Here is a 71340-nt window from a genome sequence, read left to right as displayed (position 1 = left end):
CAAACCCGCTTCCCCACAGCCTCACCAATACTTGACATGGTCTAACTCTATGTTTATAGACGAGAAGACAGGCCTGGGGCTGTATTGCTTTCTTCTGGTCACAGTGCAGGTTACGGTTCAGGGCCAAGACCCGACCCCACACTCCCCTTGGTTCCACGGAGTTCAATCTTTTCACCACACAGTATCGTCACTGTCACTTCTCCCCGGAAAATCAAGGAGAGGCTGGTGTAAGGAGGCGGGTGGGGAGGGAATGGCTGAAATCCTCCAGCATGGCGACTATGCTGTGAGTGGAAATGACTCCAAATCCTCCCAGAAAATGGCTTCAGGGTGCGGCACGGATCTGCTCTCCCACGCGGGGAAGTTTCTACCTGCAGCTCCGCACGACGACAGTGATTGGCTCTTCCAGCCCAGACAAGGGTGGGGACAGAAATGGCGTCTCTAGCAGCTGATTTTTCAGTGCAGCAGCCCTGCTCGGGGAGGAGGGGCGAGGGAGGGGGAGGCCAAGCCTCCCGGGACTTGGGCAGGTGCGGAGCCCACGAAGGCAACCCCGCATCCCAGGCTCGCCCAGCAGACCGCGGCACGCGGCACCCAGCACGAGCCCCAGCGACCCCTCCCTGCCACTTGCAGCACCTTGAGGGTGGGCTGGCACTGGCCGGGCCCTGCAGGCAGCGCCTGACTGGCTGGAATGGAGCGAGCGCGCTGCAGAGAACGGCACTGACAAGTCCCAAGGACCTCCCAAGCCATCGAGCACGCAGCCGCGCCCACCGGGGCAGCTCTGAGACGCTGGACCCCCGGAGGCATAGGCAGCCACCGCCTGCCGTTAGCTCGGAGTAAGAAATGCAAGGCTGGGTCAGCACTTCTCACTTCCCGGGCTCCGATCCGGCTGCGGCAGGGACCCCCGTGGAGGATGCACGGACCTCCGAGGTGCACAAGGGCAATCTGGGTGAGGTCCCAGATCCCAGTCCCTCTGAAGAGCTAGTGCTAGTGTGAGGTGTGCCTCCCCAGGGGCTGTGGCCAGATTTCCCTATTTCCTCTTCAAGGCAGGAAAGACCAGAGGAAGAATTTGCGGGAAAGAACAAAGCTGGCACCGCCCAGCCTCCTTTTCAGAGCCTGGAAGGCTCCCTCCTCTCACAGTTGGCATTACTTGGAAGATTGGTGTTTTTTCCTTAGCAAACTTTTCTTCTTGGCTACCACGTTGTGAGCCCTTGTCAGATGCCAAGCACTGTGCTGAGTGCATTATCCCATTTCCTCCTCCAGATGACTCTAAGACCTTAGTCTTGGAGATGATAAGCAATTTCCCCAGGTCACACATATAGAGTGGGATTAGGAAATTCTCCCAGATCCTGTGTTTTAAAATTTGTTTTGATTATACAAGTTTCCCCCCCCCCCAAGCAAATTAGAATGTTTTTCGTAATAGTCAATTCATAATTGCGTGATGCTTTATTGTTTCCTAAAAACTACCACATAAACCCATCTACTTTAAACAAGTTTTAAAAATGAACTATTTGCTCACTCTTGCTAGTCTTTCACAGATCCTTTTGGCAAAAATGACAATGGAGCACAGACACTGCAAACATCAGCATGCTATTTTTACTCAGTGGGAGGAGGGCGTGGAGGGCTGATGTATGGCTGGCAAGAGAGCAAATAGGTAACACGTTTCTGGAAAGTAGTTTGGCCATTTGGATCAAGAGCTTGAAGAACTGTCCTTGCCCTTTAATGAGGAAATAGGCATCTTCCCGGGAGACAGCACCAGCTGGCGATATATGTCAAATGCACATTTCCAGGGACCCAGCAATTCCACTCAAAGGAATCTATTCTATTGATGGATGTGCTAGCACGTGGTGAAAATGGTGTGTATATGTAAGGACATTCATTACGGCACAGCTCCCATAGCAAAAGCTGGGAACTAGCCTAAAACCATTTCAATAGAATTAATTGTGGCACATCCATTTAAAGAAATTCTATGCAATATTTTCAGAAAATGAGGCAGTTCTCCTTTTTATATATGGAACAATCGTCAATATTAAATGAAGAGAGAAAAGTATAAAAGCATAGCTCTGATATGCTATTTCTAAATGAAAAAGGAATATATATGTATGTATACATGTGTGTATACACGTGTATGTATAATACATGTCTGTGTATATGCATATATATATATTTTTTGTCCTAAGAAAGATACACAACAAACCAGGCAATTTACCTTCGGGGGAACACCACAGCTGGGGGGACCAAGTAGAATAAAGACTTTTTTTTCATTGTCTAACTTTTAGTACCTTTGGACCTTTGTTCCATGTATGAATATTAGCAATTCAAAATTCCACTTAAAAATAGATTCACTAACATCCTTCCTCTGGACCCAGTAATTTTCCTTTTGGGAATCTAGCTTAAGGAAATCATTGCATTTCAAAGGTTTGTACAAAAAGATATTCACTGAAGTGTTACAGTGAAAAATATGTAGGCAACTGAAAAGCCCAACAATAGAGGAAGAGCTAAGAAAATTACAGTATGTACATGTAATGTCCATCATGAAATCATAAAAAAAAGGATGCTGACAAAAATATGTTACCGACACAGGAGAATGTTTGTAACATTAGGTAAAAAAAAAATGCCGGATAGAAAATGATCTCTGCAGTATGATCTGATCTGGTCACAGTAGGACACAGAGACTGATGGGAAGCAAACATGCCAAAAAGCAGGCCATTGTGGCAAATGAGTAGAGGGACTGTGAGTGATGTTTTCTCTCTAGATGGCTTTCTATACTTTTCCACTTATTTTGCAATGAGCATTCTTGGATAATTAAAAAAAAAAACACCTTAAAAATAAATCCCCACAGTATTTAGAAAAATTAAAGATACACTACCACATTAACCTAGCAATTCTACCTCTAGAAATGAACCCTACATCAATAGGTGCACAAATGCACAAAGCATAATATTAATAACAAAAGATTATAAACAACGCAAGTGTCTATCAGAGGAGACCACTTAATAAGCACAGAACATCCATAAGGGAGAACATGAAACGTGGAAAAATCTACAGGGTAACATGTTATTGTAGCAGGAAAGGCAACTTGCAGAAGAATATGGATGTTATGATTGCATTTTTTTGAAAGGAAGAAAAGCTGAAACTCTGTGTTTGTGCTGTTGGTACATACATGCATGAAGGATGCTAAAGTTTACCAAAAGTTGTCTTTGGGGAAGGGAATATGCTTTGGACTCTACGTTTATCTGTGGCATTTGTGTCTTTTATAAACACGTGTTCCTGTAAATCACTCGTGTAATTAAAAACATAATATAGGGGGGAAGCAATACACATAGAGAAAGCTCTACAAAATACACAATAAAATCACCAGCGGTTTTCAGCAGGAGTGACGTATCGGCGCTTGAAGCGATGGGTGATCTTCTCAATTGACTTTATGTACTGATTTTTTCTTTACACCCACACGTGAGCTACCTTCATAATTAAAACAGCAACACTGAAAGCCCTGTCTGATCGGCAGTAGCCCCTGGATTTCTCCAGCTCCGCTGTCCCTGTTCTAGGGCTCTGCTCTCTTAGGTAACCACCCTGGTCACGTGCACCGCCCAGGCACTCAAAGCCCCAGACAATACCCTGCTCATTTCTCCTCTTACCTAAGAGGAGGAAACGGAGACGCAGAGACACAACCTTCTGGCAGCTTTGCTGGGAAAGTGGACTCAGGTGACCTGGATCCCAGGCCCCTTCTCTCCCACCTCCAATTTCCAGAGATAACCCATAGGAAGGGAGAGCCGAGGACTGTTTCCACCAGGGCAGGGAGGACAGGGCTTGGAGCCATAAATTAATGATATCAGTGTAGCATCAAATGAGGGAACAATAAACCCCATCATTTGCCGAGTTCCCTCCAGGCTCGGCTTCAAGCTCCTTTCCCAGACAATGGCTGGTCCCATCCCCAGACAGCCTCTGCCAGGTTTTCCAGAAAGACTGTGACAGAGCATGGGGCCAAATTGGCCTCTGGTGGCCAACACTCTGGGCTTCACCTCTAATGACTTATCCCCTCCAAGGAGGGAGGCTTGGAAACCCTCCGGAGCCCAGGAGCTCAGCACTGGAAGATCTGTTTGCTCCAAAAGCTGAGCAGGAGACAAATGGTGCAGCGGGAGGGCACTGGCCTAGAAGCCAGAAAAGCGGCGTCTCAGGAGCCAGCACCGCCTTGTCTCCTTTTATGACCGTGGCAACTCACCAGATCCTGTGAGTCTGGGCGCTTCAGGGGCAGACAGGAGCCTCTGTATCTGGGGAAGAAAGGGCGGTGTCGAGCCCCCTCCCCCTCCATGGCTGTCTCAGAATCCTAGATGCTGGTGAGGCTGCTGTTCCCTTTCCCAGCGCAGCTGCTGCCTGTCTGTCTCCATGGCAACCAGGCCAAAAGACTAATTTGCCAGGGTCCAGGCTCTGGAGCTTCCCTTGGAGCAGGGTTTTAACTTGTCTTTCTGCAAGCCAATCTTTTGCCCCTCCCAGGATCCTCTCATGGCAGCATCCCCTAGCCATCGCATGGGAAGGACACTGGGCCAGCCAGAAAAACTACTCCACGTGTCCTTTATAAAACCTGTCCCACTTAGAGGAAAGACACGCAGCCTCCTGCCCGATGGCCTTATAATCACTGGTGATTCGTGTTTCAGAGACCCCCGTCCTGCTCCCTAGCTGCTCTGGGCTGCTAGTACGGGTCTGTAAGAACAGAGGGCTTAGGGAACAGGTTCACTGGTAATGAGGTCCCCAATCTTATTCCTTTTCATTCCCCCAGGCTCCTTGCCACTCTCTGCTAGCCTATGGCTGGTCCAGAAGTTCTGCTGTGACCTGTCTGGTTCTCACAAGACTGAAATCTTTTTTTTTTTTTTTCTTTTTTAAGCAAAAAATCTTGATGACCACCTCTCTCAGAAGTTCACGGAGGGTTCGGCAGGTACTCAGAGCTTTCCAGATCTCTCCCTTGGATATAGTAAAATTTGCCTAACTATATTGGCTTCCCCCAGGGCCATTTAAAATCAAACAGCTATCTTTTTCCATTTGCGCTCTGCTCTGCTGGCCTGCCTGTGAGCTTCCTAGAGGACAGGGATTATACAGCGGTCTCTCCCCAGGATATGGCATATTGCCTTGTATGCAGCAGATGGGTTGATGAACACTTCAATAGCACGGAAGCACCTTTATATACCAACCAAAAAAATCTGACTCGAGTCAGAAGACCTGGTTCTGGGCCTAACCCTGCAGCTAACTTGCTGTGCAACTCTGAGCAAGTCTATTGCCTTTTCTGGGCCCCACTCTCTCCATCTGTGAAGTAAGTTGGACTGTGATCTCTAAAGCTTCCTCCTCAGCTCCAACACCTTCTGTGCAAGGGAGAAATCCACACAGGTCTTCATAGGGGAAAACGGGTCAAGAGCAGGATAAATTAAAGAAAAAAAAATCATGAAATGGTAACTTTGGACCCTAATGTCCCAACTGGAAAGGACTCCGTGAAGAAATAACACAGTCTGTGCAGATTAAATGCCATCCACGAGATGAATTCTGGAGAGCTAAGTTACCTGCCCTATTCACAGCCCGATCTGAGGAAGGTGTCCTGTGGAGTTCTCTCTGTACAAGGTGATAGTGGATGGTGACCAGATGGCCTGGTATATGCTGAGCCCAATGGAAACCAACTCCCGCCATGGTGGCTTGGCTGAAAGCCCTGCGTAAGGAGGCGAGTTATGCCCGCAGTAGCAGACCAGCACAACCAGCCTCCTTTTCCTAGGAACCACCAACACTAGGTGCTCATGGGACCCAACAGCTCGGGCTGTAACCTGAACAGCACTGCACTGACTTGGAAGCCAGGGATCCTGGGCATGTCCAGTAGCTGAGACAGTAGAAAACAGCAACCAAAAACCTCTCCTCCTCCAGTGGAACCTGGTAACAAAATTCCATCACTGAATTTCATTTACGTGGGCTTCTTGTAACCCGGAAAGGCAACCTAATATACGCTGAGACAACCAGCTGAACATGCCACAGAGGGAGCCCCAAGGCGACTCCTAGGCCCCACTGCAACAGTGAGAAATAGCTACCACACTTCCTCAAACAGCCCCTGCTCCAACTGTGCTAAACTACTCACATACTCTTCTCGTACATCATCCCGTTATTTCTGCTCGCTGCCCCTCCCCCTCCGCACCCCACCCCCCCTCCATCACCTTCCTACTCATCTGCCTTCTGTGGGGCCTCCTCTGGTTCCGAATGTTACTCACCACACCCCTTTCTGGATTCCACAGCACCTTAGGACCCCTCACTGAGAGGTCTCCTCGACTGTGGACTTCAGTTTAAAGTCCTCGTGTCTAGGGGCGCCTGGGTGGCGCAGTCGGTTAAGCGTCCGACTTCAGCCAGGTCACGATCTCGCGGTCCGTGAGTTCGAGCCCCGCGTCAGGCTCTGGGCTGATGGCTCCGAGCCTGGAGCCTGTTTCCGATTCTGTGTCTCCCTCTCTCTCTGCCCCTCCCCCGTTCATGCTCTGTCTCTCTCTGTCCCAAAAATAAATAAACGTTGTAAAAAAAATTTTAAAAAATAAAAAAATAAAGTCCTCGTGTCTAGAGGCGCCTGGGTGGTTCAGTCGGTTGAGCGTCTGACTTCTGCTCAGGTCATGATCTCAAGCTTGTGAGTTCAAGCCACGCGTCAGGCTCTGTGCTGACAGCTCCGAGCCTGGAACCTGCTTCAGATTCTGTGTCTCCCTCCCTCTCTGCCCCTCCCCTGCTCATGCTCTGTCTCTCTCTCAAAAATAAACATACATGATAAAAATAAAAGTTAAAAAAATAAAATAAGGTCCTCACGTCTATGCCATAATTCTTTGTTTACGTCTGTCTCTTCTCCCTTTGAATTCCTCAAAGCCTGGAGATTTCCTTGGGTCCTCAGTACTTACTGCAGTATCTGGCACAGGGGAAGTAGTCTATAAACATTTTTTCTAGCACTGAGTGAATGCATGAAAAGTAACAATGAGAAAGAAGACCTCATTTTTTGTATGAAGATGTTCAGAATCATGCCTGGCATTTGTTACCGTGCTTTTAATACTCTCAAAGCATTTCTTTCTTTTTTTTTTTTCCAAAAAAGAAATTTTTAAAGCTTATTTATTTATTTTGAGAGAGACAGAGACATGAGAGCAGGGGAGGAGCAGAGAGAGAAGGAGAGAGAGAGAGACAGAGAGAGAGAGAGAGAGAGAGAGAATCTCAAGTAGGCTCCCAGCTGCCACTGCAGAGCCAGACATGGGGCTTGAACTCCCGAAACCATGAGATCATGACCTGAGAGGAGACCAAGAGTCAGACGTTTAACCGACTGAGCCACCCAGGCCCCCTCAAAGCATTTCTAAGGTCACTTGTTACTTGGAGTCTCCCAAGTATGGCTCCCCACAGTAGAGAAGGACCCCAAGACTCTGAAGAGTGCAGTGACCTGCTCAAGGTCATGAGAGAGATGGCTCAGAGCTGGAGAAGAGCTGACCTCCTGACTCTGATCTGAAGCTGGGGTTCATCTACCCACACCGTTGGCTTCCTGATGTCCCTGTGACCTCCCACATGGGAGGGGGTATGGGGGAAAGGAAGAGAGCTTTACGGCCGTGGATCTTCAGCCCTCTGAGGGACCCTCTCCTTCTTAGAAGAAGACCAAATCCATGGCCCCCGGGAAGGAGGCATCTAGAACCATGGAAGCACTGGGCTCACAGCCAGCAGAGTTGGGTTCCAGATTTGGGATTTCCACTTTTTAGCTGTTTAATCTTGGGTAAGTCATTTACTTTTTCTTTTTTCTTTTTTTTAAATGTTTTAATTCATTTTTGAGGGACAGAGAGCAAGCAGGGGAGGGGCAGAGAGAGAGGGAGATACAGAATCCAAAGCAGGCTCTAGGCTCTGAGCTGACAGCACAGAGCCCAACGTGGGGCTTAAACCCACAAACCATGAGATCATGACCTGAACCGAACTCGGACACTCAACCGACTGAGCCACCCAGGCGCCCCTCGTTTGACAGGTGCTAGCTTCACAGGGCTATTGTAGAATCTGTGGGTTTCCAGAACTGAAGAGAATTTATACTCTGTTGAGGTATCATGCCCATGTGAGGGGGAAAGACAAAAATAACATGGCAAAGAAGGGTGGACAAGGCCTCAAGTCTGAACCCATGCAAGGACATCCTCTCAGATGGAGTTCTATGTATGGGTGGAGGTCACTGGCACAGCGACAGGGCAAACTGCCTTCTGTCATATCATTCCCACCTCTCCTGCCATGTCCTACAGTCAATTGATGGAAGGACAGAGTAGAGGGTTCCACTTTAACCTAAACCTGCAAAAGGCATTTTCCTAAATTCCTTGACCTCATACAAATGACCTGCTTATTTTGAGATCACTTTATTTAGTTATTTTTAAGTAATTGCCATACCCACCACAGGGCTGGAACTCACAACCCCGAGATCGAGAGTCACCCCGAGATTGAGAGTCACATCCTCCGTGGACGAAGCCAGCCAGGCACCCTGGTGATCTGCTTACTAGATTCACTGAGTTCTAGCCAGCAGCCTCTTTCCAAAGCACGCTTTGGCCATTTTGTTACTTGTTTTCCCCTCTAAAAGGTGGGTGGGGAGCCCATACCAGTTCTGGCTCTGTCGGGCTTCATCGGAGTAGGAGCTGGTATGCACGGGGCCTTAGGGACAGTTACTTTTATTAAGGCCCTAGAAAAGCCACACTCACCTCTTCAGTTATTCATCACCAGATATTGTAAAGACTTGCAGAGGAGACAAAGAAGCCACTGGCTACCATGACTGTGATTTTAAACCCTCTGCCTGGAAATGGCCAGTTGCTACTTGCTATTATCGTTACTTTTTTTCCATTTCCATTAGTAAGGTTATGGGTTCAGTTTCTGCTCTCACACAAGTAATGTCACCTGCAGACACGGGGGAGCTCTATTCACCGCTGCAGACAGCGCCACTCCCATCGTGCTGTGCGGTAAACATTAGCTCGCCTGTTCTATCCACAGGACAGTCAACTCCCCGAAGACGAAATATCTGCCGTATTCATGTAAGTATTTCCGGTGACCGGCACAGGGTCCGCACACTGTGGGCATTTGGTGATTACGGCTACCATCTGTCACACGCTGTGCTAGGCACTTTTTAATGTATCCTCTCACGTGATCCTTACAACAACATCTCCAGGGAGAAATATTATCATTCCCATTTACAGATGGGGAAACTGAGGTTCAGAAAGGTGAAGCAACTTGTCCAGGGTAACACAGCCAGTAAATAGCAGACTCAGGATTGAAGAGAGGCGGACTAGCTTCAGAGGCTGTTTTCTTGCCATTTTGTCATAGGCTCATCACCCTCCACCTCCACTGCTGGAAAAACCCTTTTTTTCAGAGGGCCATTTCTGCAGCTAAGGCAGAGGCTGGCTCTGATTCTCTATCTTGTATTCCTGACTCTCTGGGGTCCCAGGTACTCTCAGTCTCCCCAGCAACAGAAAGGGACACTTACTCCTTTTCTTGATGTCTGCAGTGGTGGGGGCAAGGGCTTATCACAAGTGCACGGGGGCTAACTGAAAAGGAAAAATTCATAATGATTAAAATAATGAGGCAGTCGAGGGACACTTCAGGCTCATCTGTCCTCAGGGGAGCCTCACATCCTAATCTGGTCCAAGCCACTCACCTCCCTCCCCAGTGGGGCTGATTTGATGGTCTATAAGATGATGGTAATAATGCTGAAGGGAAAGGAGGTATGCGGGAGGAGTTAAGACTTAGATGGGGAGAGATTAGAGATGAAAAAGCACGAGTTTCAGGCTGAATTTAGAGCATGACATCATTTCTTTTCGGAGTCAAAAATCTCTTTTAAATTATGTTTATGAAATTGCGTTTTGGAGTTCCATAACTTCCTCATGTTGCTCATCTTCTCCCTCCTCTATAACAGGAGTCAGAAAAAGGGAGACAGAAGTCCTGAGGGTGCCGAGTCTCAAGCCTTCACAGGACAGACTTGGAGACTCAAAGACTCACAAAGCCTCTGCCCCCACCAAGGAACGAAGGACGGTGAAAACAGGAGGAGGTGACAGCTTGGAAGGTGGCTTTGGCTAGCTCCAGGTGCGGGAGAATTTGCAGTGGGAGACAAACAGGTCACGGGGAGGGAAGCTCGCTGTGAGCTGGGGGGGTGGTGGGGGGGGTCCCTCACCTGTGTGTTTCCCCGGGGCCCACGCCCGGACCGCTGAAGCAGACACTGTCATCTGAGGGCTTGTGGGCTCGGAAAGATAAAAGTCGTATTTAGCAGAAGAGAGAAAAATGTATTCAACTCCCAGCCCAGTTATGATTTAGACGCAGCCGTGGGCAGAATAGCAATGAGCTCCTTATTTTAAACAAGTGGTAGAGAGATGAAAATAGATCTAGGGTGTCGAATCATTGGAGGTTTTTGCAATCCGGGAAAGGACTGCAGACCACACCCTTGTCAGGCAGGGAAGAGAGAGGGTCTTCCTTGAGAACAAAAAGCCTCTCTTTTCAGAGAGGAGTGTTCACATTATTGTTGTGGCGAGATTTGCATCTAAATCATCACGAGAGAAGGTTCAGACCTCATCTTGGTGCTGGACTCAGGGAGGGAGGAGTCTCCAGCCCCTGCCTTGGGACTCTGGACCCAAGTAAGACCCTCCAAAACTAAAGGAACCCCTGACTGGATGGGCCCTCAAGGTCATGTAGCAAAAGCTATGACCGTGGTTCCCATTCATGTATTTGGTGCCAGGCATTTTATATACCTTATTTTGCTCCAATCTCACGGCATTCTCACGGAGCAGACGTAAGTATCTGCATGCTATATATGAAGAAACTAAAGCCCAAGCTAAGGTCTAGACCAAGGTCACACATTTAGAAGTATAGAGTCATTATTTGAACTTAGGCCTGTCTGACCCCTAAACCCATATTTTGTCTACTACACCACAGAGGCCTTTGCTTGATTGTCACTTCTCAATGAGGCCTTCCCTGAGTACCCCAAGTAAACATGCAGTGCCTTGTCCCTGGCACTCTCTAGGCCCTGCCCCTATTTTATTTCTCTTCTCAGCCCTTAAAAGCATCTGACCTGGGGTGCCTGGGTGGCTCAGTCGGTTGAGCGTCTGACTCTTGATTTCGGCTCACGTCATGATCTCATGGTTTGTAACATGGAGCCCCGTGTGGGGCTCTGTGCTGATGGCATGGAGCCTGCTTGGGATTCTCCCTCTCCCTCTCTCTCTCTGCCCTTCCCCCACTCTCTCCGTCTTTAAAAAAAGGCAAAAAAAAAAAAAAAAAAAAAAACCAACCCAAAAAGCATCTGACTTACTATATCTTCAGTTGTTTATTTGTTTTAGTCCGTGCTCTTCCCCTGAAAACTAGGCTTGGCGAAAGCCAAGATTTTTATCCATATCCGTAGTGCCTAGAACAAACGGTATCTGAATTAATGAATATTCAGTGTATAAGTGAATGTTGAAAAGCCTCTTGCCTGACTTTCTGTTGGAAAGCTAGCATCGAAATGCATACTGCTTTTGATAAAAAGCAACCCGATGATCCTTTAGAAAACCTAAGGGTTCTAGACTCTGATGGAGTAAAAGGGAGAGTAAACAGACAGCGGGACTGCCGTTTGGAAGGAAGGGGAGTGGAAGATGGCATTCAAGGTGGCAAGGGGGGTGAGATGTAGATGTGAGGTGCTAGCTCACAAGTTAATCCGAGTGCACACAGGGATCTGTGAATAAGAAAATAAAACAGGTAACTAGAGATGCTGACACAGACAGTGGTGCTCAGTCTCCAGGAAGAATCAACAAAGCTGTTCCACAGCATCATCTGGCATGGATCGTGGGTGTGCTTGTTGCCAATAACTTTTTCTTCATTTAGGAAGATAAAAAAGGTGGGGGTGGGGGTGGGGGGTGGATAAGACTTCCCTGTAGGACAGATAGCGACTGTACCAGAGAAAAGATATACAAAGTCACTTGAAAACAGAGGTTCTTTAGCATGCCCAGACTGATAACTTGAGACAAATTTTTGGACTCAGTGGGGATAACATGAGATTATGTAAAACCCTGAGTACAAGGCCTAGAACATGGGGGCCATGTGATGTTCACTATTAAGCTGATATCCTTTTCTGAAAATCTGATAAATGTAACGAACTCTCTCTCCAGAAAAATGCACATTTGACCATACACTCAAAATTTTGCATGCAATTTCACTGGGGATAGGAGCCTTCCAGAGCCTTCCAGAGCCTTCCAGAGGCTTCCAGGTCTACTGAACAAGGGGTTATGAACAAGTGCCTTAATGAGACAGAAGGGCTCTGGGGTCAACAAGATTTGGCTGTAACTCGCTAGAATAGAATCATACGCCTAAAGAAACAATGTGCTAATTGGAACAGGGGTTAATCAACCTTAGGAGCACAGAAGGCAAATATAGGCTGTCCCCATTCAAGCACTGCTAAGGGAGGGGTTCCCCTGGCCCAAGAACCCATTTGTCTGTCGCTGGTAGCAATGGTTCAGCCCTATTTCTGAGGTGTGTGTAGTAAGCCTTAGCTTGATATCTTTAACATTTGAATCATGTCACCTAACTCCCCTGGCTCTGCCGGTGGAGGGTCTACAGGCAGCAAAAGCCCTGGCCAAATGACAGGGAGTCTGGTCCCGTCCGCTCACACTTTTCATTGTAAGTAGTGAACTAGCATTCTGGGTTTATAGAACAGTCTGTGAGTATGGCTAGCCCCTCCTCCTCTGCGGACATGCAGATAGGTCTTCTACGTCCTGGGACTGAGAGTTCGTATCTTCAACCAAGTTTTCAAATTTGGTAATTTCTCTCATAGGAATCTACCCACAGGAAATAATTAGAAGTTGAGATATATATATGCACACAAAGAAGATGTCCACTACAGTGGATTCCTAAAAGCTTCTTCTTTTCTTTTTTCTTTTCTTCTCTTTTTTCTTTACTTTTCTTAAAGTAATCTCTACATCCAGCATGGGGTTTGAACTTACAACCCCGAGATCCAGAGTCACACGCTCTACTGATTGAGCCAGCCGGGCGCCCCTAAAACCTTTTCTCTTGAATTAATTTTTAGATTAGCAGGTAGTTATAAGAAATAACATTGAGAGAGTCTCTATTCCCTTTACCTAGTTTTCCCCAACAGTAACTGTCTTCGTCTGTTCAGGCCGCTATAACAAAAACACCATAGATGGGGTCATTTAAAAAACATTTATTCCTCCCAATTCTAAGGCTGGGAAGTCCAAGCTGAAGGCGCCGGCAGGTTACAGGTGTGGTGGGGGGCCTTTCCCTGGTTCAGAGGTGGTTGCCTTGACGCTGTATCCTGGACATGGCAGAGACATGGCAGAACGGGTGAAGGAACTCTGGTATCTCTCTCTAACCCCATTCACAAGGGCTCCACCCTCCTGATCTAATCACCTTACAAAGGCCCCACCTTCTAACACCATCACACTGGAGATTAAGTTTCAGTATACGAATTTTGAGGGGACACGTTCGATCTATGGCAATAAAAAAGCTCATATAGGGGCGCCTGGGTGGCACAGTCGGTTAAGCGTCCGACTTCAGCCAGGTCACGATCTCGCGGTCAGTGAGTTCGAGCCCCGCGTCGGGCTCTGGGCTGATGACTCAGAGCCTGGAGCCTGTTTCCGATTCTGTGTCTCCCTCTCTCTCTGCCCCTCCCCCGTTCATGCTCTGTCTCTCTCTGTCCCAAAAATAAATAAACGTTGAAAAAAAAAAAAACTCATATAATCATGGGTCAAGATGCTGGCATTCATGCAATCCTCACCTTATTCAGATTTCACTATTTTACATGCACTCATTTGGGTGTGTGTATTTCGTTCTATGTAACTTTATCACATGTAGATTGTGGAGCCACTCCCATAGCCAAGACAAAACAGTTCTGTCACAAGGAATAATGTTAATTTTTACAGTAACAAAAAGTAAAAGTAAGTTCAGCACCCAACATCAGGAGACCGCTCACATAACCTGTGGTATAGTCATAGGATAAAATATTATTCAGTCATTTAAAATGGTGAATACAAGGGGTACTTGGGTGGCTCAGTTAAGCATCTGATTCTTTTTTTCTTTTTTTAATGTTTATTTATTTTTAAGAGAGAGAGAGAGAGAGAGAGAGCGGGGTAGGGGCAGAAAGAGAGGGAGACACAGCATAGGAAGCAGGGTCCAGGCTCTGAGCTGTCAGCAACAGAACCCAATGCGGGCTCGAACCCACAAACTGTGAGGTCATGACCTGCGCTGAAGTCTGACACCCAACCGACTGAGCTATCCGGGAGCCCCAAGCATCTGATTCTTGATCTCAGGGTTGTGAGCTCAAGCCATGGGTTAGGCTCAAAATAAATAAATAAATAAAATGGTGAATATGTAAGTATTATAAAACGTTTACAAAGAGTTTTTCATATGGGAAAATGCTTATGAGATACAGAGTTGTACATATGATATATATATTTAAAAATTTTTTTTGTTTATTTATTAATTTTTTTTTGAGAGAGTGAGACAGAGCGTGAGTGGGGGAGGGGCAGAGAGAGAGGCGGACACAAAATCTGAAACAGGCTTCAAGCTCCAAGCTGTCAGCACAGAGCCCAACATGGGGTTCGAACCCATGAGCCGTGAGATCATGACCTGAGCAGAAGTTGGACGCGCAACTGACTGGGCCACCCAGGCACCCCTGATATGTATACTTTAAGGAATATGCTAGAAATTTCTAAATATTGTTTACTTTTACACGGTAGTATAGGTTGTACTCTTCTTCTGTTTTACTTTTCTGTATTTGTCAAAAATTTCTACAATAAGCATCTACTATGGACTGAATGTTTGTGTCCCCCTACAATTCATATGTTGAAGCCCTAACTTGGAATGGCATGGTATTGAGAAGTGGTGCCTCTGGGAGGTAATTAGGTTTAGATGGGGTCCTGAGTGTGAGGCCCTCATGATGGGATTAGTGGCTCTAGGAAGAGAAGACAGAGAGAGAGACGGCTCCCTTTCTGTCATGTGAGGACACAGGGAGAAGGCAGATGTCTGCAGGCCAGGAAGAGGGCCCTCACCAGGAACCAAATCAGCTGGCACCTTCATTTTGGACTTCCGAACCTCTGGCACTGTGAGAAGTCAATGTGTCTTGTTTAAGCCCCCCAGTGTATGGTATTTTGTTATGGCAGCCCAAACTAAGACAGCATCTCTTAAAGAATGGGGGTGCTGGGGTATGTGTGTAGGAAAATACAAGAGGGCGAAAAAGGAAGAGAAACTAAATTAAAACCAAAAATTTCAATTCAAGGTTGAGACCCTACTGCGAGGAGGGACTGCTCTCTGGGGAGGCAGGGGCTCTATCCAGGGCTCCAAGGGCCGCAGGGGCCGTGGCCTATGGCTTTCCCAGGCACTGGCAGCAGTATAGAGGAGGTCTACAGGCCTTGTAGCTCCCGAGTTTTGAACAGGGTGCAACAAGGAGATGAAGGCATCCTCTGGGTCAGCCTTATTTATGGGAGGCAAGGAGGCTGGAGAGACAGAGGACCAGGGGCAGAGGGCGGGAGCAGCCCGCTAGCTCACTCTTGCCTGTTCCACACTCGCCTTCCTGATCTGAACCCAGGAGGAAGAGGGAGGGGGTGCGGGGAGCCAAACATAGGATGGGTGGAACATCTGCTCAGGCAGTAACCCGCAGGACAAATGAGGGCAGAGCTTGGGGCTGGAATCTGCCCTGCTGAGGTCTGGCCCCTCTCTGCAAGGAGACTGTACACTATCTGATAAGAGTATTGGCCTGGGAATCAGCTATCTGAGTCTCATTCTAACCAGGCCTCAAAGCAGGGCAGCCTGGCAAAGCCACTTTGATATGAGGGACATTTTGAAATGATAGAACAGTCGAAATAAAAATTATCGTTAAAAATTACCAAGTAGGGCACTTGTGATGGGCACTGGGTATCGTATGTAAGTGATGAATCACCAAACTCTAGTTGTGAAACTAATATTACTCTGTATGTTAACTAACTGGGATTTAAATAAAAACTTGAAACAAACAGGGGCACCTGGGTGGCTCAGTCAGTTAAGGGTCCGACACTTGATTTCAGCTCAGGTCATGATCTCACGGTTGGTGAGATTGAAGAGAACTGTGCTGATAGCTCGGAGCCTGCTTGGGATTCTATCTTGCCTTCTCTCTCTGCCCCTCCCTTGCTCATGCTTTCTCTCTTTCTCAAAATAAATAAATAAACTTAAGGAAAAAAGCTTGAAACAAATAAAAATTACCAAATAGCTTGTGAAAGGCATATATCCAATCCTTACTTTCTCTCACACCCTCACCTACCCCTGACTCTCATGCCCCCCCGACCTTGACTCCATTCCTGATTTCTACCATGTCTCTGACCCCCTCTCCACTGCAGTGAGAGCTGGCATTAAGTGGGGTGCAGAGTGGAAGGGAGGATGTCTGCTTTGCATGTACCACTCGATAGTAAGAAAAAAAAAAATGAAAGGGGCTCCTGGGTGGCTCAGTCGGTTGAGCAATTGACTTTTGGTTTCGGTTCAGGTCATGATCTCACGGTTCATGGGTTTGAGCCCCATGTCAGGTTCCATGCTAACAGCATGGAGCCTGCTTGGGATTCCCTGTCTCCCTCTCTCTCTGCTCGCCCCCCCCCCCCAAACGTAAATAAATAAACATTTTTCAAAAATTATAAATTTAATGATGTGGTTTTTAGGGTAGATGTCCTCATATGATAGTGCTGTGCCAATGCCTTCCAGGGATGAATGGCTGCTTTCAAATCTGCTAAAGGTACTGGAAGTGCTTTCCCAACAAAACGAGAGATCTCAGGGAGGGTGCTTAAGTGAAAAAGCCAGAGGTCCCAGAAGGGAAAAGAAGAGGCAACTCCATCTGGCAACGAAATGCCCTAGAATCCTTATGAGAATATGGGTGGCCTACCTGCCGGGAATTGTGCCCTTTGCGGGGCTGCCTGCCTTTCTGCCATCCCACATGATTCTGGAAAACAGTCACAATGTCAGGCCTGCACTAGGCATAAGAAGTGGGCCATGGGTCAGTCCTGGCCAATTTTAGTACCTATCTCCTGTCCACAGTGACTGGTTTAAGATCTGTCTAAGATACAGAATCCAAGCAGAGTCAATCCCTTCCTTGGAGTCTAATAATAATACGGTCCCTGGGAGAGAACACTCCAGGATCTTCCTCTGGGACTGTGGACAAACATGGATAAAGATTGTAGATAAAGATGATGGGAGTCAGGGGGCTGTCGGCAGCCATCTTGACACCATGCAGATAGCCAGCAACCCCACTTCGAACTCTGTAAGCCAGTAAATTGTTTTTGCTTAAGCTGGATCATGCCTGTTTTCTGGCCGTTGCAACTAACAGACCAGTTAACACATGGTTCCACTCCTTATTTTAGAACGCTGGGGATTCCAAGATTGCCTAAAGGGAGGCTTGCTTCTGATAGGCCCCGCCCACTTATCAGAGCCCACAGTCAGACCTCCCACACAGGAAAGAGATCCTCTGTGAAAAAAAACCTCCCATGCTTCAGAGGAACCTACACCATCCATCCATCTGTACTAATCAACCAAGTCCTTTATTCATAATTGTCTTTCAGTCAAAAAGAGATACACACCCAGGCACACATAGTGGTGAAGCATCTGACCTCCGAGGATAAAAGTTGGCCTCCAGAGTTCCCAGAGATAAGGGATCAAGACGTAGATTGGCATCAGATCTCTTACCAACAGTACTGCATCCTGGAAGACAAAAGAGTGGGGTCTTCAAAGTTCTAAGGGAAAAAGTGAATTTGTATGTAGAATTGTCTCCCCAGCCAAATTAACATACATCTGAGGTCCCCCAAGGACCCCAAGTTTCCCTTTCAAAGAACTTTCAAAGAAGCATGCATACTCACACAAAACGAAAAAGGAATCCCAGAAAGGAATGGCCCTGAATGGGATACAGGAAACCGAGGAATGAACCCAAAAGACCTCTGAAGGCAGTATTTTATAAACTGCATGAACAAGAGTCTCAAAATTAGGGAAGCCGGGTGGTGGACCTACAGGTGTTTTTCTGTACTATGATTTCAGCTTTTCCCTCTATTTGAAATTTTTCATAATAAAAAGTTGGGGTAGAAATAGGACAAGGATCAGGAAGAAAAAAAAAATAACAGCACATGTCTTTTATGTCAACAAGAGAAAAAAGGGCAGTTTAATGCCAGGATAAATTAAAACAGGTTATTCAATGTTTTGTTAACCACATAGATGTTTCCTGATTTACTAGGTTCTACCTTCTAGGTATTTAAACCCATGCTCATTAATAAACACGGGGTTTTTAACACTTTTCTTTAATGTTTATTATTATTATTATTATTGAGAGCGAGAGAGACAGAGCATGAGTGGGGGAAGGGCAGGGAAAGAGGAAGACACAGAATCCCAAGCAGGCTCCAGGCTCTGAGATGTCAGCACAGAGTCCGACAGAGGGTCGAACCTACGAACCATGAGATCATGACCTGAGCCAAAGTCGGACACTTAACATACTGAGCCAGCCAGGCGCTGCAAGAAACACAGGATTTTTAGGTTGCACGGTGTGAGAGCACTTAATACCACAGAATTGTACACTTAAGAGTGATTAAAAGAGTAAATTTCATGCTATGTATATGTTACCACAATAAATTTTTTTTAATGAAATGTGATTTCAAAAACTTCAGTACTTTCATTATTTTTTAAAACTCTAGTTGGAGCTCAGGGTACCTGGGTGGCTCAGTCAGTTAAGCATCTGACTCTTTTTTTTTTAAATTTTTTTAACATTTATTTATTTTTGAGAGACAGAGAGAGGCAGAGCATGAGCAGGGGAGGGAGGGAGAGAGAGAGAGACAGACAGACAGACAGAATCCAAAGCAGGCTCCAGGCTCTGAGCTGTTTGTTAGTCCAGAGCCCGACGCGGGGCTTGAACCCACGAACTGCGAGACCATGACCTGAGCTGAAGTCGGACGCTCAACCCACTGAGCCACCCAGGCACTCCAAGCATCTGACTCTTGATCTCGGCTCAGGTCACGATCTCACGGTTGTGAGATTGAGCCCTGAGATGGGCTCTGTGCTGATAGTCTGGGGCCTTTGTGGGATTCTCTCTCTCTCCCTCTCTCTCTGTCAAAATAAATAAATAATCTTAAAAAAAAAAAAACACCAAAGCTCTAGTTGGAGCTTTTTAGGAAACAATACATTTTGTTATGAAGAAACATGTATGTGCTGCAAGAAATAATTTTGTGTGTGTTCCCTTATACACGTGAGCAAGGGTTTCTTCAGGTTTGCCTGGGAATAGACTTGCTGATTGTAGGTGCATCTCTGACTCTGTACAGTATTTTTTTAATGTTTATTTATTTTTGAGAGAGAGAGCGTGAGCAGGGGAGGGCCAGAGAGAGAGGGAGACAGAATCCCAAGCAGGCTCCCCGCGGTCAGCACAGAGCCCGATGTGGGGCTCAAACCCACGAACCGTGAGATCATGACCTGAGCTGAAGTCCGATGCTCCACCAACTAAGCCCCGCAGGTGCCCTTCTGTACAGTATTTCTAAAGTGGTTGCACCAACCTACTGGTGTTCCCAATGAGTATTGGCCCAAATTCCACATTCATGCATATTTTCAGACTTCTGCGTTTTGGGCGTGAAATCTGAATTTCATTTTTATAGAGCAGGGGTGAGCAGTATGTGATTTGTCAGCCTGGTTTAACATTCAGGACAGTATCCAACACGTGGTCCAGCAGCGACACAAGCAGGTGTGATGTTGGTTGAATTGAATTGCTGGGGACGCTCGTCCTTCGTGAAGTCCTTTGTGTGAAGGGGGACCCGTGTGTACAACGAGCACTTAACAACCCTGCGGAATCGATCCCAGGCGCTGACAGCTGACTGGGCAGAGGAGATGCTGGAGCAGCCTGAGTGCGGCTTGCAGGGTGGGTTTTGTAGCGGGGGAGAGTCACCAGCAACACGGGAATGGAGGGAAGGAACGGAACTTGATGAAGAGGGGAGAGGGTTTTTAAGAGACTGTGGCGTGTCCCAAAGCTCAAAAGCGGGAGAGAATTCTTCAGCACTGAGGGAAGAAGATGGGTGTGTTTGGCAGGAAAGAACTTAAACTAGAGAATAATCAGAAAATACAGGACGGTGAGGTAAAATTACTAAATTGATTCATGCCTCAGTATCTTCAGTCATAAAAGCAGGATGCTGATGGGACCCATCTCATAAAATTGTTGTGAACATCACATGAGGTAATATCTCTAAGGCACTTGGCATAATGCCTGCAACAAGTAAATTTAATGTTAGTTCTTGTTAAATAAGTCGTCCAAGATCACACAGCTCAACTCGCGAATGGGTGTCTAGGATTTGAATAGTTTCTCTGATTCCAAAGCCCAGACTCTTAACTGCACTGTGCTCTACTGACTACCTACCATGTATTGCGCACAGTGCTCCGTACTCTACATTAGTTATCTCATTCACTCCTTATCACATCCCTGAGCTGGGTATTGCCATTTTACAGAAGAGGAAATTGGCCATCATTTAACTCTCTTGCCCAAGTTCACCCAGTTGGGTTTCATGCCCAGGCCTGCCTGGCTCCAAAGCCCTCTCCCCAACATCACACTGGAAGTGTCCTGACTTGGGTCCCAGTCCCAGATCTGCTACTGATCAACCTGTGTCACTGAGCCTGTTTCTTCATTTTGTACATACCAGGGGGTAAGTTAGAGAATGGTCTCTCTGGTCCCTCCACCTGTTCTGGAAAGGTGGATGTGATGAAATCAGACAGTGCTCCAGGTAGGAGGGAGGGGTATGAGTCAGACAGGATCCCCATCCCCATCTGAATGCACACCATCAACCAACAGAGATCCAGAGGCGCCAAGAGATGAGTCCTGGTCTCCAAAGCATTAGTCATCGTCTGCTCCCATGCCTCAGGGGACCAGCAGGGATGCTGCTCCAATTATAGTGGATTGATGAGGGGCCTCTAGGATGATGAAAGGGAGGGAGAGGAGATGTCAGAGGGCACACTGGGAGAGCCAAATCACCCAGCCTGGAGAAGAGAAGGCAAGAAGGGCCTGTCTTCAAGTCTCCAGGGACTATGCAGTCTGGGTGGCAGGGGAGAAAGAACACAAGGGTAAGCCTCAGGGTGTCTGGGACTGGCCCTGCTCCTGGCTCTGACGCTAACAAGCAGGAAGACCTTTGTATGACAAGTTACTTCATCTTTCCAATCTTCAACTTCTACATCTAAAATATTAGGGAACTTGCTGTGATCTATCGAAAGTCAGCCCTCGACACAAGAATTTGTAAAAGAAAGAAAGAAAGAAAGAAAGAAAGAAAGAAAGAAAAGATAAAAACAATATCAGGGAAAGAACTTTAAAGAGAAACCTCACCAATTTAAACAAAGAAATGTAAACTATTATAGCTAAAAACAACTAAAAATGGCTCAAAACCCTGGCAATGGGCAGCAACTGCTAAGCAGACCCAAACAAAAGGGTGCCGGTTGATGCAATATTAAAATGTCATTTGAGGGGTGCCTGGGTGGCTCAGTTAAGCGTCCGACTTCGGCTCAGGTAATGATCTCACAGTTCACGAGTTCGAGCCCTGCGTTGGGTTCTGTGCTGACAGCTCAGAACCTGGAGCTTGCTTCCAGTTCTGTGTCTCCCTCTCTCTGCTCCTCCCCCAATCATGCTCTGTCTCTGTCTCTCTCTGTCTCTCAAAAATAAATAAAAACATAACAAAAAATTTTAATGTCATTTGTAGAGGCGCCAGGATGGCTCAGTTGGTTGAGCATCTGACTCTTGACTTCGGCTCAGGTCATTATCCCCCAGTTCATGGGTTCGAGCCCTGCATTGGGCTCTGTGCTGAGTGCGCAGCCTGCTTGGGATTCTCTCTTGTTCTCTCTGTGCCCCCACCCCCACTCAAAATAAATAAATAAACTTTAAAAATGTCATTTGGAATGCTGGATAATAATAAACATTTATTGAGCACTATGTGCCAGGCACTGAGGAGAGGTCTTGGCATGCATGATCTCATTTGCTATCCTCGAGCATCTTCTGAGGTAGATATGATTGCATTTTTCAGATGAGTTAGCTGAAGCCCTGAGAGGTTCCATCACCCAAGTTAATAAGTGATGACATCAGGACTCAAATTCAGAGGTCCAGCTGACTCAGAAGGCCATGCTCCTAATTAATACTCTCCTGTTGGATGGGAGGACCATGCAGAAATAGAGAAATGCACATACAAAAGTGTGAAGCGGGGGGGGGAGGGGGGAGCCTCTCCAGAGTGATTATGTTAATGTAAGAATGTTGGCATCAACATTCGGTTTGGAAATTTATAAATAGGCAATTTAGGTTGATGGGAACTTACTCAGGGCTGCTAAAGTTTAGATGTTTCTGTTTAATTTTGGATACTTAGAGAGGATAAGGGCCTAACTCCTTCCCTTGACATAGAAGGCCTTGATTTCTTCAGTAAGCTCCCCTTTATCTCCATTTCTCACCTATTTTCTTCAAACCAGTTACAATGTCCTGCATATGCTAAGCCTTGCTATTTATATTTCTGTGCCTTTGCATGTTACTTCTTGTGCTTGGAAGGCCTTCTCCCTTGCCCATCTGGAAGATTCCATTCATCTTTAATACTGTGGTGGTTGGCCTCCAAGATGACCCCCAGTAATCTCCACCTCCTGGTGTTTACACCCTTGTAGGTGCCCTCCCACACCGAATAGGCCTGGCCTGTGTCACGTGATCCTGTGGATACGATGGAGTAGGACTTCTAAGGATGGGACATAACAGACATTGTGGCTGCCATCTTACTCTCTCTTGGATCACTTACTTTGGGAGAAGCCAGCTGCCATGTCTTGAGCAGCAGCCCCATGGAGAGCTCCAGGAGGTGAGGCCTCCTGCCAACAGCCATGTGAGTGAGCCGGCTTGTAAGTGGATTCTCCAGTCTTAGTCAAGCCTTCAGATGACTGTAATCCCAGCTGGCATCTTGACTGCAACCTTACGAGAGATCTTAAGCCAGAACCACCCAGCTAAGCAGTTCCAGAATTCCTGAGCCGTCACGTGTGAGATAACGTTTGCTGTGCAAAGCTGCTAAATTTGGGGTTATAATGCAGCAATAGATAACTAATACAAATACCAAGCTCAAGTAAATGATACTCTGCGAGGGTTTTGTAGCTTTTCTCCGCTGCAGAGGTTAAACTAATCACCCTGTGCTGCTCTGAGCCTTAGATCTCCCCTATTATAGCACTCGTGACACAGGGCCTAACTGCTGACTTGACGTTCTTACCTTCTAGATTCAGTCCCATGAGGACACAGACAACCACGTACAGCCGTGTAAGTGATTGTAGCGTGAATGAACACATGTGAGAAAGGCTATCTGAGTTGATTCTCATAGACCTTTCAGCCATGCTTCTTCCCCACACAAAAAATCCAAGGTATGACTTCTGGAAATCATGGATGTCATGGTGAGTAGGTCCTGAGGATTTTCTTTCTTCTCTTTTTTCTTTCTTCCTTTCTCTTTCTTTTTTCTTTCTTTCTTTCTTTCTTTCTCTTCAAAACTTAATTTATTGCCAGTTTAAATGTTTAATTTATTTTTATTTATTTATTTAGAGAGAGAAAGCACCAGTAGGGAAGGGGCAGAGAGAGAGGGAGACAGAATCCCAAGCAGGCTCCATGAGCTGTGAGTGGAACAGCGGTCCTGCTGTGGGGCTCGATCCCACAAACCATGAGACCATGACCTTAGCCAAAACCAAAAGTCAGATGCTCAACCGACTGAGCCACGCAAGTGCCCCGGAAGATTTTCTTAATAATCCAATAAAACTCTGGCATGTATGGAGGCATCTAAAGCACTACATTAGAATTCAGATCTGGATATTAATTCAAATCTTCCAACTACATGCTGAACTTCCCTGAGCTTTGGTTTCCTCATGCACCAAAAGATTTAAAGGTTCTTCCAGTTCTAAAATTTAATGATTCTATATTTTCAGCTAGTAATTACTCTTGTTCCAGAACAAAGTGAAAGATAGGCTAATAGTGTTAAGCCATAACAGGGGTTCTCAAACTAGGCTGCATATCAGGAATACCCCCAGAGCTTATCACAGTTAGCGCACGCGCACGCGCGCGCACACACACACACACACACACACACCTGGAGCCCACCCTATACCTGCTGATCAGCTTCTCTGGGTCTCTGGAGACATGGCCAGGGCATCTGTATTTTTATGCAGTTCTTAAGTGATTCTGATGTACATCTAGAGCTGACACTCACTGATCTACAGTATGTAAGTTAGAGATTAGAAATTTTCTTTCTGCCAATTGGTTGGCTTCATGGCTTATAGAGTACAGAACTAATGGGTTTGTTCTCTGAACTGTTAACTTTATATGAGGTGGAGAGATGATGGATGGACTGTTGGAACCAGCCAATCTCTACTGCTAGAAAAGGTGTACCATCAGGACTCAGTTGGACCTTCCCCCAAAATCAGTCTTTGTATGACCCAACTGTTCAGGGCATTTACTGGAGATCAAATCATGGCTTATTTTAACCTATATAGGGTAGTACAGAACTGCTTTCTCTTTGTGAGGTAGGGATGAACAGAAACTGAGAGGACTGACTTTGGAACCCAACAGTTTAGGTTCCGATCCTGACCCCAGGACTGACTTACCTGCTGGGTGACTGTGGCCGAGCTAGTACACCTTCCTGAACCTCCTTTTCCTGATCTGTTGGATGGGGATACACGTAATACCTTACAGGGATGGTGTTAGGATTAAACGATACAATGTATGTAAAACACTTAGCACAGAATCTGGCACAAAATACGTGCTCATTATATAGCAGCACACTGGCAAAAAACAAAATATGGCACTTTTGTTATTAATAGCAACATATATTTGTCTAGTGTCTTGTAAATTACAAAGCGCCCTATGTCTTATATTGAACCCCTCCCCCCACCGCCCCGAATCTTGAGGTGGGCAAGGCAGACATTAATGACCCCATTTTATAGGAAAATAAAGGCTCGGGAGGGTTCACTGGCTCCAGATCAAATGGTAAGAAAGTGTCAGTGTCTGGATTCAGACCTGGATGTGACACCATGAAAATGAAGAATTATGCACGCACTCTTGGCAGGCTGTGCATCTAGGGACCATCTGGCTTAGCAGGCTGAGGAGGACTGTGTTTCTGAGCAGCTTCTTTTTTTAGGTGAAAGCAAGATGGGAAAAATAAGCTGGCAAACTTTCCCTCATTTTCAGTATCGGTATGACTTGTGCTCAGTGTTGCCCTCCTTCTAACTCTCAAACGCTACGTGTCCAAGTATCTCCAGATCTCCTTTCGCTCCAGCTGCCCTCGGCCGCAGTGCCACTGGGTCTGCCCCGGGCCCCACACTTGGGATCTGGGAAAACCCCAAGAAAAGGAAGCAGGGGCAGCTGGAGGCATCGGAGGGCTGGGTGAACACCAGCTGTTCCCAAGTCTGCCTGGGAAACAAGCAGCCTGCTGATCAGGCGGACAAGAGGGGAGGGGACGGTGATCCCTGCTCCCCATGTCAGTCAACAGGAGGATGCTTGTCCTGCGCAACAGATGGGTCCTACTCCTGGAATAACGTCATTAACTGCAATACTAAATATGGCACGGATGTGTTTCTCTTGGGGAGCAGGAGGCCAAGAGATCAAACGTTAGGTGAGTCTAAGCAGGAAGGCTTTCACAGAAGAGCAGGAGCTCAAATGGGGCCTAAAAGATTAGCAGTACTTGGATGTACAGGGAGGAGACTGGGAAGAAAACATCGTGAGAAAGGGCATGCGTGTTCGTCTGGGGAATGGGTGGGCACACACTTGAGGGGGACTGTGGGAAAAGTGTGTGGTAAGAAGCAGAGGACAGGAGGGGCAGGGCAGGACCAGGCGCGATGAGGGGGTGAGATGTCATCCCACAGGAAAATCCACTCCGTGACGGAGCCAGGAAACAGCACAACTGCACGGGCCTCAGGGATCAGCCAAGTCAACACCCACCACCCCGCATCCCAATTTACAGGCAGGGAAACTGAACTCACAAGAGGAAAGGCGCTGAGCAAGAAAGACGGTGACAAGAGAGACGGTGACTGAGAGCCGAGACAAAAACCCTGGGCTCCAAACAAGCAGTTTGGTCCTCTTCCCATCAGACCCCCTTGCCAGGTTGGCGTTTTGAAACAAAAGTAGTGTTGTCGGCGGATCTGGCAACAGGACGCAGGGGGAAAGGGACTGGAGTCCAGGAGACTGTAAAAATGAGTCCAGGGGTGAGCGGCCGGGAGACTAGCCTCAAAGGTCCTGGCAACCGGCCGGTGGGAGGACACAAGAGAACCTGGGGGGAAATCAGAGCAGGCAGTGAGGGGGGAGAGCTGGAGGAGTGTCTCCCGAGGAGGTCACAGGGCGCTTTAACCCCCCCACGCCCGCCTCCAACACGGCAGACGATAATTCCTGCAACTAGCCTCTGCCACAAACTCCCCACCCCCAGGTCCTCCTCCCTCCGACTAACCTCTACGCAGACCTCTGACTCGCCCACCTTTGGGTTACAGCCGGTGCATAGACCTGTGTGCTCGGATGATCAGGTGTGAAACTCAAACCCAGACCAGAACCTAGGAGCGGAGACTCTCCCTGGTGGTGAAGAGAGGCTACACCTGCAGCGTGGGCTTTGAGCTTTGATGTGCGGAGCAGGGAAATCAGGGCAAAGAGAACGGAACTGTCTCTTCATCCAGTGGATCTATCCTCACACAGTGGAAGCAGCTGGGTGGCAGTGAGCAGGCTTCTTGCAAGGGAGGGGCCTGGGGAACCGGACAGGCTGGCGTAAGAACTTAGACCAGGACCAGTGGGGTCCACTCAGCGAAGGGCAAATGATACCTGACCTCACAGACACGTGAGGAGGAGCAAGGAAAACAATGCCAGTCATAGGTCATGTTCACTAAGCCCTCGTATAGATACCGGGCTAAGCGCTTTACATGCATTAACTTCATTTAATTACCACCACAACTCCAAGAGGTAAATACTATTAGAATTCTCATTTTGCAACAAAGTTCACCGAATAAACAGCATGAAGTCACAGGGCTACTGGGGTTGGGGGTGTCTGATTTCAAAGACCATCTTCTGAACACCTGAACTGCTTTCCTCATAAATCAAACTAACTGGGCACCTGACCCACCCACAGTCCTCGGTGAAAGGCATTTCTCTCCCCCAACCCATTTCTCAATAAATAATGCTGAGGATGTCACGGAATCTAAATACATGTCATATAGAAATTGCTGGAGTTTGAATTTTTTTTTTTTTTTGAGTTTGGGGTTTTTTCCCCAAGATTTTTAAAATTTTATTTATTTATTTGTTTATTTATCAGAGAGAGAGAGAGAGAGAGAGAGAGAGAGAGAGGGAGACACAGAATCCCAAGCAGCCTCCACACTGTCAGCACAGGACCCAATTGGGGCTCAAACCCACGAACTGTGAGATCATGACCTGAGCCAAAATCAAGAGCCAGACACTTAACTGACTGAGGCACCCAGGCATCCCAAGATTTTATTTTTAAGTAATCTCTACACCCAGCATGGGGCTTGAACTCAAAACCCCAAGATCAAGAGTCCTATGCCCCACCGACTGAGCCAGCCAGGTGCCCCGTGGAGTTTCGTATTTTTGATTCAATTTCTCATGAAATTGCATTCTTCATACCCTGACAGTTTAAAAAGACAGAAGCAGGTGCAAAACTGAGTATGTGTATCTGGCAGTACGGCTCAGTGATGAGGAGCTTGGCTTGTGACGCCGAAATCCCAGCTTTGCCAAATTCTTGCTGTGATTGCTGATCGAGTCACTTCTCTAAGGCTCTTGTTTCCTCATACATGAAATGAGGCCAATAGCACCTCACCTCAGGGGGTTACTGTGAGAAGCGAGATGACACATGTAAAGCCCTGAACATAGTCTTAGATTCACAGGAAGGGCCCGTTAGCCCAGGCTGTGATGATGAACCTCATCATTGCTACTTTGCTACGCAGCAATGGCCAGGGACACTTGGTATCTGTGTGTGGTTGTGACGGGACAGAAAGTAAGCTTCTTAAGGAGGATGGGTCCTGAGTACAGAGTATGGCTTCTTCTGTCCCTCCCTCTGTCAGTTTGCAGGCCCAGGGGTAAGTGGTGTCCCAGCAGAAAAGGGGAGCAGATGTAGTCCCACACAAGGCCAACACATGGAGTTGGAGTTCATCGACTGACATTTCAAGAGCCTAGTAGTCCTCTTGAGGATGAGCAAGCAGACAGCATGTCAGGACGTATACTAGAAATGTACCTGGGGGCTGTGCTGCAGGCACAGCCAGAGCCCGACCAGCCTCAGCCTGACAAGTCCAGGAAGCGGGAGGGATGAGGACTCTCATTCCAGTCTGTGCTTACTACCCCTCCCTCCTCACTGATGCACCATGCCCTGCACAGAGACTTCACAAAACACCACTAGGAGGCTTCCATGGGTGTAGTTGAATAACGGGATGGGAAACAAGACACAAGAGAAATCTGAGACATCTTTGCTTTTGGAAAGGATTCGCTAGCATGTAATTTACCAGCAAACGCCAAATAATATGCCGGATCATCTTACTTATCTAAAGGCCATTTATCTGGTGTCTTCTGATACCCTGGGAGCTAACAAAAATCCAGGACAAAAGACCAAAGGCCTTGTGATATCCCTTCTGGGCAGTCAAAGGAAGGATTATAAAGTCCAAGGGCTAAAGGCAGTGCGTTTTGACTGCAGAAGTCTCTAAAGCCCTCTGGGACTACCTAGTTTTCCTTTAGACAGTTGTAAATAATGTGGCTGACCACAAGTCACAAATCAAGTGAAGAGGGGTTGGCGCAAGAAAGGCAAAGAAGAGTGATGGCTGGCAGTCTGACTACAAGGGAGACAAACACAAACTCTGAAAAGCAACCAAAAGAACGAGGAGGACAGCTGCTGGGGACCACACAGGATAGGTGCAAACAGCTATCCACATCTTTACAGATAACGGTGCGCCACTGCTCACACATTAGACCTGGTCACAGATAGGTCGGCTCTCTGGGTATGGTATGGGATGTTAGGTATGGGCGGATTACTAGTTTTGGCTAACGAAACATGAATGGAAATAGTGAGTGGCACTTCTGGGCAGAAGCTTCAAGAGCTAATGGGTGCCCGTGGCAACCAGCAAAGGACGCTTTCAGACAGTGGCAGCTCCACTGTCCCCACTGTACCCAAACCAGGATACAGAATTCTAGAGCCCAGCACTGAAATGATATTCTCCTTATGCTCTGTCTCACTGGAATTCATAGATCCTCTGTGTCTTATGAGGGTAAAAAAGACACAAGGCAGAGTTTCTAGCCAACCAACAGAGAACAAGAACATGGGCAAGAAATAAACTTTTGTTGCTGTTTGGGGTTGCTTGTTACTACCATATAATCTGGTTTATCTTAATAGAAACATCCTAAAAAGTTAAATGAGGTCAGTTCACATTAAGAAGTAACTGCATTATCTTTTTGGTAGATTGATATTCAAAATAGTCAATATTGGGGGTGCCTGGCTGCCTCAGTCAGTAGAGCACGCAACTCTTGATCTTGGGGTTGTGAGTTCAAGCCCCGTGTTGGATGTAGAGATTACTTAAAAAAAAAAAAAAGTCAATATTATATTCTGTAGCTTACAGGATAATTTTCAGTTATATAAAAATTCACCTACTCCAACGTTGCTGGATAAATGAGTCATTACCAGAACATGAACTGAGTGGAGGAAATAGATCCAATTTCTGAGAACCTTCTTTACAAAATGTATCTGCATTCTTTATTTGCCTAAGGTAGCAGTTGGGTCTCATGTGCTCATGCTGCCAGAACTGGCCCCTCAGCATCTGCAGAACCAGCCCCAGGCTCAAGAACCAGTAGATACTGGTTCTGCGAGTGTGGAGGGGCTCTGGTCCCCATACGGGGGTTGGAAGGCTCTATTAAATATCTGTATGCATTCTCCTAGAAGGAAGTCCATAATGTGTTGTTGAGTAAAAAAGCAAGCCAAAACTCCTTATATATAGTCTTTTAAATCATTTAAATTACAAAACTGACCTTATACTGGGCCAAAAAGCAAGTTTCCACAAATCCTGAAGGATGAACACCATATGGGTTATTTTCTCTGGCCACAAAGCAATTAAGCCAGAAAACAACAGTTAGAAGATAACTACAAAAATCTCACATATTCAGAAAGTAGGAATCATACTTTTATTTAATTACTTTTAAATGTTTATTTACTCTTGAGAAAGAGATTGAGGGAGAGCAGGGGAGAGGGGCAAAGGGAGAGAGAGAACCCCAAGCAGGCTCCATGCTGTCAGCGCAGAGCCCTACATGGGGCTCAAACTCAAGAACCATGACATCATGACCTGAGCGGAAATTAAGAGTGGGACGCTTAATCAACTGAGCCACCCAGTGCCCCAGAAACATACTTTTAAATGAGCCTTGGGTCACTCATCTTTACACTTAATCCTCTTAACAATTCATGATGTAGATCCCCATTTTAGAAACTCAGGAACTAAGAATGGAAAGAGAACATAATTTGCTCAAATTTACTCAGTGGTGGTAGAGTCAGGACTCAAAACCAGGATACAGAATTCTAGAGCCCAGCACTGAAATGATATTCTCCTTATGCTCTGTCTCACTGGAATTCATAGATCCTCCCAAGGTCCACAGCCTCAGGGGAGCTGACGCTTCACATCTTAGAGAGAAGAGCTGTCACAAGATGGAAGACATGGTTCCAGCTTGCTTTGGTGGCACTGACCTTGGACCTACTGTGTAGATGCATTTCCCCTTTGCTCCTGCCTCATCTGGGGTCCTCTACTACCTGGGCTGAGGTATGAAGTCTAGAGTAGTGGAGAGGAGGGTTTCAGGTTGATGTTCCCAGACAACTTTGAATTCGATCCCCAGGAAGATTTCCTTTCCTTTTAAAGTCTTTTTCCACATGGGCATAAGTGGTAAGTGAACAAAGAAAGACAGAAGGAAAAGTTACTTCCAGATGGCTCGCCATCTTGCTCTAATGCAGATTAAATAAAGAAAATATTCCAACATATCATTAGGCAAACATGAGTATTAATATCATTCATATTATAAATGGAACAGAATGGAAATTCAGTCTATATCTTGACTTACATTTGAGGCTAGGGCCTCAGAGCCAGAAAACAGACTACAGCACCCTGATTCCAGGCAAGTTGGAGGCTCATGGTATCTGACGTAAGGGGCAAGACCAAAGAGTCCCTAGACCTCTCCAGGGGTGGTTGCCTGAATTCTAACCAACCAAACTACCTCCCTCTTGTGGCAAGGGCCTGTTCAAAAGGCCACTTAATGGTGTTAATCTATCTTTTCCATCTCAACCAACTTGTGTTGATTCTTGTCAAGATACATTTTTAGCAAAAGTCCATGACATCCAGAAACTTCTGCGATACCAGTGTGGACTGCGCTTCCCTCCCTAGGCTGTGAGGACAATGCTTCTGCCCTCCTCCGTGGGCTCACAAGTCTGAGTCCTGATGTTTCATGCAACAAGAAGGCTTGAAAATAAACAGAAAACGGTGGTCTCTATCCTAGGAAGTTACCTAAAGTGATCAGAACCTACCAAGTGGCCCTGGGGAGGGAGAAGGCAGAGAGGTGGGAGGAGACAGTGCGAGGCTGGGCTAGAGGTCCTGAAGGTGGAAATTTCACTCCATCCTTTGGCTTCCTTCCTTCCACTGCAGAAGCCACACTGGCCCGAGGTGAGGGAGTAGGCCACTGGGTTAATAGAGCCTGGGGCTGGAAGCACCCCCCCACCCCCCCACCAACTCTACCCCACTGCTTGTTCCCCACACCATCAGGGTTCAGTTCCCAGAAAGTCAGTTTGCCAATCAGTAAGCGAGCCACACCCCAGCATGAGTTGGAGATCAACAAGTCCAAGATCAAAGTACCCAGTTATCTAATCAGCAGTGTGATTTCATCCTCTTAATCTGCGAAGAAGGGTCACCATCAGCCACTTCTCGATAGGAGGCTACGGGTGTCCCTGGGCAGGCCCCGAATGGGAACTCAGCTCAGTGACCTTTCACAAATGGCCAGCTGTGCCTACAGGCTGGACAGATGGTGTGGGGCCCCTGGGATGAGCGACGGTCCAATGCCTTCAATGAGGCTGTTCCACTGGTCATAGTCCTCTTTCAGGTCTGAATGGGGAAAAAAACAGGACGGTCAAGTCAATCTTTGCCAGGTTAGATCAAAGAGTAGCTACCATGGATTTAGTGGGTCAGCCTTGAGAGGAGCACCGGGGATACCAAAAGGACTGATTACAGTGGCTGTGATGGTGACCGCAGTATAACTGTACTTCGTTCAGTGCTTGTATACACGTGCTTCATAAACGACTTGCTTAACCCATGACAACTCAGTAATGATAATAATTAGTAACAGAAGGCAGCATTTACTGAAGGATAATTCATTCTACAGACTGTGCCAAACATGCACTGTCTCTTTTTCACAATATCCCTATGAGTTAAGTACTATATTAGCCCTATTTTACAGTCGAGGAAACTGAGGCTCACAGAAGCTACCCGATTCACCCAAGGTCCTTACAGCTGATAAGTGGTAGAGACAGAATTCACACCTGGGTCAGAAAGGGTGAGAAAACGGAAAGCCTATTTCCGAGCTCAGGAAAGCTGCTGAACAGGAAGAAGTCTTCGGCATGCTAGCCCGTGGGTGCAAATTCAGGGCCACCTCGATGCAGGGCAGGAGAGAACAGGACGGCAATATCGTGAGGCAGCACAACTGGACATGATTCACGAGAGGGCCCCAGGATCGTGGGCAGATGGGTCTAAGTTTTTTTTTTTTTTTTAACGTTTATTCATTTCTGAGAGACACAGCACGAGTGGGGGAGGAGCACAGAGAGAGGGAGACACAGAAACTGAAGCAGGCTCCTCGCTCTGAGCTGTCAGCACAGAGCCCGATGCAGGGCTTGAACTCACGGACCATGAGATCATGACCTGAGCTGAAGTCACACGCTCAACCGACTGAGCCACCCAGGCGCCCCGGCAGATGGGTCTAAATACACAGCAGCAACAGTCACAAAGGAAGGATCCAAGGCCTCAGGCTGAGGGAGCGGGGCCCAGCCGAACAGGCACTCACTGTGCTTTTGTTCAAAACAAACAAAAGCTGGGGCAGAAGGCAGGGACCACTCTCCTTCATCTTTGGATCCCCAGCACCCTGCCAAGGACCTGGCATGGACCAGGTCCTCAACAAGTAAGTGTTACAGATTCGTTAACTCAAAAAAACATCGAGCACACCCATGATGTGCCAATCTGTTCTTGGTGCTAAAAATACATCCACACACAAATAGAAATCCTTATCCTCATAGAGCTCGTAATCTAGTAGGTATAACAATAAACCTAAGAAATTACATAGGATGGGAAGCGGTGATAAATACTATGGGAAACAAAATAGAGCGAGATAAGAGAAGCAGTGGTGGTGGCTGGGGGACGGGGCAAGGGGAGGCAGGGAAGGGACAATGTTTTACAAAGGGTGGTCGGGGCACCTGGCTGGCTTGGATGAAAGAATGTGACTTTTGACCTCAGGGTTGTGAGTCCTAGCCCTACGCTGGGTGTAGAGATTACTTAAATAACTAAACTTAAAATTTTTTAAATTAAATTAAAAATAAAAAGGGTGGTCAAGGTGGGCCTCACTGAGGTGAGATTTGCACAAAGACTTAAAGGAGGTGGGAAGAAGCCACGAGACTATACGGGAACAGTGTTCCATTCCAGGCAGAGGGAACGGCAGTGCACAGGCCCTGAAGTGGGTGAGTGCCTGGAGAAGAGCAGCAGAGAGGGCGTCAGGAGGGACCAGAGGGCCACATCACACGGGCCCAGCAGGATGCTGGATGTTGGCTTTTGACCCTCCGAGAAATGGGGAGCCATTGGAGGATTCTGAACAGGGGTGTGAAAGATCTGACTTACTTTCTATCAGGATCACTCTGGCTGTTTGATTAAGACCGTGTGGGGAGAAAGGGTGGCAGTAGGGAAGCCACTCTCACAGTGATTTCAGTGAGAGACGACTTGGACAGGATGGCGGTCGTGGGGGTGAGGACAAGTGACGAGATTCCATATGTAATTTGAAGGCAGAGCCAAGGGGATTCTTGAAAGATTGGAAAGGGGGGATGTGAGAGCAGAGACAAGAGGGAGGACTACAGCTTGAGTAACTCAAAGGGCAAGACCGCAGCCGAAATCAGGTTTTGCTGGCGAGAGAGTAGAAACGTCGAGTGGTGGGTTTAGACAAATGCGACGTTCATGGAAGAGATTAAACTGGCGACAGAAAGGTGGGACTTGCCAGCATGGAGATGGCGCTTAAAGCCGCAAGACTGGATGACATCAGGGGACACGGGTAGAGAAGAGGTCCAAGCCCTGAGCCCTGGAAGCAGCAAAGTAGACCGAAGAGGAACAGACGTCGAGGCAGGGGAAAAACCCACCGTGGGGTGTCCTGGCAGCAAACTCCAGGGTCCACAGAGGTGGGCGTCCCCGACTCTGTCAGGAGCTGCTGAGCATGCCAGGGGACGAAGAATGGAGTTCACCACCGGATGGAAGGCTGTGAGGGTCACTGGCCACACTGACAAAAGCAGTTTTCATGGGGAACTGGGATGCAAAAGCCTGACTGGAATGGGTTCAAGAAAGAATGCGAGGGGCGCCTGGGTGGCTCAGTTGGTTGAGCGGCCGACTTCGGCTCAGGTCATGATCTCACAGTTCGTGGGTTCGAGCCCCACGTCGGGCTCTGTGCTGACAGCTTGGGACCTGCAGCCTGCTTCGGATTCTGTGTCTCCCCCTCTCCCTGCCCCTCCCCCATTCTCTCTCTCTCTCTCTCTCTCTCTCAAAATAAATAAACAAAAAATGTTTTAAACTAAATAAATACATAAAAAAGAGAGAATGCGAACACAAGAACCAGAGAAAGCAAAGACGGACATTCTTCTTTGAGGAGTTTTGCTGTTAGGAGGAACAGGGAAAAGGGGTGAAGAGAGGGGAGAAAGTGGGGTCAAAAGAGAGATCTTTAATATTTTTTTTAATTTTTTTTAGTTTTTAAAGAGAAAGAGAGCACAAGTGGGGCAGAGGGAGAGAGAGGGGAGAAGAGAGAGAGAGAATCTTAAGCAGGCTCCATGCTCAGGGCAAAGCCTGACGCAGGGCTCGATCCCACGACCCTGGGATCATGACCTGAGGTGAAATCAAGACTCGCAGCTCAACCGACTGAGCCACCCAGGCACCTCCCAGAGAGGTATCTTTAAAGAGAAATTTCAGGGTGAAATGAAGCAAGAGAGGGAAAAACTGATGATGGAAGATAAAGAGGAAAAAACTGCCGGCATATGGAAAAGGAGGGAATCTGGTACGTGAGTGGAGGGGTGGCCTCAGACAACTGACTGGGAATCTCTAGGAACCGGCCGCAGAGCTGAGTATAGGCATGAAGGTGGGTAGACGAGGTGCTGGGATTTCGAGGAAGTCCTGACTACTTCCATTTTCTCAGTGAGGTGGGAGGCGAAGTTAATCAGTTGAGAGACAGGGTAGGGGAGGGTGTCAGAGGTTCGCAAAGGAGAAGATGTGAAATAGTCTTCTGGGAGAGCGGTAGAGAGGAGTACTAGGTGGAGACAGAAGCTACCTGTAGTTCATTGGAAAGGAGCACCAATCTTCCTAAAAGTTTATTTATTATTATTTTTAAAATTTTCTTTAATGTTTATTTTTGAGAAACAGAGCGAGCATGAGCAGGGGAGGGGCAGAGACAGAGGGAGACACAGAACCCGAAGCAGGCTCCAGGCTCCAAGCTGTCAGCACAGAGCCCGACGTGGGGCTCGAACTCACAACCATGAGATCATGACCTGAGCCGAAGTCGGACGCTTAACCGACTGAGCTGCCCAGGTGTCCCAAGTTTATGTATTTATTTATCTTGCGCGCGCGACAGAGAGAGAGAGAGAGAGAGAGAGAGAGAGAGAGAGAGGGAGAGAATCCCAAGCAGGCTCCACACTGTCAGCGTGAGATCATGACCCAAGCCGAAATCGGGAGTCAGACATTTAAATGACTGAGCCACCCAGGTGCCCCAGAAGCACCAATCTTTTCAACAAAGAGAAAGAATATCCCTGGATCAGTGGCATATGCCCTCCCAGAGGTATTCTGTAGGAGCCAGAAGAGGGTCAGCTCACTACAACTCAGCTTAGTTTCCCGTGTGCCAATGTATTGTGTGGCCACCAAAACGATTTTCTCCCGCTGCAAAGCTAATTGTTGCAAGTGAGAGCCTTTGTGTTTTTGGACCCTGTGTCATCTCTTCTCGTCTGCTTAAGCCAGAGCTTCAGACAGGCCCATCGCCCGTCCTCCATGATGCAGCCAGCTCGCACACACAAGACTGATCATGACAGTCCCCTGCCAGGGGAATAAAATCCACTCTCATTTCAGCAAGTACATGGCTTCTCCTCTGGCTTCTGCCCACTTCTCTGCCTGTATGTTCCACCAACTCACTATCCCGAGTGCCAGATACTCTTTTTTTATTTTTTATTTTTTTTTTATTTTTGAGAGAGAGAGACAGAGTGTGAGCGGGGGAGGGGCAGAGTAAGAGGGAGACACAGAATCCGAAGCAGGCTCCAGGCTCCGAGCTGTCAGCACAGAGCCTGACGTGGGGATCGAACTCACAAGCCGTGAGATCATGACCCGAGTCGAAGTCGGACACTCAACGGACTGGGCCACCCAGGTGCCCCCGAGAGCCAGATACTCTAAACACAGTTTCTCAAAACTGACCATACAAGCATCTGCGCCTTCTGTTTAGAAGATCCTTGCCCCTTTCTTGCCTGGAGAATTGTACTCATCGGTTAAGATTAAAGACAAGCAAGGGTGCTTGGGTGGCTCTGTCAGTTAAGCCTCTGACTCCAGCTCAGGTCATGATCTTGTGGTTTGTGACTTTGAGCCCCATATCAGGCTCTGTGCTGATAGCTCGGACCCTGCAGCCTGCTTCAGATTCCGTGTCTCCCTCTCTCTCTGCCCTTCCCCCACTCGTGCTCTGTGTGAGTGTGTCTCTCTCTCAAAAACAAGTAAGAACATTTTTAAAAATTAAAAAAAAAAGATTCAAGACAAGCGTCACTTTGTCTAGGGAGCCTCCTTCCTCGGCTGTCTGTTCCCTTCCATCAGCCAGGCGCCTGCCCTCTGTGTCTCCTCAAGACTGAGCACATATATCGTGGTCATCAGTCACTGGCAGGACAGTGCATCAACTAAGTACGTGGGCTTGGGAATCAGACAAGTTAGGCTGCATTCTGGCCTTGCCACTCAATAACCAGATAACCTTGGACAAATTACTTAAATTTTCTAAGCTTCCTATCTTCATCTATAAAATGGCGTTAATAATAAAAGTACCTGCCGGAGAGGGTCATCTTCAGGATTATACCTCATACTGAATCTATAGTACTCAGTGGAAAGCCTGGCATAATGCAAATCCTCAGTAATCTCCCTTCAGTGTAGGGCTTGCCTCCCTTCCGTCTCCTCTTCTGGTGGTCTCCGTAATAAGTACCTTAGCTCAACAGACATTGGTATTAAAGGCGGAAATACCAATCACGCCATGGTAGGCTCCCCTGTCATATTTAGCTCTTACCTAATGACATGGTGCCAGTAGGAAATGGGGAAAGTGGACTGAGGACCATGTAGTCAGTCTCCATTAAAGTCTAGACTCATGGATCCATTCTTCTCCTACGAGGTGACGGGTGGTGCTCCAAGGTCTCTATTAACCCTGGAAGTCTCTAAACCCAGGCAGGCATAATGGCTCACACAATGAGCAAGAGAAAATGAACAGGCATAAATTTCAAAATGCAAACGGAGGTTCAAAAAGCCAATAAACTCGTAATAGAACAGATGTGTCTTAAAAGCAAACTCAATCCAAGCCGAATTTGTTAGGCAACGGTTGGAATTGTGAATGCGCTCAGGCCACGCAACTAGAAGTCTCGTGTCCAGAGCACAGAGGTGACGGTGCTGCTGTACCGCAACCAGCTGCTCAAGTCGGGGCACCACCCAGGTGTGGTGACAAACAGTGCATCCGAAGGGGATAATAATGGCCACACGGGGAGCTGCACGGGGAACAGGCGCAGGTACCGGGGACATTTAGCTTACTGAGCGGGAAACTCAAGAGAGGACACCATAGGGGACTTAAAGTATCTGAAGACCTGCCATGTGCAAGGGGTCGGGGGCCCCTCTGGGTAGCCCTTGAGGGGATGATCAGGGCAAGTGGGAGGAGTCACAAAGTAGGACATTTTGGTCTTAGGCTGGGGTGAGGCGGAACCTTGGAAACCCAGGCCAGCCTGACCCCCTTCTGAAGGACACTGTGCTAGCACAACATTGGTGGATCAGAGAGGGACATCTGATCCAGAGAGCTCTGGGCCTAAGCTGGACAGTGGCCTACGATGTGTTGCTAGCTAAAGATGAGCTGGTAGAATCAAGCTGTCTCTCTTGGGAATCCGGTCTGGGAAATTCGGGGAAACATGGCAGTGAGCAGCGGGAGCCAAAGATGGGAGGGGGCCGCATCTTTGCGGCCATGAGTGGTTCGAGCTGACTGGAGCTATGAGGGACCAGCAACTGAACAAGCAGAGGCTATTGGCAAGAGGAAAACTAGAGTAGAATATAAGAAAAATACAGACTGGAGCCAAGAGAAAGAGAGATGTCATGAGAGGAAATGAGGCTAAGCCTCATAAGAGAGATGAGAGAGAGAGAGGCCAGTCCTACTTGGGTTCCTGTAACTTTTTGCTTCCCACCGGGCTGGGTGTACTTTCATCAATAAACTCCCCTTTTCTTCTTGAGGTAACTGAGTCAATATCTAGTCCTTGTAACCAAAACAAGCCTAACTAGAGTATCAGTCTTAAAATGGAGAGGCGGAGAGGGCTGACCCTCAGAGAAGCACTCTCCACATGGCAGGGAAGGGGCTATCTCCTCTGGGTGGGAGGATGGACCGATGACCTCTACAGGCCTTGCCATTTAGCTGGTCTGTGATGTATGACACTGGTCATAGGCCTTCCGTGCTTTGTTTTGTTTAAAGCACTTCCACGAATTTAGCCCATTTATCATTATAACCTCCACAATCTACATGAGGTAAGTGATAATGAGTTAGGACCCAAGTAATGGAGTAGAGAGAGGTGAATGTTCGATTTACAGTGAGGAAACCAAGGCTCAGGAGTTCAATGATGAGGCCAAGTTCATTCAGGTAGTAAGAGACAGAGTCAGGGTCTCCGAACTTTCAGCTAAGTGTTCTTTCTGTAATTCTACATAACCCTCTCCTTCGCTCAGGTTTTCCTTGTGCCATAAATCGTCCTGATCTGGGACATGTCGGTATAGACCGCTGTGCAGGGAAATCTAAGGGACCCCATGGCTTCCCCGTAAACCCCAGTTCTCTCCTTACCAAGGTGCTTCTGCAGGAAGGCCAACATGGCCCTCACCATAATCTCTTGACCTTCATAGGGGTCCAAGCTCCCACGGGTTTGAGTGGAGAAGAATTTACCAATCCAGTTACCAGCCACAAAGGCAAAGTCAGTTTGACTCCGATGAACAGAACCACTAGAGGAAAAGAGGAACAAGTAACCGGGATGGGTCTGGAGGCTAAGGCATACTAGTATTTGTTAAGCATTCACCATGTACGAGCTGTTTTATGTGCATTATCTCAATTTTCACAAGAGTCTCATAAGAGAAGCATTTCCCCTTTGACGGAATCCGAGGAAAGGAACTGCCTGAGGTCACACAGCTAGCAAGGGACAGGGTTAGGATTTGAACACAGGGGTGCCTGGCTTCAAAGCTGCCTCGGCCCCTAGAACACAACGTCTGACAGTGCAGGGAAGGGTGGAGTTAGCTGGGGCGGGCAGGTGCAGGGGTGAGGAAGCGAGGTCTGCCACGCCGGCCATTCCTATGTCATTACAAACCACCACACCATGGCTTTCACGTGACTCCTGAACATTCACAAAACATGTCAGCTCCTCTTTCTTCAGAAATGTATCACAAAGTAAACAGGAAAAGGAATCCCCTGTCTTTATTTAAGTAATCAGACAAGTGAGGACAAATGCTTATAAAAGAAGGTTTCTGGATTCGAATTTAAGTTCTTTGATATCAAATACATTTAATTCGAAGGTGAAAAGTTCTCGGTAGGTTCATTTTGGGCTATTGCTCCCAACTCAATTTCCTAATCAATTCAATGAGGGAAGAAAACCTAAATGCCAAGCTTTGGTTGGTATCATGCAGAAAAACTGACTTAAAAAAAAAAATGTGCTGGGGCGCCTGGGTGGCTCAGTCGGTTGAGCGCCCGACTTCAGCTCAGGTCACGATCTCGCGGTCTGTGAGTTCGAGCCCCATGTCAGGCTCTGGGCTGATGGCTCAGAGCCTGGAGCCTGCTTCCGATTCTGTGTCTCCCTCTCTCTCTGCCCCTCCCCCGTTCATGCTCTGTCTCTCTCTGTCTCAAAAATAAATAAACGTTAAAAAAATTAAAAAAAAAAGTGTTACTTAAGGCACACGAAAAAGTGTAAAGAATAAACATAATGGATACCCAGCACTCGGTTTAAGAAGTGATACACTGCCAACAGTTAAATCATCCCCTTCCCGACTGCTCTCCCCTCCCTTGCCACCATTACCCTCCATCTGACTGGCTTGGGGAAACTGTCACGCTGCCATGAGACAAACAGCCAAAGGGAGGGCTGGCCCTCGGGGAGACAGCCCCGCCAAGATGAGCAAGGGTGGCAGACTCCTAGCATTCCAGCGCTTCGGACTTAGCATTTCAGCTACCTGAGTGATTCCAAAGGCCCGTGACACGTAGTTACTTGTCGTCTTGCTAAGACAGAACGTGGGATCCTTGACGCCTGCGCTATTAGGCTCTGTTAGGCTCGAGTGCAGGGCGGAAGCAAGTCAGAGATCTGTCAGTGAGCCTTCAGCCCTGCACCTGAACTGTGTGCCACTTATGAGCTATGGTACGTATCTCAAAGTCACTCAAAAAATTTTCTTTCTGTGAAAAATGGCTCCTGAAAGAAAACCATCTGATAGTGCCAGCAATGGAAGTGAAGAGTATGGTTTCTCTTGGGCAGAATATAGATGGTTTGCGGAAGGTATCTGAATTTAGGTGTTCAAGGTCTCCTGAGGCCTATCTCCTGAACGTCGAAGGGCTACTACATTTACAGTCTTCAAAAGACTCGGTGAAATTCCCAAATGAGGTTCGAGATCTCTGGAGTCCACCCCGACCCACACTTGTCCTCTCCAGGGGAAAGAGTTGCTTTCTGTTCCAGAAAGCAACAGGTAAATCCTGTCATCAGTCATATGAACTAGTAAAGGAATTGCTGTAGATAGAGCTAAGTGGAAACGGACAGCTAGGAAATCCTAAAGGAATGAATAAGGCTTTGCACTTCAGGAAGTATTCAGGTGCTGTATTAATGGGGAGAACTTAGGGATAATGTAGAAGAAACTAAGAGAGCCACAGCTAGGTAGCAAATGGCGAGGACACTGGGGATCGTGACCCTGGGGCTTACTCACAGGACAGTTATGATCCTGGATTGCTCGTGCTGAGCACATATCTTCTTCATCAAGTTGATACTCTCCACTGTCTGGAATTTCTCAGCATTGATAAAGAACACAGGGCCTCGGGCCTTGGGGTAAAAGTCATGTTCCAGAGGAAACATCCAAGCATCCAGAGCCACAGCACACCTGTCATGGAACCAGACATTTGGAATAGCCATGCAGAAACCCAGGTAAGAGTAGTTAGGGTAGAGGGGGAAGGGGCAGGGCTCTTCCCTTCAGGGGGACAAAAGCTCAGAAAGCCAGGAAGGGGGTACCAGGGTCCAGACACTTCAGTTAGGATCTTGGGTAGAGATCAGTTTTACCTGTCACCAAAGACTCTTCTAGATTTTAAACTCACTGAGAGCAAGGGTCAGACCTTCTCTGGATCTACTCAGGTTGCTGACCTGGGTTACTCAGAAGGTACTTCATTCATTCGACATTCACTGAGTACCTACTATGTGCTTAGCTCTGTGCTGTGGATACAGAGATAAATGACACAGTTCTTGCTCTCATGGAGCTCCCAGTCTAGAAAGGGAGACAGAACAGACAAGGTAACGAAATGCAGCTTAGTGCCCTGACGGCACAAGGAGCTATGTGAGAACACAGCATGTACGGCATGGGAGGTCAGGAAAAGGTTCCTCGATGCCACAACTCAAAGACATGGCCAGTGTGGCAAGCAGTAATCTGTCACCTGGGGCAAAACTAAGGACCCAAGATTAGCACCCCACCCCCAAAGTTCCTCCGGTCTTCTCCATATCAATGAAGGACATTCATCTCCCACTCAGATGATGCATACAAAAATGAAAAACCTGACTCCTCTTTCCTTCACCTCATACATCACCAAGTCCTGAAAATTCTAAAATATATCCTGACTCAATTCACATCTCTCCATCCTGCCACCTCTGTCCTAATGCAAACCCATCACCTCTGACCTTGACTCTGAAATAGCTTTCCTCTAACTAGCCTCCTGGTTTTCAGTCTTGTCCTGCCACAGTCCATTCTTCACACAGTAGCCAGAGGGATCTTTACAAGTGCAAATAAGATTTTTCTCGGGGCGGGGTTGAGGGGGGTGGTGCTGGCTCAGCAGGAAGAGCATGTGACTCTTGATCTTGGGGTCATGAGTTTGAGCCCCATGTGGAGTGTAGCAATTAGTTTAATAAATAAATAAATAATAAAATAAAATAAAATAAAATAAAATAATAAGTGAATAAATAAATAAAGATTTTTTTTTTCTGCTTAAAATCCTTCAATGGTTTCCCATCATACCTGGAATAAAATCAAACTCCCTCACTGTGGCCAAAAGGCCCTGTGACCTAGCCCCTGTTTATCTCTCTGATCACATCTTGAGCCACTTCCCCCTCACTCACTGTGCCTCTCCCACACTGACACAGCAAGCTTCTTTCTACCTCAGGGCCTTTGCATTAGCTGTTCCCTCTTCCTAGAATGATCCCCTAGACCTTTATATGGTTAGTTTCTTTGTTAAGTCTTGGTTTATGTCACTTTCTCCAAAAAACCTCCAATTACTCTGGCATATCGGCCTCTTATTTGCTTCACTACACTTGGGGACTGGGGATTTGACTGTTTATTAGTCCATCTCCTCCCACAATAACATAATTCCATGAAATCTTAGACCCACTGAACCCTCAGCCCCCAAAACAGTGCCTAGTATATAACTCTTGTGTGACAAACACATGCTGAATGAATGGTGTGTGCTCACAGAAGCATCGCTGGGAAACTCACCGAAACTGGGTCTCCTTGGCCAAAGCCAGTATCGCCGTGGCCCCACCAAATGAATGTCCCATCACAGCCACGCGGCTCATGTTGATGCTACCCTGAGGAAAGCAGAGAACTGAGCCAAATCAGAAACGAGGGGTTGCTTTTCCGGGAATTCTTCAGAGGCAAGAGGCAAAGAGTGAGAGTGATGTGGAAGTACAGTACAGTGGGTGAACTCCCACCCGCACGTTAAGAACCTCTTGCTCACCGGAGAGCAGCCAGTCAGGCATTCCCCAGGCTGAACAGCTTTCTGTAGTCAGGAATTCTGAAAACTATGTTTTCCACCTTTGTTTTTGTAATCATACTTCCTGTAACACCCGGACCAGAGGAGACATTCAAATATATACCAACAGGGGCGCCTGGGTGGCTCAGTCAATTAAGCATCCAACCTCAGCTCAGGTCATGATCTCGTGGTTTGTGAGTTCGAGTCCCGTGTCAGGCTCTGTGCTGACAGCTCAGAGCCTGGAGCCTGCTTCGGATTCTGTGTCTCCCTCTCTCTCTGCCCCTTCCCTGCTCACGCTCTGTCTCTCACTCTCTCTCAAAAATAAATAAACATTAAAAAAAAAAAAAAAAAAGGGGCGCCTGGGTGGCGTAGTCGGTTAAGCGTCCGACTTCAGCCAGGTCACGATCTCGCGGTCCGTGAGTTCGAGCCCCGCGTCAGGCTCTGGGCTGATGGCTCAGAGCCTGGAGCCTGTTTCCGTTTCTGTCTCTCCCTCTCTCTCTGCCCCTCGCCCGTTCATGCTCTGTCTCTCTCTGTCCCAAAAATAAATAAACGTTGAAAAAAAAAAATTAAAAAAATATATATATATACACACACACGCATAAATGAATGGGCATAAATGATGTGATTCCACGCTGACCCATCAGTGTAAGAGCACGTTAAGAACAAGAACTGTCTCTGGCCTCTAGACCCCTGCCTTACAGCCAGTCCAACAGGCTGACACGTGCACCAAGCCAAGGACAGAACAGAAAGCTCCTGCCACCTGTCATTTTCCTCTGAAGTGAGGCGTGCTCATCCAGAAACAGACTCAGGGTCTCCTTCCTCTGGGCATCTGTCCTGACGTTTCTCTAGCAGTGAGTCTGGTTGCTCGAACATGCTCCGCAAGTATCTATTTCTGGTTGTCCACAGAAGCCTGCAGGGCTTGGTTATATAAAAAGCCACTGCAGCTGCCTGCTAAGGGGCTCGGAAAATCTCTCTAGCCTTTGCTGTCCAGCCTCTGCCCGGCTCCCATGCTCTCCCCTGCTCTCCCCAATTTCTAACCCAAGGCTTTGTATCCAAATTCTCCCCCCTTGCTCAGTACCTTCTGACCAACAACTTGGCTGGTGGCCACTTCAGGTTTTTTTAATAGGTTAATATATTTATAAATCCCTAAAATCAGGAATATATAGCAAAGTCACCCGTGTACCACGTTCCCTTTTCCCACAGCTACCCAACACCTATCCCTACACGGGTAACTTTCTTCAGTGTCTTTGCAGAGCTTACTTACATGCATACAGGTAAATGTGACTCTATACTTCCCCCCCCCTTTTTATACAAGTGGCATTGTGTCTTACCTTTGTACATAATAATATTAGTACATAAAGACCTTTCTTATCCTTTTTACAGCTACAATGGGTTTCACCATGGCATAGACAGTTGGCTGATCCCCAAATCTGTCTTCTTCCTGGACAGACAGCTAGACTCTATTGCCTAGCAGTTGGATGTGGCCTTGGGACCGAGTTCTAGCCGACGGAATGAGCACGAAAGCGGTATCTCCACATCCAAGCTTGGCCCATAAAAAGTGTTTCATACAAACCTCTACACCCTTTCCAATTCCTGAACTACTGCACACAGTGGAGTTGGGTTTCACAAGTGGAAGAGGGTAGAGCTATGAGCTGAAAGGAGCCTGGATCCCTGAGTTAGCTCATGCATAGGAGCACCCATTTTCGACTTTACGTGGGAGAGAATTAAATTTCCATTGTGTTAAGCCGCTGAGATTTGGGACTTACAAGTTACGGCAATTAACATTCCCAAAACTAATACATCCATTGTTCCATAATCTATTAAACCACTTCCCTTACTGGAGAACACTTAGGATACTATCAAGCTTTCGCTATTACAAACAACAGTGGAATGATTAACCTTGTACGTACATCACGTTGCATGGGTACAAGTATCTACAGAATAAATTCCAAGAAGTGGACGCTGCTGGGTCAAATAATATGTGCATTTGTGCTTTTGATAAGTATCGCCAAACTCTCCTGCATGGGGCAATCTATAATCTCTACTTCCCCACAGTCTTGCCAACAAGAGTGAGTAATCAATTTTCAGATCGTAATCTGATAGACGAAAACGTTCTTAGCTTTTCTTATTCTGTATTTCTCCAAAATACAACAATCGAACTAAACTCCAGCCTGCCTAATGTTGGTCTTAGGCTCACAGGCGTGCAGCCCTGCACTTCAGTGCCCAGGACCCTGCTTGTCTAGTGGGGGTTGATGACATACATCAAATAGTTGGTAAAGCGCTTCAGATCTCTGCCTTGCCAACTGGGCATCCAGGCAGATACTCTGCCCTGGAAGACGCTACTAGAGCCTTTACGAGGTATTTTCTTTTTCATTTATTTTTATTATACAGAGAGCCAGAGTGGTGGGGGGAGAGGGGTGGGGGAGGGGAGAGAGAGAAAGAGAGAGAGAGAGAGAGAGAGAGAGAGAGAGAGAGAGACTCTCATGCAGGGCTCTATGCTCAGTGCAGAGCCCGAGGTGGGGCTCGATCCCATGACCTCGGGATCACGACCTGAGCTGAAATCGAGTCAAATGTTCAACTGACTGAGCCATCCAGGTGCCCCTAAAAGTTACTTTGTAGTAAGGTTTTGGGGCCCACAGCACAGGCTTTGGGATCCAAAAGCCCCAGTTTGAAGCCTGAGCCTACCACTTACTTAGCTGTGTCACCCTGGGTAGATAGTCTCTTTGATCTTTGGTTTCGTTCTATGCAAAGAGATAATACTTCCCGCATAAGTTTGAGAGTAAGGGCTCTCATCACGGTAAGTACTCATAAGGCAGTAATTGTTATTTTTTTATATATATACATACACCATTCTCACTTATGCAATGGAATATTACACAGCTATTAAAAATCATGCCCTAGAAAATATTCACTGGCATAAGACAACATCCAGACTATTTTGCTAAGTGAAAAAAAAAAAGGCCATACAAAAGCTTGTATTAAATGATAACATTATTGCTTTTAAAAATGTACACGTATACGTTATGCATTTTAAAAGAACTAGAAAGCCTGGGGCACCTGGGTGGCTCAGTGAGTTGAGTGTCTGACTCTTGATTTCAGCTCAGGTCATGATCCTAGGGTTGTCTGTGCTGAGCACCAGCCTGCTTAAGATTCTATCTCTGCCCCTCCCCCTGCTTGCAGGCTTCCTCTCTCTCAAAATAAATAAGTAAATAAATAGATAAATAAAAGAACTGGAAGGACAAACATCAAAATGTAGAAAAACTATTTTTTTCTTCATGCTTTTGTGTGATTTCTTGGTGGTCTAAATAGAGCCTGAGCTATTTTTGAAATCAGGTGGGAAAGATAGGGGGGTTGGGAATGTATCTTCATAGGCAGCAAATTCCATAGCCAAGACAGTGTCTATCCTCCTGGGAGGATTTCTGAGATCCTCTTGAGGGAAGGAATTAGCCTGCTGTGGACGCAGGTTGTTTGTGGCTCGAAAGCCCTTCCTCTGGGGACCGAAACATCTCTTCCTTATCCGTGTGGCCCTGTAGGGCTGCCAGTCCTGGTGCTCAGGTTCCCCTGACCCAGAAGTGGGGGTAGAACTGAGGCAGGCCAATCTATCTGCCCCACTTAACAGCTGTCCTTTTGGTACAGTGATAGATCTAGAAGGGACAAGTAACCCAAGCAGGGCCACGGCCTTCCCAGAATAGTGGAGGCAACAGAATCTCTCTTCCTGTTAAATCTGGAGCTGAACTGAAAAAACGCTTGGGGTGGGGCGCCTGGGTGGCTCAGTAGGTTAAGCATCTGATTTCGGCTCAGGTCATGATCTCGTGGTTCGTGAGTTTGAGCCCTGTGTCAGACTTTCTACTGTCAGCGCAGAGCCTGCTTCAGATCCTCTGTCCTCCTCTCTCTCTGCCCCTTCCTTGCTTGTGCTTTCTCTCTCTCAAAATAAATAAGCAAACTTAAAAAAAAACACAGGTTCAGGCTGCCAGCAACATCTTTCTTGTCTGATGGGGGGGGGGGGTGCAGTGAGAATGGAGCTCACACACACAGAGTGGAACTGAGCCAGGAGAAGGTAGAGAGAGTGCCGGGACTTTGATGACAACGTCTGAGACCCTGGATCTAGCTACACTGGCCTGAAGCCTGTCTGCCTTGGGTCTTCCCACTTACTTGAGTCAATAAATTCTCTTTCAGTTTAAGCTAATGAGTTAGGTTTCTGTTATTTGTAACCAAAAAAGTCCTGATGAATATGTGTGCTCAGGGTCATACCGACGGCTGCCATACCTTCAAAGTCATCAGATCCAACCCGCCAGGCAAGATGTTGAGGACGATCTGCCCAGCAGTGACCTCTTGCAGGATCTTCAACACCCGTGCACACTCGCTTACCCTCTGATGCACCTGCAACACAGACAGTCCTGGTGGGAGCTGGAACGCCGCACAATCATCCAGCAAGGATCTCACTCTCCGACAGAGCCAAGGAAGAATGCAGGATAGCTTGCCCACCCACATCTCAGCAAGCACTGTGGGTTCCACATCCTGAGAAAGGCTCAGCAACCTCCTAGCAGCTCACATAAGCACCACCTAACAGTTCACTGCAGTCAGCACTGCCATACAGACTCTCTACCCACCTCCCCACGGGGGTGTCAAGAGGACCGAATAAGACAACACATATGAAAGCACCTTGAACACAAAAGGAGCAAGAGTGTTTTTGAATCAGCCTAGTACCGGATTCTACATGCCTATTAACAACATACATTTATTGCTTTTGTCTGTCTAGCACTTATCTGCTCCTACTTTGCCCACTAACCCTGACCTTTGAGGACTGTGCTCCCCTCAAATCTATCAATGTACTTCTGATGGGAATTTCCCATTTGGGTATCTCTCCCCAGTCTAGGAGCCTCCCTCCAGGGTTTTTCATTTTCAACCTGCAGCTTGAGGCAGGTATGATGACTGGGAGACAACCCCCAAAGAGCCTAATTCTCTCAGATGGGGAGCTGAAACATACGCAAGCTCAGACTGTCACGAGCTACGGTTCTAACCTCAGAAGGTAAGCCAGTTTGCAGACAAGACCAACCAGCAGAGCAGAGATGAGAAAGAAAGAAAGAAAGAAAGGTCTTGACCATATCTGTCTGGCTCCCGTGGTCCTGCCCCACTTACAACTGCCTGGATAAGCCAACCAAGTCTCCATTTGGCCTAACGAGATTAAATGGACTTTCTGTCACCTGCAATTGTAAAAGTCTTGATTAATACCCCATTTCTCTGATGTGGCAAGCTCAGACCCACTATGGCTGAGATTTCAGGACAGAAGGTTAGTGAAAAGTCTTCTTAGTGACTATAGTAGGAGGAAGACAGGTAAACTCTCCCTTCCCCAACTGGCACAAGCCTACCTGGCAATTTCGGACATGGAATTCCTTCTCCCCTTCTTCAATCTGACGGTGAGGGATCCATTCCTCCTCCAGCGACTCATTAGGGAGCTGGTTCTCCTCTGGGGCCTGCTTGCAGAAACAGGTGGTCGCGGCTGACCCGTCCCTGAAATACACATGCCACCAGAGACACCAAGAAGACACTCTTCAGCTTATTTCTCCCCTTTACCAAATCCTCCATTTCCGCCAAGATACCCTGGATCATCCTTTGGCCAGGAGGGAAAAAGATCTGGGGGCATACACAGGAGAGGAGAAAAACCCTGAAATGGAAGACTGATAGGTTTGAACCCCAATTTAGCGGTGTCACCTTCAGCAAGTGAACCTCTGAACCGTGGTTTCCTCACCTTTAAAATGAGTATAAGGGCGCCTGGGGGGCTCAGTCGGTTAAGTGACCGACTTCAGCTCAGGTCACGATCTCCCAGTTCGTGGGCTCACGCCCCGCATCGGGCTCGGTGCTGACAGCCCGGAGCCTGGAGCCTGCTTTGGATTCTGTGTCTTCCTCTCTCTCTGCCCCTCCCCTGTGCGCACATGCGTGCGCTCTCTCTCTCTCCCTCCCTCCCTCCCTCTCAAAAATAAATGAAACAATAAAACATTAAAAAAAATTTTTTTTTAAATGAGTATAATACCTGCTTTGCGTGGTTGTTGTGAAGACTAAAAGTACCATCTCAATATGGGTCTAGCCTATATCCTAGCCCACGGCAGGCATCCAATCTATTATACTTCGTTATGACTGCCGTCCCCTCACCTGTGTTCTGGAACAGCCACCACAAAGCCGTGGGAGGCCAGCTCCATGCAGAAGGCTGAATACAGTGTCCTAGAGATGCAGGAAGGAAGAAAGAGAGAAGTGGTCAAAAGAATTGCCCACCTGCAGCCCCCAATCCAACCATACTTGGCTAGTGACCATCTCAAAAGATTGAATGGAGGAAGCTTCCTTTGGAATAGCCCTCCTCAAGGTACTTTCTCCGGCCAGCATACCACTTGTCTCCCCAAGGTTCCAAGAAGCATGTGGAAATCCATCCATGATGTTTTCAACCCCATATGAACCTTGACTTATCTCCTCCAGCACCCCCCAATACAGTTTGGCTACTTCGACAATTGCATTTTTATTGTCTATATGTTGTATGTCTCCCAAATTCGTTGGTCAGATCCTCGAAGACAGACACTCTGGCTATTTCTGTAATATGCAAATCTGCCCGTCAGTTAGCATGTGATTTTTTTGGTCTGTCCTCCAACTTCCCAGAAAAAAAGCAATATGGCAGACACTGTTCGCTGCCTACTCTAAACACTTACTTTTCCCTCCGCCTTAGTAACAGAATCTGATTTTCAGCTCAAGATAGTTATGCCATCAATTATGACATTTCTCAGCCTCCCCTGCAGCCAGGTTTAACTGTGTGATTAAGTTCCAGCCCAGCAATAGAAATATAATACCGCCCTCATAATTAATTAAAATTCTCTAGTAGATATATATTTTAATGTGTACTTACTTATTTCTGAGAGACAGAGAGAGAGGCAGAGAGAGAGAAAGAGAAGCCCAAGTAGGCTCCATACTGATAGCACAGAGCCCGATGCAGGGCTCAAACTCATGAACTGTGAGATCATGACCTGAGCTGAAATCAACAGACTGATTTCAGCTCAACTGACTGAACCACCCAGGCACCCTGGTATATGTTTTAAACTCAACAACAACAAAAAAAACCAAAAAAACAACCCAGATGGGATTAATTTTAATAATATGTTACATTTAACTCAATAGAGCCAAGACATTATCATTTTGACATATAATCAAAATGTCTGAATTAGGGATACCTGGCTGGTTCAGTTGGTAGAGCATCCTACTCTTGACCTTGCGGTCATGAGTTTGAACCTTTGAGCCCCACGCTGGGTGTAGAGATTACTTTAATTTTTTTTTTTTTTAAGATTTATTCATTTTTCAGAGACAGACAGAGCGTGAGTCGGGGAGGGGCAGAGAGAGAGGGAGACACAGAATCCCAAGCAGGCTCCGGGCTGCTCAGAGCCTGACATGGGGTTCAAACCCACAAACCACGAGATCATGACCTGACCCAAAGTCAAATGCTTAACAGACTGAGCCACCCAGGCTCCCCGGGATTACTTTAAATAAAAAGAATGTCTGAATTAATGAAATATTCTATTAACTTCTTTTTTTTTTTTTTCCATATGAAGTCTTTGAAATCCAGTGTGTACCTTACACTTCACATCTCAGTTTAGACCAGCCATATTTGTAATGTTCAACAGCCACATGCAGCTAAAAGCTACTATAATGGACAGAGTAGAGCTAGTCAATGGGACTAGACAGTGTGTTGTACAGAACTTTCAGGCAAGTTCTCCCTTCCTATTGCTTGGAATGTGGGTGTAACGGTAGGAGCGAAAGCAGCCACCTGAGGTCATCAGATAGCCTTAGAAATGGAAGCCACACATGGCCGAGCAAGATGATAAAAGAAGTCTGGCTCTCTTCCTTACTGTGGAAGTACTGTATCATCTCTGTCTACCTCTAGCTTTCTTTTATCTGAGCAAGAAAAAAAACCTTCATATTGCTTAGGTCACTGTTATTTGGAGTTTTTCTGTTAATACAACTTGTTTGGATCCTAACTGATTCAGAAAGGTCAGGAAGGACAGACATTAAATTGATTTTCACCTTCTCTCACTTCTCCAAGGGAGGCAGTGCATTGGACGTAAGAGCCAGAGAGATTTTCTGATCCTTTCCCAGTTCAAACAGTGTAACCTTGGGCAAGTCTGCCTTTCAGAGCCTGCCTGGTCATCTGTAAAATATGCATCCCGCCCCCCCCCACCTACCCCCCACCTACCTCACAGGACGGTGTGGAAACCAAAGGAACAATGGCACATCATTATGTATTTGTGTGTTTATTTAGAGAGCACGTGTGAGCATGTGAGGGAGGAGGGGCAGGGAGGTGAGAGACAGAAACAGAGACAGAGAGAGAGAGAGAGAGAGAGAGAGAGAGAGAGAGAGAATATATCTCAAGCAGGCTCCAGGCTCAGCAGAGCCCAATGTGAGGCTCCATCTCATGACTGTGAGATCACGACCTGAGCTAAAATGGGGTCAGATGCTTAACCAACTGAGCCACACTGGCACCCCAATAAACAGGTAACATTTAAATACACATACTCCTCCCTGTGATGGGAAGCCATAGGTCTGGAAGGATTTCCAATCCCGAATTTAGCCACACAGGCAACAAGAGGAAACCATGTCCCTTTCCCTCCCTGCCTTTTTTCTAGGAATTTTTTTAATGTTTATTTATTTTTGAGAGAGACAGAGACAGAACGTGAGTGGGGGAGGGGCAGAGAGAGAGGGAGACACAGAATCTGAAGCAGGGTCCAGGCTCTGAGTGGTCAGCACAGAGCCCGATGTGGGGCCCGAACTCACAAACCATGAGGTCATGACCTGAGCCCAAGTCAGACACTTAACTGACTGAGCCACCCCGGCGACCCTTTTCTAGGAATTTCATTCTGGTTATTGATGACTATTTATAATTGGCTCACCCAGGTCAACTGAGGGGTGAAGTCTCCATACACATTCTTAGACCAAAAAGACCACTCTCCAAAGTCATGTGCTCACCTGCTGTCTGTATAAAATACCTGTGAGCTTATGAGGATGTTTCTTACTTTTTTCCCTGCTAGACTACAGTCTTTCTGAAGGCAAGGACTCTATCTTATTCACTACTGAATACTCAACCCCAGCACAAGCCCCGGCATATGGCAGGTACTGAATTTACTGAATAAGAAAGCAACATTGAGGGCACCTGGGGGCTCTCTGCCCCTCCCCTGCTCACACTCTGTCTCTCTCTCCCCCAAAAATAAATTTAAAAATTTTTTTTAAATTTTTAATTAAAAAAAAATCACACATAGTTAATTCATTATAATTATGACAAGTACTGAGAAGTACTAGATATTGTCTTATGAAAGTACATTACTGAAAAAATTAAACTAATGTAATGCAGGGGTTAGGATGGGTGTCCCTAAAAGTGACATCCAAACTAGACATTGAGGTTAATTTGGAATTAGCCAGGCAAAAATGAAGGGGTTGGGGGGCCAGAGGAGGAAGAGAGAAGCAGAACAGCAAATATTTCAGGCAACGGAAACAGCCACAAAGCACAGCACAGATAAAGGCTCTGAGGCAGAAAACAACATAGTGCTTTTATAGAAGTGAAAGATCAGTTTGTCTCAAGAGCCGGAGTGAGGCAAGTAGTTAGAACTGAGGCTGGAAACTTTGTCTGGGACCTGCATCCACGTAAGGCCATGACAAGAACTGAATTAAGTTCAAAGGACTATTAAAAAGTCTAAATACAGAAGCGACAGTCGTTCATTTATTTAACAATATTCACCGAGCACCCACCATCTGCTAGGCACTGCTCTAGGTGCTGAAATGACTCGGTCCTATCTGCTTTTAAAACAGATCTCCCTGGCTACCGTGTCGACAATGGTTTAGGGAATGGAGAGGCAAAAATAGATGCCTTTGAGATGTGTAACCTTCTAGGACATAAGCCAGACTTATATGTTGATAATGAACCTATAGACAGAATCTTCACAAACTTACACAGGAACACACAGACTATAGTTATTAAGCTATGTAACACAGCAAGATGTAGAAATCAGGGTTCCTAGGAAGAATTCTGAATGGATACTGACTTATAAAACTCAGGCAGAGCCTACCCAAGTCTGGTAGGAGAGATCTTACCATTCACCATCCCATGGTTCCTCGACATACGGAAACAGAGAACTGCGTGTGTGGACACTTCCAGGTGCCAGTCTAACTGAATCCTCACAAACCACGCTGTGGGAGCAGCATCCCCATCCGACAGATGATGAAATCTGGGCTCGGAGAGTTCTACCACTGTCCCAGGCTCCCATGGGGTGGAGGGGGGGGGGGCGGCGGCGGTGTGGCTGAGATTCACAGGTGAAGCTCTGAGCTCCAGGCGTGCAGGGAGTGAGCCCATCTTACTGTTAGATCAGTGCCATGGCAGAGCTGTCCCTCCATACCCAGTGAAGAAATTACTCTGTAAGGCTTAAGCTCCTAATACTTCCGTGCTGTTACATAGAAAGAGGACTAAAAGTGTTTATTTATAAATGTTTCTGTTTAAATAAATATGAACAGAAAATAAGTTGTTTATTTCATTATAAATGCTGAACATGAGAAGCCTGCTGAAAGACTCCACCAGGTGGAAGGGGCTTGGGAAAGGCCTTTAAGGGAAGGTGGAAGGAAGCAGATGGGAGATAAGACAGCTGGCAGGTGGAAATGTCTGTTTCTCTGCCCTTTGAGAAGAAGTTCAGACTCAGCTGCTGTCACTGGTTGAGGAATATGACAAGTTCTGGGGGACAGAAGCTCTTACCTGAAGGCTCCCATGCCATGGGAGAAGATGATCAAGGGGTATCCAGAATCCTTTGTCTTAAAGGGGCCATTCCAGCTAACAGGCAGGCGACAAGATCCTGGCAGAGACATGGGCTATAGAATCTCTGGCTGCCCCAGATCTGTATTCCCAAGGGCAGCCTGGGCACAGGCATGCGTGGGGACACATGCCCCTCCTCACTGGAGAACCACCTCTTGCCCCTGAGCAGTCCAGGGCAAACAGTCACCTTTTCTTTCCCCTTTTCTTCCCTAGCAAGCACAAATATAATAGAAAATGGGAAGATAAATGCGACAAGTACTGAACAACCCCTGAGGTGCCAAGGCGGTGGGTAGACTTCTTAATGGTGGGGCCTTTGGGGGAAGTAGATGACTCAGTGTGACTTTCCCCAGAGAGAGGAGAGCTAAGGAAGAACTGTAAACGAGAAAGTCTGGATTCAAATCCACGACAATCTAACTCTATAACCAAAGCTCTTATGCATATAATCCTCTCCCAATTCTCCACACTGCAATGGCTGATGCACGCCCCATGACAAAAGGGCTGGAAAATGCAAACTAATGGTACTGTGGGCGCCTAGGGATCTGTCCTAGAAACATAACCAAGAAGCTGGGAAAGCATCTGGGCGGGGCGGGGAGGCCAGCCCTTACCCACAGCCAGGTTGAACAGCAAACCCCCCCAGCGCTTATTAAACCGCAGGTAATCGGCCAGGCCAGTGCAATACTCATAGCGGGGGATCCACAGGGGCTGCTCCGTGGTCTCCTCTGACTCCTGGCAGGGATAGAAGAGTCGAAAGAAGCTCCCCTGTAGGAAAGAAGAGAGCAACTGCTCAGAGCAAGAAGCCTGACTCTGCTAGACTTCCCATCAGACACACTCAGAGGGTATCTGAGGTGCCAGCGGGGCAGGGCACCAGAATGGGGAACTTAAGCTCTAATTCATAGACCTGAATTTCGCACCCAGAAAGTCCAGAAAGGAGCAAATTTATTTTTAGCGTACATGTAAGGCTTATGTGATTTCAAATAGCTGACTATACTTTGAATTACATCTGGGAGCACCAAAATATTTTCAGTGCTTGGATCAGAAAGATTTCAATTCTGGCCCTGAGCCCAGGCCTGGAGGAGCCCCAGGAGCGAGATTAGCCCTCGTGCTGGATGGGGTGGGGGTGGGGGGGCATCACCCAGGGCAGTTCTCTGGAAGCAGCAGCACACTCATTTTACACAGGAGTAGGTGAGGGCTTAACAGGAAGTACGCGCCTCTCTCAAGAGAGAGGGGGAGTCTAAGGGCCAGCAGAGAAGCACCTAGGAACTGTTGGAGGGAAAGTCTGGAACCAAAGCAGGAGGGAAAATGGATGAAGGCAGGAGAGGAGAGAGAGGAGCATGTCTTCCAACTCAGGTCAGGGAGTCAAAGGCCAACAGCACATGGCCCACGGCTCCTCCTCCCATACCTTCAGATTAGCAGGAGACTGAAGACCTTCCCAGCATCAGGCATCTGCTCTAAAGATAAGGCCGCAAGCCCGAGAGCTGCCCTTGGAGCCAGAGCCCGCACCCCCTTTCCTGCTAGCTGGCAAAAGAACCCATCTCGGCTACCGAGAGGTTTCTAACTGGAGAGACAAAGAAAAAGGTCAGGGAAGACAGACTTGGGGGCTCTATCACCAAGTCCAGACCAGCTCTCTGTTTCTTCGGAATGGCTATTAAGTCATGGTGCAGGAAAAAGCAGCAGGGGTGTGTGCGGACAGAGCCGGAGACACTTACCTGGAGACTCTGACCTTCCATCACATCCCCACAGCCTACGAGGTGGGGTCCTGTGACACAGGGAAAGCCCATGGACTGGTTGACCCCCATTTCATCACCAGCTGAGACAAACAACGACCTGGGCAGCGCTGAACTTGATGGCTGAGGGTGGAACATAGAAGAGCCTCTTGCTGGTTTCCTCTTAGCTTCCTGTTGATTCTATGTGTCATCTGCCACCCGTGTCCACTGCTCCTTATCACCCCATCTCCTTGTCAGGGACTCGTTCAGTCTTCCACACCAACCACTGTGCTACCCTGACTTTGCCAAGGTTTAAGGGCTGCTTTGTTGTTGGGGGCAGGGTGAAGAGATGGTTGGGGAAAGGAAAGAGAGCTTCCACGCTTCTCAAAACCCACTGCCAAGTGCTCACTCAGCACCTACTATGTGCCCAGCACAGCAGTAACTTCTACGTAGAATGTAACCCAGGCTGCGTCCTCATGAGGCTAGGAATAACGACGACTAAGATGTATTATTGGCTCTGTGTCAGCACTGAACTAAGCTCTTTACATACAGTACGTCACTTCATTCTCTCCACAAATCTCTGAGGAAGGTCCTATGAAGACCCCGTTTACAGATAAGGAAACTAAGGCACAGGGAGGTTGAATAGCTTTCCCAAGTTATACTGCTTCCAGGCAGCAAACCCAGGTCTGTCTAATGCAGACCCGAGCTCTTAACCCCTACTGATCCTGCTTGTGCAGAGACTCAGTTGCAGGTTTGCAAAAGCACGGACCTACACTACTGACTATGAAGGAGGCACTTAGGCTGGGCCTTGAGGTACGAGCAAGATCTGGAGGCAGGGGAGAGGAAGGAAAGCATTTCTACACAGAGCAAGAAAGGGCAGTGATAGGGGAAGAGTATGATGTGGCAGGAGATCAAGCAGGAGCCTTGAACGTGGCAGGTGTGCGTGCTTCGGACTAGCCCACATTCCGGGAGCTTGGCTGCTCCCTAAACAGGAGCTAATGCCATGGCTTCTGTCCCTCTGCAACCTCATCGTCACCAGCAACATCGTCATCATTACACCTATGGAATGCCAGGAATGACACCAGGTGCTTTGCTATATTACTAATTGAAAAATTGAGATGAGGAAACTGATGAGTTTGCCAGTTAGGTAGATTACCCAAGAACATACAGCTAACAGAGCCAGAATTTGATCATGAGCAGTGTGGCTCTAACAGTGGAGAATATGGTCAAGCTTCTCAACATGCATTCTATCTTGCCTTCCTGTGTGACTTGGGCGGGGCTGCCCGATCAGCCCTTGGTGTCCCCTGGTCGGTATCTGGATGAAAAGTGGGCACATGACATAGTTGGTCCATTCAGAGCAAAGCTCAGGACTTTTGATCCCTGAGGACGGAAAAGTTCTTTGTTGTTTTGAATGAGAGTGATGCGCAGATACAAAGCCTTGGAATGTGGGAGCTGCTTTGCTACTTCAAGGACGAAGCTACCCAAGGAGGATGGATAGCAGAGTTGAGCAAATCGGAGAAACGCGAGTCCTATTTGTGAAGACATTAAGACTCTCTTAATCTTTATCTTAAAATGAGGGGCAGCTCAGTCAGTCAAACGTCCGACTCCTGATTTCGGCTTGGGTCGTGATCTCGTGGTTCGTGAGGTGCGTGACACAGAGCCCGGTGCGGGGCTCTGCATTCACACGTGGAGCCTGCTTGGGATTCTCTCTCTCCTTCTCTCTCTGCCTCCGTCCACCCCCTGCTCACATGAGCTTTCATGTGCACATGCGCGCACGCTCTCTCTCTCAAAATAAATAAATCAACTTAAAAAAAAAAAAAAGAATCTCACCCTTTGAGGAAGACGTGGCCGCAGCTACAGCAGAGCTTTGGAGGCCCTGCTCCTGCTCCTGACTCACCAAGTTGCTCAGGAAGCCGCACTGCAGCCATGGCTTTTAAAGACACCGGGAAGACACCCGTGGAACCAGAGGTGGCAATTCACCAAATGAGAATGGCTCTAACCAGCCGCAACATAAATCTTTGGGGAAGGTATGTGCTGACTTGATCAGAGGCGCAAAGGAAAAGAATCTCAAAGTGAAAGGACCAGTTTGGATGTCTACCAAGACTCTGAGAATCACTACAACAAAAACTCCTTGTGGTGAAGGTTCTAAGACTTGGGATCATTTTCAGATGAGGATACACAAACGACTCACTGATTTGCACAGCCCTTCTGAGACTGTTAAGCGGATTACTTCCATCAGTATTGAGCCAGGAGTTGAGGCTGAAGTCACCATTGCAGACGCTTAAATCAACCTCTTTAATAAATTATCAGTTGCTAAAAAAAAAAAAAAAACCTCTAGACTATACATGAAAGGCCTTACCCACTCACTCCTAGATCTTCTAGTTACATGAGTCAGTAAATCCCCTTTTTGTTTAAACTGACTTTAGATTTCTAATGCCTGAACCAAAAGCATCTAAACCAATACGCTAAGTCCCAGCCCCAGATTTTTGGTCATTACCCTATTCTGTTTTCTTTTTTTTTTTTTTTTTTTTTTTAATTTTTTTTTTTCAACGTTTTTAATTTATTTTTGGGACAGAGAGAGACAGAGCATGAACGGGGGAGGGGCAGAGAGAGAGAGGGAGACACAGAATCAGAAACAGGCTCCAGGCTCCAAGCCATCAGCCCAGAGCCTGACGCGGGGCTCGAACTCACGGACCGCGAGATCGTGACCTGGCTGAAGTCGGACGCTTAACCGACTGCGCCACCCAGGCGCCCCTATTCTGTTTTCTTTAAGACACTCTGGGATGGATCAGAAAGTTCAAGTCCTGGGGCACCTGGGTGGCTTAGTCAGTTGGGCAGCTGACTTTGGCTCAGGTCATGATCTCACGTTCCGTGAGGTCGAGCCCCGCGTCGGGCTCTGTGCTGACAGCTCAGAGCCTGGAGCCTGCTTTGGATTCTGTGTAACCCCCCTCTGTCTGCCCCTTCCCCACTCGTGCTCTGTCTCTCAAAAATAAGTAAATGTTAAAAAGAAAATTATAAAAAAAAAAAAAAGAAAGTTCAAGTCCAAGCATGTCTAGGCAAGAAGAGACCTTAGAGACCATTCCCATCAATCCTCCCCCACCCTCCCCAGTATATACATGTGCTGCTGATGAAGAAATCAAGGTCCTAAGAGGTTAAGTGAACTGTTCAACATCACAAGTGTATCTATTACTACACACAGATCTCCTGGTTGCCAACTTCCAACTGTCTGGTCCAGTGCAAAACTCAATAACCGATAATCCTAACGTCATTCTATTTACCTTTGGAATATAATAAGTGATTTTCTTTCTACTACTCTGTAGTAGTAGAATCCAGTTCTTTTTATTTACTTATTTTTAAATGTTTACTTTTTTTTTAACGTTTATTTATTTTTGAGACAGAGAGAGACAGAGCATGAATGGGGGAGGGGCAGAGAGGGAGACACAGAATCCGAAACAGGCTCCAGGCTCTGAGCTGTCAGCACAGAGCCGGATGCGGGGCTCGAACTCACGGACCGCGAGATCATGACCTGAGCCGAAGTCAGCCGCTTAACCGACTGAACCACCCAGGCGCCCCCAAATGTTTACTTTTGAGAGAGAGAGTGCGAGTAGGTGAGGGACAGAGAGGGGGACAGAGACAGAGAATCTAAAGCAGGCTCCGTGCTATTTGCAGAGAACTTAACATGAGGCTGAACTCCCAAACCGCGAGCTCATGACCTAAACCAAAATCAGAGTCGGACACTCAACCGACTGAGCCACCCAGGCACCCCAGAATCCAATTCTTTTTAAAAAGAAACTGAGCTCCTGATGTAGTCAGTGCACCAGTTAGCCAGAGTGAAACTGAGCATGTGCATGAGCGTGTCTCATACCCTGAGCTTTTCCCCTGGTCGTTGAGGGCGTAACCAATGGCAGGCCTCTGCAGGGAAACAGGGCACATGTCACCCACATGACAATGAAGCAGCTCCAAGTTCTAACGGCCATCAAAGAAGGTCAGATAAGAAGATCAGATAGACATAGGAGTTCTGAGAAGAAAACACACTCTGGTAGCTTGCCAGTGGAGGGCAGGAGAAGGTGGTAAAGTTAATTTTCAAGGAGAAGAAAGTGCCTGAGCTAAGACACAGAGGTAAGAAAGCACACGTGAGAAACAGCTAGTCATTAGTGACGGATGCGAGGTGACAAAAGAAACGTGTGACAGATACGGAGGGTAGCAGTCTCTCAAGTGCTAGGCTAAAGAGTTGGAATCCACTCTGGAAATGAGGTTGTGGAAATCACCAGTATCGAGTCTGAAAGAGCCAAGTTTGAGCCCAGCTCCTTTGCTGCCTAGCTTTCTTACCTCGGGTGGAGCATCTGATCGCACTAAGCCTGATTCCCCATCAGTACAACGGGATGCTATCCATCGTCATAGGGTTGCTAGGGAGGTCAAATGAAATAACGTATTTAAAGCGCCCAGTATAGTATCTGGCTCTTATGAAGTATCCAGGAAATATGTGTTGATTGAGTGAAATGTAGAAACAACGGGATCTGGCAACGGAGTGGATTTGTGGAGGCAAGGGAGAGAGAAGAGCCAAAGATGAGTCAGGTTTCAGGACTGGGTGACCAGAATGATACTAGCTTCTTACGGGAAAAGATTTTGGTCTTTCTGCATATAAAGAACAGTGCTTGGGATTGGAAATCAGGATAAGTGGAGTTAGACTGCTAAACAGATGGGGAAGTAGAACTCACTGGTAGTCCTGGAAAGTTTCGGGGGGGGGGGTCATTAAGTTTGGAAATAAATACAAATGAAAGCTAATTGGCCAGAGTGAGGCATACCCAAAAATGAATCTGCATTCCCTGGGCTCACATTAACTGATGTCCAAGGAAGGCGGGGGGGGGGGGGGGGGGGAGGGGGATGGGAAAATCCAATTTTGCCTACACAAAGTATCCAGAGTCATTTCCAATAAATGCCATATAATTTTCCAAGGAAATTAGTCCAGGTGTCTTTAATTTGCTTTGTTTAGCTCATCCAAACAATTCAAGGTGGAACCTGTCTAGAAGCCTCTCTACCCATGCAAACCTATTCCATCCATCAAAGCCCAGAGAAATCACCGGTTCTCTGTGCTTTCCCAAGTCCTTCCACCTTCCCTCCTCTCAAATCTAAGCACTGTCCACATCCTTCACCTCATAACCAATCACGGGCTGCTTTAGGACAGCTCTTGGATTACTGCCTATTCTAGCAGTTTTCGATCAGTGACTTGCCTATGAACAGTTCAAGTAGAACTTAGTTCAGAGGTTCCTGAACCTATCATCACAATCACCTGGGAAACGTTCAAAAATATAGATTTTAAGGTCCTCATTCCCAGAGGTCAGTTTTTAAAAGCTGCCCATGTTTCTCATCAGCAAGGTGTGAGAACCTCTGGTCCAGAGGGAACACAGGACTTTTTATTCAGAGATGTATGCATGCAACAAATATTTACTGAGTGTATACAGTGTTCCAGCCCACCACTGTATATTAATGAAATGATAATGACTAAGATTTCACTTAGTTTAATCCCCATGGCCACCTAGAAGCATGTTCTTGCTGGTTACAAGGCTTAATGTAGTGCCTTGCATATAACTACTCGCAAGAATTAATTTATCCAATGAATCTGATTTAGTTTTTTACACACTTAGGCCTCATTTCTTTGGATATACTAGAGATAAAGGCTGTGTTTTATACTTCTTTGTAGGCCAAACCATCTATCATCAGGCTTCCTCTATGTAGTAAGGACCCAATAAATACCTCTTTATTTGGCTTTGATTTAAACTCCCTCAATTCTTTAATCTGTCTTTTCTACCTAAAAACAAGGCTATATGGTATAGTGTAAAAAAGGCTTTGGCGACCGTCTGAATTCCAATTCTTAATTGGCTGTGATCTTGAGCAAGTTCCTTAAGTTCTAAGCCTCTGATAATTTATCCCATAGGAGAGAAATAATAGTACTCATGAAGTTGTTGATGAGAATTAAATGAAATAATGTATATTATAATAATGTATATAAAGCACCTGAAATGTACAAGGCACTAGAACCAGAGATTGTAGCTCTGAGCCTAAGTTCTTTATAAGTAAAATGAAGTCACTTCTAGTTAGATTAAAATAAGAAAGTTGATAATTGCCTATGGCTTGGTACGTTTCAAGTGCCCATAAAAATGTTAAAAATGAATGAATAATGCCATGTCTCTCTTTCGCCATACCCAACCGAGGTCTCTTTCACTTTTTCTGGATTAAGCCCTTTGGCAAAATGGATTCTTTCCTCCCAGCTTTTTTGGGTCAGAAACACCCAAGCCCAAACCACAGTGTACTAAAAAGGCCCACAAGAGCCCAGAAGGAATGGACAGTGCCTACAATGCAGCTGTCCATCTGCTGGGGCCCTGTTTCCAGTGAGCAGAAATCAACCACCCTTTTGCCAGCTGTGTGGACTTTTCATCACTGGCTATTTCAGGACAGAGTCCACGAGAAACACTTCTCTGGGGCTTCCTTTCAGACAAAGCTCTATGGAGACTTAAAGCTCCTTAAAGACCTTTGGGCTCTGGAGGAAGTGAGGAAACATCCTGCTCTTAGAGAATGGAGACACCAAGTGCTCAAGAGGCAGGCTTGAGCAACAAGAGGGCAGAGATAGAAAAGGAGCCAAGATAAGAGGGGTCCAGAGCATTAACAATTATAATAAAAATAACCTCTCTCGCTTGTGGAGGCTTTACGGTTTAAAAAGCCCTTTCGCACACATTAGCTTATTGGCTCCACAACACAGCCTCACCCTAAGACCGACAGAGCGATTACCATCTTCACTGTGTCAATCAAGAGCGGAGCCCCAGAGATTGCTTGATGTGCCCAAGGTGACACAGCGAGTGAGCTGCCGAGGTGGACCAGACCCCGGGCCGGGGGAGTCCAGGGCTCTTCCACTAGGAAGAAGGAATGGCGACACTCCTTCCACCACCATGCAAAACCGGAAAGTGAGGGTAAGAGAGAAAGCACACAGGAGGTGTGGAGCATAAAGAAGCCCAGGTTTCAGGGAGGTCACATTGTGTGCTCAGAGAGGGGTCGTGGGGGGGTGGGTCCTAGCACCAGAGCTCAGGGTGGGACTCCAGGGCCGTTGGGAGTGAAGGAACAAGATGACAGTGGGAGGGTGAAGAGTGCGGGTGGATACTGGAGGTGTCTGAACAGGAAACAGAAAAGGACGAGGGATTAATGCGGACTTCCTCGGATTGGGACGAGCAGCCCCCAAAACCGGCTGGAGGATGGAAAAGTTGGCTCACATCTCAGTTCAGAACAAGAGCTTTCTCCAATCCAACTTACCCAGTCAAGTTGACCCCTCAGAAGTAGCCCAGAAGGTCAACCGACGGGAACTAAAAAACTACTCTGGAGCTCGTAGCCCTTTGGTAGTTGTAGTTTCCAGAACTCACCACTGGCACTTTAAAGCGTTCCCCGCTTCTCTGTCCGGAACTACAACTCCCGAGGTGCACCGCGCGAGATTGTGCATTACGACTCTAGAACTACAAGCCCCAGAGTTCTATGCAGCCCCCGCCTCGTTGGATCAAACCTCCCAAGGTCCGGGATGCGGTCCGATTCCTCCCCCTGGTGGTCTGAGGCGTCGCCACCACGATTACGAGACCCGCGCGGAGGGTTACTGCTTGTAGTCCCGGTTAGTAACCCTCCGCCTCACCATTCCTCAAATAATTCCCGGGCGTGCCTAGAAATTGCAATGGCTTCCGTTTTATTCTCAAGGAAGGAGGGGGGAGGAGAAGGGTCGGAGCTTTTTTTGGTTCTTTCCCCCCTCCCCCCAATTCTGTTTCCCGTGAGAGTATGAGACTGCTCATTCAAATTAAGTGCACATTGGCTCCAAATCCATAACCTGTTGACAATTGTGATTTTTCCATTGTCCTCCAGAAACTCACTGACATGGAACAGGGGCGAACCTGAGTGATCACGGATACTCCCCACCCTCAGCCCAGCCCTTCCATCCGTCATCGCTTTGCTGCTCTTGTGCTGGTTCTTAGGGACACACTGGTGAATAAGAGACTGTCCCTAGCCTCCAGTGAAATCACAGTCTAGCGGAAGAGTCTGACAAATCAATTACAACACCGCGATATGGGCTCTGATGGGGGACACAATGGGGGGTGTGGGAACCCCGAAAGGGGCACCTGCCCAGGCTTGGAGGAAATGGGATGGTGTCAGCAAGGCTTCTTAGAGATCGATGTTAAAATTAAGAACTGAGGGAACAGCACTTAGCCAGGAGCACAGGGATTGTGAAGAATGTTTTACACTCAGTAACACAAGAGTGTGAGGGATGCCACATCCTTGAGTCTGGTAAACTTCTGTAAGAAATTTGGATCATTCAAGCAACTTTAAAAGCTTTCAACGGCTTCAGACTACTTACTGAACGAGGTCCCAGCTTCTTAGCTTTGATGCAGGCAGGCAGGGTCTGAAGACCTCAAGAGGGTCCCGCAGGACTAGCCAAGAGGATCCTTGGCTCCATGCAGGATGGAAATCAACCTCCAGCCAGCAGGAGGTAAAAGCAGTTGATTGAAGATATAGGAAGAACAGATACAGACAGAGCATCTGGGAGACTCGGAAAGGAAAGGAGCATGAGTCTTGTCTTTGCTTGCGGTCTGGGGGATTTATCGACAATTGCGGTCTGATGCCCGTGTCCTCTCAGACCTCTAAGAACTGGTCAGAAAAAGGACAGGGTCCAGATGTCCATCATAAGTCACTCAGTCCTTAGAGCCAGGGGTCTTGGTGTCGAGATGCCTAGTGCCAGTGGTCTGAAATATGCACATGATGGCTTTTCCAGTAGTGCCTTAGGTATTATCTTTTGTGCCAGAAGACTCCAAAGATACCATTTCCTCTTTGTCCCTACAAGGAGGACATACAATAAGGCATGTGCAGGGCAGGGGTACCGGTCCTGGCAAGAATAGAAGCCCAAAAGAGGCAAAATTAAAAAAACAGCTTTTTGTCTGAAGGGGTCCCTTCGGTTTCCCTGTCTCAGCTTGGCATTGGAGATCCTCCCCGACCTGGCTCCCCACTACTTCCCCAGAAGTGTTGCCCATGCTTCTCTGGCAGGGCTCTCCTCTCTTCTGCTCTGCCTCCCGCTATGTGCTATGTGCACCCCCTCACCATTCTTCAGATGTCCCAGGCTTTTGTTGTTACCTCCACACTTCAAGTCGTGCTCTTCCCTCCACTGGGTGCTGCCCTGTCTGGTGGCTTGTCTAATCCTGTTCTTTTAATGGTCCGCTAGGTTCTCCTCCCCACGAAGCTTCCCTGATTCCTCCAGCCCCAAAGGACCTCTGCCCATTCTCAGTTGCTGGGACATTCGTGTGCACCTCTCATTTGGGGGCTTACCTCACACTGCCTGGTGCCATCTCCTAGGTGGGAGGTCTTAACGCTCCAAGAAATTGTGAGCTCTCTGAGGTCAGGTGCTGAGTCCTACAGGCCACCCTCCCCGCTCCCCCCCCCCCCCCCCCCCGGCTCCCATCTCACATACCCTCTAGTCACCAGGGTCCAGAGTCCCTTTCAATTCTTCTATTCAGAGGCTCACCTCTGCTCCTGACACACTGTCGCCACCACCATCCTTCCAGGAACCAAGATAAACTCATCAGGAAAGAGTAATGGTAGTCTTGCACCGTGGTAATTAAGCCCCGGATTTAATTAAAGCTGTGGTTGGTGGCACTGACAGCAGAGTATTGAAAGCTTAGTGTAGATCCGAGAATGCTCTCTTTGGCATTAATCAGTGCTCTTCAGCTGGCCCAGCACAGCCATCACTAACCAGAGTCCCTAATCATGAGAGGGGCAGCTCACACCTCCTATGTCTCCTACTCCCAGACGAGGCCACGGAGGGTGTATTTGCTGGGCAACTGACTTTTAAACTTCCCAGGGACAGGGACGTCACAGCCTCCTTTACCTCTTTGGTCACTGTTAGGAAGATCTGTCTTGGGCCCAAACTCCTGTTGCAAAATAAAATACTTGAGTTCCATTGCATTTCCTTCCAATCTTGTCTTTTCGGGGGTAAACAACCCAAATGCTTTAAGTTTTTAGCAAGCATTTGACTTTCTAGGCTTTTATCCTAGATCCTGTCCTCCAACGGCTCACGTTTTCCTTCCAGCTGGCCACCATCCCACTCTAGCCTTCTCCTTGTTGCTAAGTTACTAAACTGATATTTAGGTGACTAGTTTGGATTTCCTGCCCCCCTCCCCCGCTGAAGTTGTTGGACAACACTTTTTAAAATCAAACTATAGGGGCACCTGGGTGGCGCAGTTGGTTAAGCGTCCCACTTCAGCCAGGTCACGATCTCGCAGTCCGTGAGTTCGAGCCCCGCGTCAGGCTCTGGGCTGATGGCTCAGAGCCTGGAGCCTGTTTCCGATTCTGTGTCTCCCTCTCTCTCTGTCCCTCCCCCGTTCATGCTCTGTCTCTCTCTGTTCCAAAAATAAATGTTGAAAAAAAAATTATAAAAAAAAATAAATAAAATCAAACTATAATATGTATACAATAAAGTGCATAAAGCGCACTCATACTAAGGGTCCAGCTTAATTTTTTTTTTAAAAAATTGGCGTCACCCTCACTTAGTTTGAAAAGTGGAACATTTCCAATACCCTGAATGGTTGCCTCATGTCCCTTCCCAGTTTATAACCATTTATCCCCCAAAGGGAACCCCTATTTTTCGTTCTATCTTCATCAACTAGTTTGGGGTGAGCAACATTTTGTAACTTTTGACAATGATATTCTTTTTTCAGTTTGTTTATATATTTTGAGAGAGAGAGAGAGAGAGAGGCAGAGAGAGAGGGAGAGAGTGAATCCCAAGCAGGCTCCCTGCTGTCAGTGCACAGCCCAATGCGGGGCTTGAACCCACAAACTGTGAGAAATGACCTGAGCTGAAATCGAGTCGGATGCTTAACCGACTGAGCCACCCACCCAGGCATCCTGACAGTAATATTTTATGCTCAATGATCCATCATTGGATGATACCTGTGTTAATGCCATTGCGGTCAAAGACCACCAGAAACACACCTGTAATTGAATAAATTGGTTACTCCTTGCAATGAGAGAGAGAATACTTGAAAAGGAACTGTGGGCCATCTCAGAAAGAGGGGTATCAGGAAAGACTTAGAATCGGGACTTCTGTTAGATGATTTCAAGGAGGCTTGAAGGAAGGAGGGCTTTGCTCTGGATTGGATGCTGTCCGAAAGTAGGGGTAATTCTATGACCAGGGATCTTAATTTTATCTAGAAGGAGGGGAAGAGTTCAGTAAGGTAAAAGCTGTCATTAGTAAGAAGCAATAGTCCCTTTTATTAGCCAGAATAGGGGGATGGTTGGTGTTTTTTGTGGCTTGGACAATGTCCATATTTTGTTCAGACATGAGTATGGAGTGGTCCTGTTTGTATCTTAGTCCCTCATGAACACAGAGTGGCCTTGTCTGATATTGACATTCTATGAAATTGTTTCTGTTCAGCTTAGGTACACCAAGGCTCAAGGGTGAGTCCCAGGCCAGCTCCTGGAGGTCAGGGTCTGCTTTGCTCTTTCTTATATACCAACGTATGTTGATGTCTGCTCTGGGCTGGGTAAATAGAAATTACTTGCCTTTGTGTCCTTGGGGACCTCATGGCTGGTCAGGAAAACGGACAAGAGAACAAATATACACTGTTGGAAGGCACAGGGTCTGGGCCCTGGAGATAGGCTACAAACTTTAAATCTCAGATCTACCACTTACTGAGATCTTTGGCAAAGACTGTTTTTAGGCCTCAGTTTCCTCATCTATAAAAGGGACAACAATAGCATCTACATTATAGAATTGATGCCAGGATCAAACGAGCTAATCCACGGATCACTGGTTACTTAAATAGCTCGGATCTGATAGGGGGCAGGGGTGGATGCAGGTTTTGTGGGGCTTGAAGCTTAGAGAATTCGAGGAGACCCTCTTTGAAAAGAATTTTAAATATCTTACTTTTTCAAGATTTGGGGTTTTTTTTTTAATGTTTATTTATTTTTGAGAGAAAGAGAAAGACAGAACACGAACGGGAGCGGGGCAGAGGGAGACGGAGACACAGAATCCGAAGCAGGCTCCAGGTTCTGAGCTGTCAGCACAGAGCCTGATGTGGGGATCGAACTTACAAACCATGGGATCATGACCTGAGCCAAAGTCAGACACTCAACTGACTAAGCCACCCAGGCACCCCACTTTTTCAAAATTTATAAAACATGTGACCATATGAACACATTGTAGATAACCCTCCTAGGGCCTTGGACAGGACTCTGAAGCTTAAACCTTGTTAGCTTCTCTATAACTCTGACCTTGGGAAGAGGCAAGATTATGCAATATCTTCAATCTTTTCAAATCACTGCTTTCAAACCAGCTCTCCCCAAATACCCTTGTCCTGGCTGAAACCCGCTCGAGTACTCTTAGCTCTTTCCTGTGTCAGAGCCTGGAAGTTCATGGGCTCGTGTTGGAGGAATGGACTTGGGTCCTGCTCTGAATGTAGCTGTGTCTACTATTTTCAGCCCTGGGCCCCAACTGGAGTCCGGATGAATCCAGCTAGGTCTTTAATGTCCTGTTAACAGACAGAGTACATACTTAATAAAGAATTGTAACTGTCCTTCTCTATTATTGTTAATATAATAATTCTTCTAGTCAAAAAAATACATTGAGTATCTAGTATGTCGCAGGCACTGTGCTCAACCCCGGAGATCAAGCGGTGAATCGAGAAATTAATACCCTACCCATATGGTGCTTTCATTCTGGTGGAGAGAGACAGATAACACACATATAACCAAGATAATCACATGCTATGTTAAGTGCTCTACAGGAAACAGTCAGGATGCTTTGACGGAGATGAACAGGAAGGATTCTATGAACAGCTGGCATTTGTGCTGAGCTCAACCATACCTACCATTTCTTGATTGTCTACTACGTGTCAGACATGTCGTTAGGAACTTTCCAATACTTTATGTCATTTAGTCCCCCTGGGAAGTATATCATAGTCTTTCTTTTTTTTTTTTTTAATTTACATCCAAATTACTTAGCATATAGTGCAACAATGATTTTAGGAAGAGATTCCTTAGTGCCCCTTCCCCATTGAGCCCATCCCCCCTCCCACAGTCCCTCCAGTAACCTTCTGTTTGTTCTCCATATTTATGAGTCTCTTCTGTTTTGTCCCCCTCCCCCCGTTTTTATATTCTTTTTGTTTCCCTTCCCTTATGTTCATCTGTTTTGCCTCTTAAAGCCCTCATATGAGTGAAGCCCTATGATTTTTATCTTTCTCTGACTAATTTCACTTAGCATAATACCCTCCAGTTCCATCCACGTAGCTGCAAATGGCAAGATTTCATTCTTTTTGACTGCCGAGTAATACTCCATTGTATATATATCCCACATCTTCTTTATCCATCCATCCATCGATGGACATTCGGGCTCTTTCCATACTTTGGCTATTGTTGATAGTGCGGCTATAAACACGGGGGTGCATGTGTCCCTTCGAAACAGCACACCTGTATCCCGTGGATAAATGCCTCGTAGTGCAATTGCTGGGTCGTAGGGTAGTTCTCTTTTCAGTTTTTTGAGGAGCCTCCATACTATCATAGTCTTTCTATTTTTCAGACAAGAAAACAGAAACTCAAAGAGGTAATAGCAGTGTTAATACCTGCCTCATCTCCCCTCATCCTTCTCTGAGCTCCCTTGCCAGTGTGGTACTTTCCAGCACACTGAGGGCCCCTCCACCCAAGGTCCTGCTCCTGCCTGCTTCCTTCCGGAGGGCTTTCTTAGGCATCTGTGAGCCACGAAGGGGAAGGGAGTGGCGAGTTCTGCCCCCGAGGGCGAGCTTCAGCCATCAAGGAAGTTGGTGCCTCCATCCTGAGTTAAGGTGATTTCGAGGTGCATTTCACACTGTCTTTCAGAGAGTCCCGGGGGACACTGAACCCAGTGGCTCATGGCAGCAAACCTCACATGAACGTGCCCCGCCCGGACTCACCGCCTCCACGCCTTTACTTCTGCTTCTTGAAATCACATCTCAAATAGAATATAAGCACCTAACTCTCAGGGTGTAATTTTGGGGTGCCTCAGGCTAAGACAGAGCCTAAATGATTTTCCCAAGGCCACTCGACCAGGTGGGAGAACTGCAATGTGAATCCAGGTTCGCATGGACCACACTCCACCGTCCTTACCACTGTGCCCTATGACAATAAGCCTGAGGAGAGAGGCCTAGCCCCTATGGCACCACCCCAGGCCCTTTCCACACTGACCTCTCCTGCCTCACTTCCGGCCACCTCATTCTTGGCACCTCACTCCCGGCATCTTCACTGCCGGCCACCTCACTCCCGGCCACCTCACTCCCGGGCACCTACCTCTCGGCCACCTCACTGCCGGCCTCCTCACTCCCGGCCTCCTCACTCCCGGCCTCCTCACTCCTGGCCACCACACTCCCCGCCACCTACGTCCGGCCTCCTCACTCCCGGCCACCTCACTCCTGGCCTCCGCACTCCCGGCCACCTCACTCCTGGCCTCCTCACTCCCGGCCACCTAACTCCCGGGCACCTCACTCTCGGCCACCACACTCCTGGCCTCCTCACTCCCGGCCACCTAACTCCCGGCCAATTCACTCTCGGCCACCACACTCCCGGCCACCTCACTCCCGGCCTCCTCACTCCCGGCCACCTCACTCCCGGCCACCTCACTCCCGGCCACCTACCTCCCGGCCACCTCACGGCCGGCCTCCTCACCCCCGGCCTCCTCACTCCCGGCCACCTCACTCCCGACCACCTACCTCTCGGCCACCTCACTACCGGCCTCCTCACTCCCGGCCTACTCACTCCCGGCCACCTCACTCCCGGCACCTCACTCCCGGCCTCCTCACTCCCGGCCTCCTCACTCCCGGCCACCTCACTCCCGACCTCCTCGCTCCCGGCCTCCTCACTCCTGGCCTCCTCACTCCCGGCCACCTCACTCCCGGCCACCTTACTCTCGGCCACCTCAGTCCCGGTCACCTCACACTCTGCCACTTCACTCCCGGCCTCCTCACTCCCGGTCACCTCACTCCCGGCCTCCTCACTCCCGGCCTCCTACTCCCGGCCTCCTCACTCCCGCTCACCTCACTCGCGGCCTCCTCACTCCCGGCCACCTCACTCCCGGCCACCTCACTCGCGGCCTCTTCACTCCCAGTCACCTCACTCCCGGCCACCTCACTCCGGGTCACCTCACTCCCGGCCACCTCACTCTCGGCCACCTCACTCTCGGCAACCTCACTCCCGGTCACCTCACTCCCGGCCACCTCACTCCCTGACTCCTCACTCCCAGCCACCTCACTCCCGGCCTCCTCACTCCCGGCCTCCTCACTCCTGGCCTCCTCACTCCCGGCCACCTCACTCCCGGCCACCTCACTCTCGGCCACCTCAGTCCCGGTCACCTC

The 71340-nt window shown here is 47.5% G+C and overlaps 1 protein-coding gene across 9 annotated transcripts; it reads right to left on the bottom strand.

The window, feature by feature from the left end:
* Positions 1-13171: 13171 nt before the first annotated feature.
* On the bottom strand, positions 13172-70275 carry PAFAH2 (platelet activating factor acetylhydrolase 2). Of its 9 annotated transcripts, none has more exons than XM_047870270.1 (13): positions 69907-70275; positions 64329-64804; positions 55949-56089; positions 54848-55001; positions 54186-54282; positions 49568-49636; positions 48787-48928; positions 47684-47797; positions 43162-43253; positions 41398-41568; positions 39293-39447; positions 17556-17676; positions 13172-13276 (listed from the first exon to the last, which is right to left on the bottom strand). In XM_047870270.1, the coding sequence occupies exons 3-13, from the start codon at positions 56036-56038 to the stop codon at positions 13249-13251; spliced, it is 1233 nt and encodes a 410-aa protein (XP_047726226.1). In that variant the 5' UTR covers positions 56039-56089; positions 64329-64804; positions 69907-70275; the 3' UTR covers positions 13172-13248. The 9 variants fall into 9 exon arrangements, 6 of the variants coding, with proteins under 6 accessions (XP_047726226.1, XP_047726227.1, XP_047726228.1 ...); XM_047870271.1 differs by lacking the exons at positions 64329-64804; positions 69907-70275 and adding exons at positions 60275-60351; positions 63248-63263; XM_047870272.1 differs by lacking the exons at positions 64329-64804; positions 69907-70275 and adding an exon at positions 63248-63334.
* Between the last annotated feature and the right edge of the window lie 1065 nt (positions 70276-71340).

This window comes from Prionailurus viverrinus, chromosome C1 (genome assembly GCF_022837055.1).
Source record: "Prionailurus viverrinus isolate Anna chromosome C1, UM_Priviv_1.0, whole genome shotgun sequence".
NCBI lineage: Eukaryota > Metazoa > Chordata > Mammalia > Carnivora > Felidae > Prionailurus > Prionailurus viverrinus.
The sequence above is the reverse complement of the archived record's forward strand: the minus strand, read 5'-3'. Positions and strand labels throughout refer to the sequence as shown.

What these genes read in the sequence shown, in the direction of transcription:
- PAFAH2 (XM_047870270.1), bottom strand. Translation starts at nt 56,038, where the DNA reads ATGGGGGTCAACCAGTCCATGGGCTTTCCCTGTGTCACAGGACCCCAC. An exon ending in TGGAAGGTCAGAGTCTCCAG is followed by an intron (nt 55,002 to 55,948) that starts GTAAGTGTCTCC and finishes TCTTTCCTACAG; the next exon opens with GGGAGCTTCTTTCGACTCTT. An exon ending in TCACCACTATGTGTGCCTGG is followed by an intron (nt 13,277 to 17,555) that starts GTGTGTATCTCT and finishes TGCCATGTCCAG; the next exon opens with GATACAGCGTCAAGGCAACC.